We start from the raw sequence: 72,089 nt of genomic DNA on the forward strand, positions 1-72,089 counted from the left end.
AAGAAGTTGGGTTTGGAATATTGGGAATATGCCTGATATGGCCAGGATAACATGTCTAATTTTACACAATATATACTAACAGGAAATCAGTTTATGTGCTAGACAGAAAAATAAGATACGGTCTGAATAATGCCTATCAAAATACTTGTATTCTTTAAGAACATTAATACAATTTCTGATAATTATTCTCAAATACATTATTTTCTTGTGAAAACGTTTTTGTGGTGATTGTTATTCTGGCCAACTTGGTAAAATATTTTATTTCTAATAGTTTGCATATTGGTTTTTAACAGCTTTTCCAATATTTTTAGGTACATACATAAAGATTTACGTCTTCCCTTTTCAATCTTTGAACATTTTTTATCTTGTTTACCTTAGTTTGATTAGTACTTAGAATATTTAATCATGTTTAAGAAATACTTTCTCTATATTTTGAATAAAAACACATATATTTCCATATTTATACTATTATCTCTAGAGTATGCATAATAGATATTTCTTTGTGACTCATTTGGTCAGTTTTAAAACTTATTTGGTTGCTTTAAAATCTCTTATTTGCAAGATGTGATAGCCGAATTATATTACCAAAAAAACTGTATGAATATGGTTGACTTTAATTATGTGATAAAATTGGAATTTCAAATGCACAATTGTATCTCACTGAATGACAAATATAGGGGAATATTTTAAATATTCTAAAACATGTTCTTACTATTCTTATAATTGGGATTTTCTTCTTAATTGGAAGATACTAATTTACACCACTGTCTCATAAAGATTGTATTTGTTATATTTTTATGTAATTGTCTTTATTGACAAATAATTATAAATAAATAACATTTATGGGGTACATTTTGATGTTTTAATTTGTGTGTACATTGTAGAAAGACTCAATCAAGCTATCAACATGTCTACCACCTCAACTTATCACCTTCTCGTGGTAAGAATGAAAACAATCTATTCTTTTAGCAATTTTGAAATACACATTATTATTAAATGTGATGACTATACAGTCAATGGATCACTAAAAATTGTTCCTCCAGTCTAACTGAAACTATATTATTTGATCAACATTTCCCCTGGCTCCATTCCTCTCTCCCTTCTCCACCAGCCTCTGGTAACCACCATTCCATTCTCTGCTTCTATGAGGTTGACTATTTTATATTCCACATATAAGTGAAATAGTGTGGTATTTGTTTTTCTGTGCTTGGCATATTTCACTTGTCATAACATCCCCCAGTTCCATGCTGTCTTGAATGACAGAATTTCCTTCTTTTAAGGCTGTGTAGTATTCCATTGAGTATAGCTAATATTCTTTATCAATTTTTTCATTGAGAGACACTTAGGTTGGTTCCATATTTTGTTTACTGTGAATAATGCTGAAGTGAACATAAGACTTTAATGTACTGATTTCAATTTCCTTTGGCTACATATCCAGAAGTAAGATTGCTGAATCATATAATAATTACATACTTAGTTTTGAGGAAACTCCACACTCTTTTCAAAAATGGCTGTGCTAATCTAAATTCCCGTCAACAACGAATGAAGGTTCTCTTTTCTCCATAACCTTATCAACACTGGTTACCTTTCATCTTTTTGATAACAGCCATTCTAACAGGTAGGCGGTGGTATTTCATTGTGGTTTTAATTTGCATTTTCTCAATGATTAAGCACAACTTTAAAAATACTTTTTGAAAAAATAATTTTAAAGTGAAAGTGTAAATGATTTTAAGTAAACATTATTCTTTTTCAATAAGTATATTAACCATGAAAAATGTTTATTATTATATATAATTAGAATACTGTAGTGTTTCTAATACATTTGTGTAAGTTAGACCTTTTAAGAAATTTTCACTTCCCTAAAAGAAGTACATTGCTAACACAACAAAAACTTACGTAAAACCTCTGAATTAACTCACATGCTTGCCAGTGATTCAATATAAAAACTATACTAATGCCATATATAGTCAGATGGCCAAAAACAAAAGCTTTCATGTCCTTTAAATCTATTTTGGTTGTATATATTCAAGTGCAATCACGGTTGTTGTTTGATTCTCCTCCAGTTTCAAATAACTCACACTATCTACAGTTTTCCTTACATAAGAGAAATGAGGATTCCAGAAGTATGGCAATGAAAATCTCATTCACATGTTCCATATGAAAAGGCAAATAATTTCCAGAAGTTATGGCAACCATGTTTTCATTTTAATATCAAAATGATCTAAAAATGTTTCTTACAAATGTGAAAGTTTATATTAAATCCATGTATTACTACTAGATATAAAGTTCTAGATCATTTGATACCTCACTTAAAAGAATAACCATGTAGTAATTCTTTGACATAATACAAATGTGCAAATATATATTTTAACAAGTGGCATATAAGATGACATATGCCATGTCATATAACCCATGTCATCTTATATGCCATTCATGCAAATATATAAATGTGACACAGCAACAAATGCAATATTTTCTTTATGGTTCTTTTTGGGGGACAGTATCTCACTGTCACCCAGGATAGAGTACAGTGGTGCAATCATAGCTCACTGCAGCTTTGAACTCCTGGGCTCAAACTATCCTGCCTCAGCCTCCTGAGAAATTGGAACTGCAGGCAGGTACACACCACCACACCCAGCTAATTTTTAAAAACATTTTTTGTAGAGAGGAAGTCGTGCTATGCAGCTCAGGCTGGTCTCGAATCCCTCGCCTCAAGAAATCCTCCTGCCTTGGCCTCCCCACGTGGTAGGATTACAGACATGAGCTGCTGCACCCAGCCCTCTATGGTTCTTGAAAATAAACATCTGTGTGTTAATGTAGAAATTTTCTTTATTTTAATATATTTGGGTTTTTCTCCAATAGTTACGAATTGTCAGCATGAAACAACTGATTTTCAGTCATGTGAACAAAGATCTTACGAATGATCAAGTGGAATCTGTGTAAAATGCATGCACACACAAATATACTCTTCATGAACATAGGCACCAATACAGAGTTAATTGATAATATTTGGAATACACATATGTGTGATTCGCTTTAGCTTTTAGTTTTGCATATACACTTTCATGTAGGTATAAATATGTATGTGTGACAAGTAAATATACTCCTTGGGTTAATAATGGAGTTATATCTCAATAAAACTATCCTAAATTGAAAATATCTTAAATCAAAATATCATTAATATACCTAGTCTATTGTACATTATAGCTCAGCTCAACTCAGAACACCTGTGTTACTACAGTTGGGCAAAATCGCCTAAAACAAGGCCTATTTTATATCAAAGTATTGAGTATCTCATGTAGTTGAACACTACACTGAAAGTTAAAAATAGAATGGTTATATAGGTTCTCAAAGTATGGTTTCTACTGAATGTACATTGCTTTTACATCATTGTAAAGTTAAAAAAATCTTTAAGTCAAATCATGGCAAACTGGGGACCTTTTAAAATAAACAGATTGTCTTCAAATTGCATACGCTTTCTCACTTCTCCACAAACAGCAAGCATATCTTATCACAACTCCAGGCTGACTTTGCTTCTCATTTCTCTGAGAAAAGGAAGCAAGCTGTCACCACATTGTGACTTTTCTTCAGTTACTAGGAAAGCCCTGTCCTGGTTTCTTCGAAATGCCAAAATGTCCACGTGTGGACTGGATCAATATCATTTTTCCTTATTCATTTTTATCTTCCGTTTCCCACTTTCTTCTATTTTCTCAAATGGATTACACATATGCTAGTGTTCCCGTTAAACACAAAACCATCAGCCACGTGATAAAGGTTCGCGATCAGGTGATCAGCATTCACATCAACATTGATAGGTGAGATGGATAGTATGCATTCTTGATCTGATAGGATGACAATATTGCTTTGTATCTGTGGTCTTCCTCTCAAAACTCATAACTTAAAGCTGATCATGAGGAAAGACAGCAGACAAATACCAGTTGAGGTACATTCTACAAAACACTTAATCATGACTTGAAACTACCCATGTCACCAAAAACGAGGCACTTTGAAAAGCTCAGCCAAGAGGACCCCAAGGAGATGTAAAAACTAAACATAATATAATCTGCTGCAACAGAAAATGTCCTTAGGTCAAAAATCTAACAAAATCTGAATAAAGTATAGATTTTAGTTAATAATTTATTAATATCTGTTCATTAATGGTGACAAACATACCATAGTGATGTAAGATATTAACATGGGAAACTGGATGTGGAGTATATTGGAACTGTTCTACTGTCTACAATTTTTATGTAAATCAAATTGTTTTAAAATTTTTAAATATTAACGATAAATTAAATGTTACAAAATAAACAAAACAAATTACATCTCTTGCTATGGAGAAGACCATTATGAACTACACCAAATCTCTTAATCCACTCCATCTTCTTCCCAGGGACACAGACTGCATTTCCCAGTGTCTGTAGTTGTATAAGGGACCACATGCTTAGTTGTCACCAAAGTGAACAGAAATGTGTCCATTTTTTTCATAAAAGTTTAAAGGCCAGGTGCAGTGGCTTACACCTGTAATCCCAGTACTTCAGGAGGCTGAGGTAGGAAGATTGCTTGATCCCAGGAGTTTGAGACCAGCCCGAGCAAAATAGCTAATTTATATTTTATTTTTTGTAGAGATGGGGTCTTCCTCATAGTCACGTAGAGATCTACTTACTTTCACAGAGTGGCTGTGTCCTCATTTGGAAACTCTGATCCCAGATGACAGATGGGGAAAGATAGTATGCAGGAGGCATCCTGCTTAATTTTTTTTTTTTTTTCGAGAGACCGTGTCTCACTTTGTTGCACAGGCTGGAGTGCAATGGCACCCCATCTCTACAAAAAATAAAATATAAATTAGCTGGGCATGGTGGCACATGCCCATAATCCAAGCTACTTGGAAGGCTGAGGCAGGAGGATCAACTGAGCCTGGGAGGTCGAGGCCGAGGCTGCAGTAAGCCATGATTATGCCATTGCACTCCAGCCTGTGCAACAAAGTGAGACATGGTCTCGCGGAAAAAAAAATAATAATAATTAAGAAGCAGGATGCCTCCTGCATACTATCTTTCCCCATCTGTCATCTGGGATCAGAGTTTCCAAATGAGGACACAGCCACTCAGTGAAAGTAAGTAGATCTCTATGTGACTATGAGGAAGGCCACAACCAGGTACTATTCTTTGGGTTTTAGAAAAATGAGAAATAAACCTGTACTAAGAGGGATACCTATGTGCAATAAGGCTGGATCCCACGTTCCACTTCAGATGCTGATTCATTTATGTTCATTCAGTTCATATTCCTGTTTCTACTCTATTTTTTCTAATTCTCTCTTGACCTTGGGCCATGTTATCTTTTGGCCTCACCTCTAACACAATCCTCCTTTATAAGACACATCAATGGACTCAATTTTTAACCATACTAACTTCATATTAAACCAATAATTTCTCAGTCCTCACCTTACAGCCTGGGTGCCAGCATTTGGTATGGTTCACTACTCCTTTTTCCTTTAAATTCTTTCTTTACTTAATTCTTATTCTCCACTTACCTCACTTATTCCTCCTGCCTGCTATTTTTGTTTCTCCTCAGCTCTCCTAAATTCAGTTTCTCTTTCTACATTCACTCCCTTAATTTACTTTCTCCAGGTTCATGTCATTAAATACGATTGCTTTGTGAATTGATCTTAAATTCACAGTTTAAGACCATTTCACCCTTGAAATTCAGATTTTTATGTCCACCTTGTTAGTAAAACATTCCACCTGTGTGTTTAACAGAAAACTCAACGTTAAGACGTCCAAACACAAACTTCTGACTTCTGACCCACGTTGGCTTCCTTAAAGGTTTTGTTCAAAAGCTGTTATTCCAATTGTTTAGATTTAAAAAAAAATTGGAATAAGCCTTAACTATTTTCTTTCTCTGACACCCCACATGTAGTACTCCATCAGAAAATCCTGCTTTTTATTTAAAATATATTAAGGTTTTGACGTCTGCCAAGGTCATCACCAGGACCACGACCAGAATTCAAGGCAAAATGTTTCACCTGAGTCACCTGTGACTAGTATCCCTAATTTTGCCTTTTTTTTTTTTTTTTTTTTTTTTTAAAGATTTCACTCTTCACACAGAATTAACCTTCTAATATGTCATTAAGATCATGCCACATCTCTGCTCAAATCCGTCAGTGGTCAACTTCTTATCTCACTCAAAGTAAAAGATCTTACAGTGGGCTACCTGGCCCTCCAGAAGCTCCTTTCACCCCATTGTCAAACTCTTCTTGTCTCAGTTATTTCTTTAAATACTTCTCCAATTACTTTTCCTATTATTTACTGTGCACCTTTCTTGCACTTATCAGAGCAAATTTCATCTTCAGGCCTTCTCCTAGGTTTCTTCTGCTTATAAAGCTCCGCCCCCATATATTTATTTGGCTCACTCCCTTGCCTTCATGTCTTTATGCAACTGTTGCTTTTTTCAGTGAGTCCCTACCATATTGTTTAGAAATTTCGTTTCCCAACACTCTCTAGCCCCCAGCCCCCTTCCTTGCTTTTTTCTGAACCCATGTTAACTTCCATGATGCTATAATCATTAGATTTATTTTGTCTGTTACAGTTTGCTTACTGTTACATCCCCAGAACTAGAACATATGAGCATAAAACAAAGAGCATAAAATTTGTTATATGGATTATATTTGAATACAATATAGACTCTTTTCAAGTTAAAAGAAAAAACAACATGTCAGAAGCTCATTAGAATAATTTTTTACAAGCTGATTAGCTCCTGCTGTCACTTCTCCTTATGTGTCTTGAAGATTTTAGAGTAATTGTGCTTACTTTCTACAGGTGATCTTAAGTATCTGTTCAGGTGGAATGTTTAATGAACAACAGATTGTGTCTTTGACTATTAATATCCCAATCTATCAGGCCTAAAATGTTCCCTGATGGTAAATGGGCTCCAGCAGATATCAATTTAATTTTGTCAGAAAGTTACACTTATTTTTCTAAAGTTGTGACTGATTTCTATATCCATTTCTATTTTTTTTATAATCTTTTTAATCTATCTGAAATCACACGAAGACATCATTTTAAAGCATACCTTATTTTAGGCAACATGATATAATTGAAACGAAGTAAAACTATATATGTATAATATATATTTGTTATATGATATATGTGACAGTAAATATTTTCATAAATGTAGAATTACATATATATACACACATATAATGCATATATACATATATAAATATACACACATATATAGCATCCTGAACATAAAGAAAATGAGTTACACAGAAATATATGAGTTATATATAAAGCAGTGAGTTATATATAAAGCAGTGAAATATATATCTATATAAAGTGGTTCATATAAATTACAAAGTAACAACACTTTAATCAACTTTGATATCTAGCAACTCTCAACTTGAATAATTTGCGAAAGGTGTTCCCGATAGTAGGAACAGCATCTAAAAAGGTCGAAGACAAATTATGTGAGATGAAGGACTTTCTCTTCTGGAATATATTATTTGATTACAAAAGACCAACATATTTGTCTAAAAACAACAAGAAAAGCTGTTTGACTACAAAGGCGGTGAGGATTTGGGGGGCTCAGTGAATGGATATAGAAAGAAGACTTTGAGGTGAGCTTTATCTTGTATTTTGCTTTCTTCCTGAAGTCATCTGTCTACTAGTAAGCCACACTGTGCAATAACTTAATGTGATTAGAGAGGTGTGTAAAAAGTACTAGGTAAGGTGAGCTTTCAACAGTCTCACGGGCTCAGAGGATTCAAGTATTGGAATACATGGTCAGAAAGGCATTTAGAACTTCATATGCTAAAATTCTGAGGAAAAGGGACATACAAAGATCAACCCAAATTGTATATTCCTTCTTGCCTTGAGGCATAGAGTGATTTCAAATCAACACTAGGTTAGAGGTAAAAGGTTTTGTAGATAGTGTTGTCTAAGAGGCTGAGAAGAGAAATAGAAAGTTTGTTAGGATCAAAGTGAAAAGAGAAGAATAATTGCAATTCAAGGATGAGAAGCACTGGAAAATACCTAGGATCTGAGTTGGATCCACTGAATTGCTATACTCTAGGAATAAGGGTAAATTGGAAATAAACGTACTAGAACTTAATGCAGCAACTAATTTTAAAAACTGAAAAGATAAGCTTAACAGAAATTTAGATGCATAGAGTTGAAAGCTGTAATGGAAGATAAATTCGTAGAAATTATACAGATGGAAGCACAACAGGGAAAAAATATTTTCAATAAATGTAAAAAGTTCAGCATTTACACACAAGAACACATGGAAACAACAAAAATAACCCTGGGGCAGACCAGAGTGGTTACTTTTGGAAATAAAAGATGGAAAGGGAAATTGAGATTAAACAAAAAATACAATGAGGATTAAATTTCAACCCTCAAATGCATAAAATTTGCTGAAATTCAAAATCAAAATACTTCTAAGAGAATAATTAATAAATTCTACTGAACACAGTGGAGAAAACAGTGAATTGTATCTGGAAATGTAAGTAAAATCTTACCAGTTGAGTGTTCCTAAAGAAACGTCATACACTAGTTAAATTCCACCATCTTGCCTCTTAGCGTGCTGAGATCTTATCTGGAAGCTGCTGATCACCAGCTTCAGGTGTTTTCTAAAGCTGCTGATCACCAGCTTCAGGTGTTTTCTATCTGTTGGGAGTCTGCCGTTCACCGGTACCAGCTGGAATCAATTATTATGTTAGCGAGGCAGTTTAACAGCTGCCTGACCATCACCTGATGCTCTCTGGCATTCCTGCTGTGTGGGAGGGCTTCTCCTGCCCTGCTCATGTCTGCCTACCTACTCTAACAGAAAGAATGGTTTTACATTCAACTGTATATGAGGCTATACCGTCAATATTGAAATATGCTACATAAATAATATAAAAATGTCCAGCTTTGAGGGAACTCTTTCATCTTGCAAGTCTAGACTGATTCATTGTTTTTCAATCAGCAGGCATAGGACTTCATCGAAAAAGAAGTTCTGGAACTCTTGTTAGCCATAGCCCTTTCAGTTCATCAAAATTGAGTCATTCATTATTCTAGTTTTTTTTTATGGCTTTAATCTTGCTGCTTATTCTCACTTTTTCTTCAAAGGAGCCACACGATCTTCTTTGTTATAACTCTGACTCTCCTAACTCCTGATGCAATACCTAAGGCCTCTTCTGTCTCCTGGATTAACTGGAATGTCAATTTTAATATGACTCTCAGTTCAGACCTGTTAATTTGAAGTCAGATGGCAAAATGTTTTATATATAAATTTTTTAGTGTATATGTTATTGAAGCTAAGGTTGGTTAAAAATGTATTTTTTGGCATATAATTAAAATGTTTAAAAATAATAATGCATGAAAAGTTACCTGTTTTTTAAATGATTTCTGAAAAATATACATATATTTATAATACTTATGTTTTTATAACAATACATAGTATTTTAACAAAACAAATATAATAAAAGTTCGATAACATTATTAGCATTACTACTATAAAGATATAGTTATAAAAATAATTAAAATATTCTAACATTGTAACTGTGTTTTAATATTTTCACTGTATGTTAGCATATAGTTTAATGTGATACATACTTTACATTTTGATACATACAGAAGCATTCTATAGCATAGAGTAAAACCTTTACTTTTTTTTACACATCCACAACAGTTCTTGAGTCATGTAAGTAGAATAAAAAGCCACCTACCAACATTCTTTGTGTATAAACACATTTTAACTTTGTAACTCATCTGTCTGCCTACAGTCACATCTACATCTAAGCAGCCATGAGGTGGAGAACTTGAGAGTGAAAGGCCATTCGACTTCAAACCCCAGTGAAACATGACTCAACACAAAATGTAATGTAGGCCACAAAAAATAATTGAATTGACTGTGACATATGCTTTTCTTTTTGCAAGGAACCACATTAGACTGCCTGCTCATACTCTTTTTCTATTTTATTTTCACAGTTTTGGTTTTAGTACCAATCTGCATATAATCATCACGTAATTGTGATGCTTAATTTTTTTCTTCCAACATAACTCTCCACCCTATCCTGCATCTTTCCTCATTTTGCATATAATTATGTTTCTTCCTGACTAATTTACAGATATGTTGAATTCTAATTCTATTCAGGAATAACTATGCATGGCATGATATATTATTTTTCAAGTCTGCTCACTCTGTAAACTTATTATACAAAAAGAGTAAAATGATGACTACCTTTTAGAAATATTTCATATTGCCATGGATGAATTTACCAAGACTATGAACATTATCCACTCCTCTTATTCATTCTTAATAAAATTACATTCCTTTATTAGCTAAGCAAAATTCATTTCCTATAGCTAATATACATCAGTTGATCACTTGCTATTTCAAGCTTAGATGATCATTTCCTATAGCTGATATTCATTGGTTGACCACTCGCTGCATCATTTCTTTGAACTATTAACTATTAACTTATCAGAATTAATTTACAAATAATCGTATAGTTGAATAATACGTATTAGACTTTCCTTTTCTGTTTGTAAATAACAGAGATAAGATATTGTGTTGGGAAAGAGCTAGAATAAATGTGAAAATAACTGGTTAAACTACTTGCTTTTATAAAACTGCTTGACCATAAGTGACTGAGTAGGTTTAGCTGGTAAATTGAGAACTATATTCACATTATATATGGGTTATCCATGAGTTAGATTGTTCCAATGTAGTTAAATGGAAAGAGGCAGATACTCTGGCAGAGTTCTCAGATATTTACATTTTATTTTCTGTCAGATGGAATCAATGCTGACAAATTCAAAGGAATTCTGTTAGAGCAGGGTAAGATATCATCTATAAAATGCATAGCACATTGTGTGGCACATGGTAGAATATACACATATTAGCTTTCTCATCATAATTGTAGAATATTAAAGAGTTTTGTTATTGTTACTCTTGTGCTTTTTGTTTTCATTTTTATTATCTAATCAACCTCTTTGAAATAATAATTCATTTTTGTAATATTATTTTTCCATAAGTTCCAAGAAAGAAACGGGAGTCCACAGGGGTATTTTGACAAGGAGATTCACTGGGGGCAGTTACTACAGGGAGAATGGGTTGAAATGAATGGGATCAACGTCACAGATGTCTAAAGGAAGGAGGTTGCAAAGGTGTTCAATATGGAAAATTTTTTCAACATAAATGCTGGGTATTGTGTAATATGATATTTCCTTGTAACCTCATAAAACATTAGTGATAAGAAAGAAATTAGTAAATGCATATAGAAATGGGATTGCTTATGTATACCAATTAAAGACTAAATAGCAGGCATTTCAGTGTAAACAATACTGGTGAGGAAAATCTGACAGCTAAGAATTTTTTGTTGTCGTTAGTAGTTCATTATGCTAAAATAAATCTCTTTAATTGGATGACTTTTTATTCTGGATAACTTAAGTTTTATTTTATTGGAAAATGTATAACTGATACAGCATAAAGGTTAAGCACATGGGTACTAAAGAGAGATTGCAGTGACGGGGAATGAGAGAGTCTATTCCTGGCCCTGCCACTCATTAAGTGTCATCCCTTGGCCGTGCTACTTATTATCTTTGCCTCAGAACTCTTCTGAAAAAACAGGATAATGATACTACCTATCTCACAGGATTGTTTTCAAGATGAAATGTGTAAATATTCATAAAGCCCTCACAATGATGACTAGGGCATATTAGGCACTGAAAGCTCCTATTTATTGAGAAAACCAATATTAACAACATTCATATCTGCACTGAATCCTCATTGAAATATGGGCAAACTAAATGCCTACAAAAAAGACTGCTGAGTAGAAATGTGGTCATAAAGTTAATTATCATTGAGTAAACAATTTAGAATGATGAAGATAACAAATGTAGTGTCATCACACTGAGGAAAAACACAGTAGTCTTTACTTAGTAACTAGTACAATTATGAGTTTCTAACCTCACTGGATTTTTTTCAGACTTTTTATCAGCCTTCCGATGGTAACTTGAATGAGCATGTAAAAGTATGCCACAGAATAATAGAGAGGATGGAAATTAAATGGCAGTCTTACTCTTAGAGTTCAGAAACACACTTCGAGACATGAATGTGAGTGCAGATGGTTTATGTGGTAATCATGAAGAAAAGGATAAATGAGAGAGATAACGGGAGATAATCAATAGAGTGTGCCTCCATGAGAAATTTACTGCTGTGGTAAACCTGGGCCCAGTCCCACTGGGGACCTTTAGAAATGTATTTAGAAGCCAACTTAGTGCTTGCCCACCTAAGAGTTGAAAGATCTGAGCTATTTGTCTACCAAGTCCAACCCATCACTGTCCCCACATGGTAATTTTCTAGCTCCTGCGGCTTGTCCTGTGTGTGACCAGACCTGCCCCTGCAGCCAGAGGCTGTACTCAGCAGAATCTGCCACTTGTTTTGTAAGAAAGAGCTTCTACTCCAGGCAAGATTCTTGGATTCAGGCAAGATGGATGCCTGAATTGGCCTCATACTTTGGACAGCAGTGCATATCACAAACTCCTTAACAAAAAGAATTAATTTTTCCTTTGGGGGCTCATAGAAAAAATTTTTCGAACTTTGGTAACTTTTAAGCATGAGAGGTTTGGTATGGATTTCTGTGTGAGTAGAACTGAGCCCTCCCTGTCAGGGATGTGAGATTAGGGACAGCACAGAAGTTAATGAGCAGGAAAAAAAATCACAGCCACTCTGTGAAGCCAGAGGATGAATATGTGTGGCTTCTTTTGCTGAACAGTGCAAATAAAAATAATTCATGGGAATAACAGGAAAGATGTTACCCAGTTCCAGACAATGCCTATGAGAAGAGGAATGGAATTTGTAGGAAAGAGAAATATGTTACTGGACTTGGAAACTTGAAAATAAAAAGGAACAAGCTACTATTTGGACCAGATATGTGCTGGGAAGATTTCAGGTTTGTCTGTGACTGTGGTAAGGCATTACAGCTGAGAGGTTTTAAAGTATCATGTTGGAATTAATTTAACATCTCCAGGCCAAAAGAAATGGAGCTTTGTTTAATGAAAAATAATAATAATATAAGAGAGAAGGCAGAAAATATAGAATTTAGTTTTTGAGGTTATGGGGCATGTGGCCCAAAGAACTACATGTTTGGAAGTCAAAGTGATATTAAGAATAGTTCCAGTAATACACATAACTTGGAAAAATTTAATCTATGAAGAGTTGAAAGAATTCAAGATTAATTTCTGAGATTTTAATGGCATTGTATATTAGGCAGTTGGGATTGGGCAGGAAAGTGTGGATGTTTGCCAAAACAGAATGTAAATTTGTAGCTAGAGGTGGGGTGCAGTGAAAATTACTGAAGGAGCTGAAGTTGGAAGGGCTAAGATGGTGGGAACAGGGCTTGGAGCCAGGAGGAAAGCAAGACACAAGCCAGAGCTGAAAGAAGAGTGGGAATGGAGCCAAGGCTATTATTAAGATAGTAGAATGGAAGTTTCAGAGAGATGGGAAGGAAAGAGAGATGAGACTCAAATACAGCATTAGGGACTACACCATGGAAAGGGGTGGGAAAACAAGCCACAGTTATACAAACCATATGAGGTTCATTTTTCTAATAAGTAGACTTAAAGATACATGTAACAAAAATTAAAACAAAAAAGGCCGAGGACAGACTTTCCTTCAGCATATAAACTGAGCATTCAATGGCCAACTGTAGAGGAAAGGCATACAGTTCATTCATCTATCATAGCTTTGTTTGCCATGATTTCATGTCTGTTTTCTCATTGTTTTATCTTTTTTGGATAATAAACATCTTTTTTTTTGAGATGGAGTCTCGCTCTGTTGCCCAGGCTGGAATGCAGTGGTGCAATATCTACTCACTGCAAGCTCCGCCTCCTGGGTTCACACCATTCTCCTGCCTCAGCCTCCTGAGTAGCTGGGACTACTAGTAGGCACCCACCACAATGCCTGGCTAATTTTTTGTATTTTTAGTAAAGACAGGGTTTCACCGTGTTAGCCAGGATGGTCTCGATCTCCTGATCTCATGATCCACCTGCCTCAGCCTCCCAAAGTGCTGGGATTACAGATGTGAGCCACCGTGCCTGGCCAAATAGTAAACATTTTTAACAACTTCTATCACATGTCCAATTTTTATACTATTGCACTTGCATAAAAAAGAGGAAATAAAAAAATGCACTAGATAAGAATGTAATGGAAAATCAGTGTTAGGGAAAAGAGAGCAAGTTTTTTATGCTACCGTCCATTTTTCCTGTTAAATTAAATAAAAAGGAAGCCGCCAGCCTAAAGCTGTCTCTGTACTTTGAATCGCTAAATAACAAACTGAAAACTATTTTAGTATGTAAACAAACTAAACCCTAATTTAAGAGTATATTTTGTAATAAACTGCTGAATTTTAGCCAATCACAGGCAGTCAGTTGATCAGACCATGACCAAATAAGACAAATGCCTCATCACACCATGCCCAAGTAAGGGAGATGTATAGATGTAGCCAGTCAGGTTGTTTCTGTACTTTGCTTCCATGCTCACCCTATAAAAGCTTGCTGCTCATGTGGCTGGGCAGTGTTCTCTGAACCTCTTCTGGTTCTGGCTGTTGTCTGATTCATGAATTGTTCAATGCTCAAATAAAATCTGTTAAATGTAATTTGTCTAAAATTTATCTTTTAACATTTCTTACATTGGAATTCCGTGCCAAGGAAGTTAGACACACCTAGATGAAAGTGCAAAGGGGAGACCAAGTACCAATTTAAATATAGCTGAGCAAGCACTCAATACTCCTGTTTTGGCGAAAATTCAGTTTGAAAAGCTAGCCGAGTTGAAGACACTTGCATGAGTTTTTCTTTTTCTGAACCTAAGTTTCGAATTTTTTGAAAAAAATCCATAAAATGTTTCTTGGAAATCTGGAGTGAGATTTGGAGAATCTCTTGACCACATCCATTCCAGAAGCAAAGGAAGAGAGAGAGAGATCTAGGTAGCTGATTTTTAAAAAGAATAACCATGTAAATCAATTTTACCTGTCTAGATAGTGACTTGGTACTTAAACAATCAATTTTAAATGCATCTTGCCTTAGGGGAGGTGGCAAGCCTCTTAAGGCAGCAAGCAAAGTGGGGCCAGATGAAGGAAACAAAATAGTAGCTTAAAGTCCAGCAATACAATATTCATTCATGTATGTATTTATGCATTTAATAAATATTTATGAAGTGTCCATATGTGCCAAACATTTTCTTTTAGTTGCTGGGAACCAGATTCATTAGAAGCCAAGACAAGTCTCTATATAGGGAGAGTTTTCAATTCTAGTGGAAACCAACAAGCAAAAAAAGAAAATATAAGATATTGGAATATGCTATGTAGAAAGTGACTGACTTTCATGGAAGAGTGATAAGAAGACTTCCTCAGGTAGAACAGACACATAGCCTACTCTGAGGGGGTGGAAGTTTAGCTGATTGCTCAATGCTAAGCCAGCTAAAACATACATGAAGAAAGTATGGCAGGCAAAACAGTAAGCAAATTTAAATATATTATGATGAAGAAAAAGTTTTATTTGTTTTAGAAAAAGGAAGACAGCCAGAGCAAGAGGAATTCAGTAACTGAGGGGAAAGTAATGAGACATGGTTTCATAAGAGTTGGCAGGAGCCTCAGAGGGCCCAGAAGAAAGGAGTGCCAACTGTCTACTTCATTCGAAGTTCATTGGGAAGCCTTTTTGAGTTTTAACCAGGTAAACAACACGGACTTCTATTTATAATCATTTGAATATGTGGACACTACGTACAAATAGATTAATCAAGCTGAGAAATTGATTTTTTATTAAAAAATACACAATTCATTTCAGAGCATGTCTTAACTCATTTATAATAGTATTAACAAAAATGTAAATTAATGTTCATAACGATTTTAGGAAATGAGAAGAAAAGAGTAGCCATTTCAAAATGATGTTTTGCTAGTCACTGCTTGTTTGCTTGGAAACCTCACTTTCCCCCAGCTCTGCTCTGAGTTTCAAGGGATGACCCTTGTAAACTGTATTTCCTGGTTCCACTGGGAACTATCTTTCAGTTAAATTTCATCACTGGGATGCTCTGGAAGGAGATTGGAGGACAAAAGGTGAAGAAAGCCAAGGCACTATCTCCCTCTTCACTTCAGGTGACACTTCTGGCAGTGACCACATGCCCTCTCTGAGAAGCCACTGCTAGCTTTAGAATCCACCAGGCAGTTCAAGCTGCTGAGTTCTGGTAACATCCACTCCTCTTTTTGAACCTTGAGCCCAGTGGGTGAAGCACTTTAATCTGTTGCTAATTTATGTTTCACCTTCTTGGCCATTGCATCTTTTTGCAACTGTCATGATTAGATTCTTCTATTGAATTCTCTCTATTTAATTATCTGAGTTGGTTTATGTTTCTTTGGTTGGACCATGAGTGACATAAATTCCTACTCCTTATTTGGCTTATTTCAATATAATATACTTCTCAGCTGATAATTAGGATAATGCTTTACATTTATAGAGCATTTTCACTATTATCTTACACAAGGAATTTGTATTTTATTTAATCCATTTTTATTTATAATGTCCCCAGTACGAAGTACTTCCAGAAATAAAGATTCTAGACATTCAGTGTATTAGAGAACTGAACTTTCAGGTATAGGACTTATTTGGTCTGGCTGATTTGGGTCAATAATTTTGTGATGGAGATGAAAATGGATAGTAAGTCAACTTCTGTACTATAATTATCAAGGTGCAGAAATACCTACTTTTCAGATAAAGCTCCTGATGTTCTGGCATCATTGTGTTATAACAAATGACTTCTTTAATATACAACCAAATTTGGAAAATCTAATACTTTAAGACACACTTAGTTATTCATAACATATTCCTTATAGATTTTATCACATGCTCTTCTAATATTTAAACCAGGGCTGTTTCATGTTTTGAATGGGTTTATAATAATAAAGATTTTGAGTGGGCTGGTTGTGGAATGAAAGTAAAAGTTATGGAGAGGCTAGCAGAAAGCACTAAAATACAGAGAAACTAAATGACATGGGTAGGACAGTACATATCAGAAGAGAAAGGGAGATGGGAGGACACATTCAAGTAACATCTGTCATCAATAAATACTTACCTGCCTCTCCTCTCAGGCCTTGACTGCAAGTGTCATAAATCATTTAGCTTTTTATCACCAACTGCTAGAATAGGGACAGGCTTATGGTGATCATCAATTATCTTTGTTGACTGAATAAACTGAGAAAGCAGAAAATGTCTTTTCCTTCCTTCCTTCCTTCCTTCCTTCCTTCCTTCCTTCCTTCCTTCCTTCCTTCTTTTCTTCCCTCCCTCCCTCCCTCTTTCCCCCCTCCCTCCCTCCTTCCTTCCTTCTTTCACTTCTTCTTTCTCTCTCCATATATTTTTCATTTTTCTTCCTTCCATTTACATATACAAGCATGAGTTAAATTACATTCTATTGCATCACATGTATCTTTTCTGCATTTACATTTAAATAAATATATAAAATTTGATTTTATGCTTTTGTGAGATTATCATTTATACCTACAATTCTTAAAACAACAAATTTAATTTTTCTCTCTATATTGTTTATATTGTACCTGCTTTATTAATGTACCCTGGATGATATGAGAGTCAGTATAGAAGAATGGAAAGCACAGAACACTGAATTAGTAAAATTCTCAGTCACATTCTTGTTCTGCCCTTTACTAGCTGTGTGACTTTAGATAAGTTTCTCTATCTGTCAAATGGAGACACTCATAATTGTCTCATGATTTTTGTAAGAACAAAGGAAATAAATGGAAGTTGCCAGGTAAATAATAAATGGTATTTTGACTCCTTCTCCTTTAGTTCTTAGTTTAAACATCTAGTGCTTACAGAAGACTCACATGACTTTATTTCCTTAACTCCACTGTTCTACCCCTAGTAATATTTATACCTGTTAATTTCTTTTCCGACCCTCTGGAATTCTCCTTGACAGTATCCACCATTCTTGTGACATCTAGCCCAATTACTGCCTTCCTTAAAGTTGCTTATATCAGAAACGACATGCATTGTATTCAGAGTATCTGGCAAGCATGTATTAGATACTCTAGATTTTTGTTGAATGAATGAAACAGTATTTAAGGTGATGTGTTTCCTTACCTGTTGCCCATTAGGCACCACCACTCTTTTCTAAAGCTACAGATTATTTTTCCCAGAATCCTCCTCACTGTATGTGGTTCCTAGTTGGAGTGTGCCAATAACAGGCACTCACTTGTGATTTAGCACAAAGAAGTGAAACAGAAGCCATTATTTGAGAAGCAGTTGCATCCTGAAGCTTATGCAGAGGAGAGATTCACAGCCTGTCTCCCGGTTCTTGAGAAATATTTACTTCATCACTGCAACCTAAGTAGTTGGTAGGACCTCCTTAGAGAATCTTGGCAACTGCAGAAATTTACAAACTAGCTCTTGAGAAACAGACTTCACTGCTTCAATTTGACAACTTTGGTGTGAAATCCTCTATTGTGGAAGCTCTCTTCACTACCAGTGGTTTTAAACCCCTAATATTATTATAAGCACCTTTTACTTGATTAAACAGAGTGGCTTCTGACTTTTTATATGATTTTTTCACTGACACAGGTGCTTCATAGAGTAGTAATAAACTAGTTAATTTTAAACAGGAGCCAAAGGTGAAATTATTTTCAAAAAGAGTAAAGGGAGGTCATACTGTCTAATTCCATTTCTAGAAGCAGGTACATATAGAGCTCTAAAATTTTTGCAGTAAAATAAAAATGGAAGCAAAAGTGGCTACAAAAATCACAAGATTATGTCACATAAAACAGTTTTCAGGTGCCGCATAACCATTCATCAATTAAGACCACAGATATATTTTCTTCATATAGCCTTCAAAAAGAAAGACTATTAGAAATGATAATTCTTGATATTTAATGAATTCTTATTCAGATCTATGAAACGTGCCAAGTGACTTACATGTGATGTTTTGTTACATTTTTAGAAAGATGAAGAAACTTAAAATAAGACTAATTTGCCAAACATCACTCATGTGTTAAGTAAACACAAGCTGTAACTAAAACCCCGATATGATTGACTGCAAAATTTTAAAATTTAATCTCTTCACCATTATTTTATACTACATTTCTATAATAATGCCTTCAACTTATTGCCTGGTAATTTACATTTATTATTATATTGATTAATTAATATCCTTCCAATAACATTTTAAAATAAAATTGAGGGGATGAGTTTCTTATAAATTTTTCTCATACAACTGCTCCAAATATTCTGTGGATGAAATTAACACAAAGGTCAATTCCTAAAACCAATTTTATAGATACGTGGTTTTTTGATTGGTTATTTAATCCAAAAATAGATTTCAGAGTATTAGGCTAATACATGAATTAAGTAAATTCCAGACAATTATTCATAAATAACTTTTTCTCAACTGAGCTTTTGAGATTACAGTAGCTTATTTTTTTCTATAGCTCACATGTTAAGTACACATTTTTGGCAGCAAATGAATTCAGAGGAGCATTGTGAAAAAGTTTGAGTCTAAGAAAAACTCATTCTTCACTAGAATATTATTGTGACTCTTTGGATGTGAGCTTTAGAAAGTAAGAATAATGTCAAAATTATACTCTGAAAGTGATTATAGCTCTACCTAACACAAGGACACCTGTGTAGTAAAGGAAAATAGATCCTTGTGAAGAAATCATACTAAAACAACCTTTGATGGAAGAAATTTGAGGCAGATGTCACCATATCACCTTAGCTCACTGCATCTTCCTTCAAAAATTTTAACTTTGTGTCACTTTTACCTAAGTAAATTAGCTGTTTATATGTGTTTACATACTAAATGAGAAAACAGCATACAATAACATTCTCCTTCAAGTTTTGGTACATCAACTATTTGTGGTCTAAGCTGTTGTTTAAGTGATTCACGAATTATAACTAGATTCAGAGATAAAATAATTTGATTCAAAAACTTTTCATAATTGAAGGGTATATTTAATCATAAACTTCAGTAGAAGTTCCATTACTTCATTAGGTAATAATTTCAATGGAAGCTAATATTTTATGGGCACACCATCCTTTTCAACTTATAATTAATGTCAAATAATGACTTAGCAAGCTTTGCACTTCTATTAATTCATGGAGCCATTATTGACATTTGAAATTATCATTTTTCAATGTGATTTACATGTATTAAAGTTGTCTTTTTAAAAAATCATGTAGTTTATTTCACTGACAAACTTATCCTTTTTCATTGAAGTCATTTTTTAATAACAGTTGTAGTTTTTAACATGTTTTTTTAAATATGTATACTTTTCAAATTTATATGGAAGCTGCTCTATTTTCTTCAGGACAACACTCCTGTACCATACTAATGTAGTTTTAAATATATCCAAAGAAATTTAGGAAATCTATAAAAATGAGATATTTCTAACCTTTAAATTCTTATTCCACAAAAGTCTTCTGTTTTTAATAAAAACTATTTCCTTACAGTTAATATAGCAATCTGACAAAGCTATGTTCTTTTGCCAAGTTTTTGTTAAGATTGCTGTATACATCAATAAAGGAACATTTGAGTATCCATTTATAAATGCACCTACTTTTTGGCTTAGAATCTGAGTTTGTGCATTTTGAAAATAGAAGTACTTTATAAAGTCCTTTGATATCTTTTCATCAAAGAAACTAAGGAAGACCTATTTCATTTTTATTTTTACTTTGACTTGTATTTTTCAGCATCAGAACTGGGTTAAGCTCCTTGTCATGTTATATAACAGAAATGTCTTGTCATATCCTGATATCTTGTCACCAAAATAATGACTCATGGTCCTGGTGAGCTTTCAGAGAAAGGTTCTGGCAATTATCAAATGGCTCGTCTCTTCCTTTGGCATTTCACAGAGCTAAAAATCTTTTTGATATATCGTCTGCATTTTTGCAGAAAATATTGCCCTACTCACTCATTCTAAGCCTGTCTCAGGAGTTCCATATGCTTTCGTAGGATGAGAATAATATGCAGTACTCCATATGCTCCCCATTAAATTACATATAAAAATAAGAATACATTTACCCTGATTATTGCTTAAAGATTCAAAAAGTGTATCAAATACTATCTTCTATCAAAAAAAAAAAACATTAAAAACCGAGAAGCAAGGAAGGTACCTAGATCGCTAGAAAAAGCACATTCTAGGCAGAAGGACCAGCAACTGCAAAGGCTCAAGTGACCATTGTATGGTCTGTCCACAGAAAAGCAGCGAGGCCGATATGGCTGGAGCAAAATGAACAAGGTAGTAATGAGGTCACAGGGTTAGCCGAGAGCCAGACTCTGTGGGGCATGACAAGGGATGAAAAACTCTAAGTCCTTGATTTTTAGTGAGATAAGGAGTCATTCAGAGATAGAATGGAGGGCTGCCATTCATTTGTTCAACAAATATCTGTTGAGCAACTTATTGTGTGACAGCTGCTGTTCTAGATGCTGGAGATACAGCAATAAATAAACAGAAAAAAGTGTTACTTTCATATGGCTGATGGTTTTCTGGATGGGAGCACAAAAACTGGTTAAAGAGCCAATCAACCAATGCTGAATAAATAGTTCTTATACGAGAAAATAGTAAGTGCTATAGAGAAAAATAAAGCAAGAGAAAATGGTGAGGGGATTAACTCAGTCACAGCAATTTTATGTAGGTTTGTGAGACATAACCGAGTTTTGTTTTTTGTTTTTTGTTTTTTTGTTTTGACACAGAGTTTTGCTCTTGTTGCCCAGGATGGAGTTCAATGGCACGGTCTTGGCTCACTGCAACCTCTCCCTCCGGGTTCAAGCAATTCTCCTGTCTCAGTCTCCCAGCAGGGCTTACAGACACCCACCATCACGCCTGGCTAATTTCTGTATTTTTAGTAGAGATGGAGTTTCACCATATTGGCCAGGCTTGTCTTGAACTCCTGACCTCAGGCAATCCGCCCGTCTCGGACTCCCAAATAACTGATATTTATACATCACTCTAATTACTTTATGAAGGAAAGATTATAGAAAGGCATGATTAGAATCAGGGGAACAAGTTACAAGGGAATCACAATAATTAAGGAAATAGGTGAGCTTGTCTTTAACTTGGTGGTAGAGGAAGAGGTGACAAAAACTGATTGAATTCTGAATAAATTTCAGAGTAATATTAGCCAATAGGATTGGCTGTTGTTTTGTATATGAGGATGAGACAAAAGAAGGAGTCAAGGATGACTCTGATAATTACATTTAAGCAACTGAATAAAGGGAATTATCTGAGATTGGGGTGAAGTAGACATACAGGAAGTGAAAAGCGTAAGTTTGAGTTTATTGTAGCACCTAGAAATTACCATCAAACTCTAGGCAGAAAGGGACTTAATAAGAAAGTGAGTAAGTATATTGGAAGAACTTAAATGGCAAAATCTACATTGAACCTCCAGGAATGACTTCCAGAACCTCTGAGAAACACCTTAAATAGGGTGGCTGCCAGGAGTTATTATTTTCTAGGCATCACTGAAATGAAAAACCTGCCACTGATTCTATCAGTGCAACCATGTCTAGATACACAGAAAGCTGGAAAATGAACACCTACAGATGCAATAGACTGATTAGGAAGCCAGATTAAAAAGTCACTGCCAGTGATGCTGACATTTCCACTGTGACATTTCACACTCATGAAGCTAAAAAATAGCATATTGTGAGCAAGAAATTCATGTTTGCATAACCCAGTTTGGCAACAGGCACCAGCAAATAAGTTAAAAAACACCTTAATTGTCAAAACTGTTTTGTACTCAAAGCTAATGATATCAAGTTTTCCACTTTTCCAAGCAAAAAGAAAATGATTGCATGAAAGTTGTTAGAATCAATACAGACTATCTGCAGAATGGTTATGAAGCTCAATGGAATATGAGATATTTGGAACATGTTTAGTTTGAGGTGTCAATTTGCTATCTTTTGAAGATGTCAAAAAGTGCTTACATATAAATCTGGCAATTAAAGAAATGCAAGAGGCCCAGGAATATATGAAAGAAATAGGACTTATAGATTATGTTTAAAGTCACGATGCAGGATAAAGTGACTTTGACAATGCACAACTTAGATGAGAGTAAAGCTGATCCCTCTCTTCCCATTTGTGTGTTGCAAAAATGATAAGGCAGTTTCCATCTCATATTCAAATTAGTAATTAACCTTTAAAACACTTTACCTAGAGTCATAATACACTGAAAAGATGCCATACACATAAAGAGAACACATTTGGTAGAGATAATACAAATAGGAAGGATGCTAAGGTCAGAGAGAAAGTAATTTCACCTGATAATAACAATCTGAATATATGTTATTTAGGAAGACTTGAAAACCTTCTATATAATTAATTTAACTTTTGATGAACTCATTAGTGAAGCATAGGACTTGGTAAATTGTACTGAGTAGTTATTACTGCTGTGTTATAAATTACCTTAAAATTTAGTAGCTTAAAAGAGCAAACATACACGTCTCACAGTTTTTGTGAGTTAGGAGTAACTTACCTGAGTGGTTCTGGCTCAGACTGTTATGAGGTTGCCGTCAAGTTATTGGTCAGGGCTGCAGACCTATCTGAAGGCACACCTGGGAAGGATTTACTAAGGAGCTCACTCAAGTGGTTCCTGGCAGTTGTCAGTTTCTTAATGATTATTAGTCAGAAACTTCAGTTCCTGGGCACAAAAGATCTCCACAGAGTTGTTCATAACATGGCAGCTTGTTCTTCCAGAGTGAGTCATCAAATAGGGGAAGAGAACTTAAGCTCCCCTGAGACAAAAGTGCAGATTTTTAATAGCATAACCTTGGTACTTATATACCATTGCTTATGCTATATTTTATTGATTATAACGTGGAAGGATACTAACAAGGATCTGAATACCAGGGGCTGGGAGCATTGAGGCTCCTCTTGGAGGCAGACTGCCACAGTTGGTCTTTGTTGACCTTATGAAATTGTGGGAGCTAGTTAAGCAGTCCAGTAAGCCTGTTGTCTTCACATATGATGTTAGAGTTTGAAGTATGCAGGACACCCGGTTTGGAAGAGGAGATAGCTTTAACATGGGAGAGGTCAAGAACAAGCTGGAACCTATAGAAGCACAAGCTGGGAACCCATGAGCAGGACTAAAATATATGTCAGTTCTTATTGCTTATGTCCTTGGTGGTGTGGGCATCCTGAGAAGCCAAATGTCTTTGTCTCAGGGCTAAACACGTGGGCCCAGATTCTCTACTGCTGAAGGAGGATCTCAGGGAAGGCGGAGCAGTCACAGCACTAGTGGCTATCGCACAATCCTGAGAGGAGTGAGCACACAAATGACAGTAGGTGTATGCTAGCAAATGACTCCTGCTTTACTTCAACTTCCTCAGCCTTCCACAAGAATCTCTCTTGTGGTCAACTCTAACCAAAAATATATGGAGAAAGGAATTCTGGGAAATGTAGTTCATTCTAGAAAAGTTATCATGTTACAAAGCCACTGCAGATTGTACCTGAGAAGCAGAGTTCTCAGTGTCTGTATATAACAACGGAAATTTAAAAAGCATCCAAGAGATTCTAGACTGGATAAAAAGGATGAAAATATACTTTATAATCATGCTAATTAAGAGTGTTCCCTAGTTTCTTTGTAAGAAGCAATTAACAAAAATTACAATTATTTTGTATTCCTCATTATTTTTATTACTTATATAATTTATAAACATATATCATATATAATGTAGTGCATTATATTCTATAACAATAGCATATATATAATATATAGACTATTGGTGGCAGATATTTATCAACAGCTTATATTCCTGAATTAAAAGTGTTTATGTAGGGAACGTAGGTATATCTGAAAAGCTTGGATAACAATTCAGAGCACAGATTTCAATATCTCCTACGGAAAAAAATAGTAAACAGGTAAACAAACTGTCCTGTTCTTACCCCAAGTAACAAGGTTTATTTCTAGCTGAATGGGCAGCATGTGATGTAGACTCCCAACATTATTGATTATTTTTATTTTCTATCTTTTTCCAAAAATGAGGTGAATATACCTATTCATGTTTATTAATTTTAGCTTTACTAAGAAAATATAAAGCAGAGATTATGATAGACTTTCTTATGGTTATTTTCCTTCTGCTTCATTTTGTCTCCTTTAACATTTCTAGTTGTATTTGGAGAGTTGTGATTGTAGGATTTTTAAAAATTGGTAAGTAATATTTGTACATATTTGTGGTGTACATGTAGCATGTTTTACATGCATAGAATACAAAATAATCAAGTAAAGGTATTTTGTACATCCATCACCTTGAGTATTTATAATTTCTATGTGTTGGAAACATTTTGCATTTTCTATTTGAAATATACAATATTGTTATTATTATTGACATATACAGTATTGTTAACTATAGTCACTGCAGTCTGCTATGAAACATTCAAACTTATTCCTTCTGTCTAACTGTATGCTTGTACCCGTTAACCTACCTCTCTTCATCCCATTCCCACAACACACTCTTCCCAGCCTTTGGTATCTATCATTTCCACTCTCTACCACCATGAGAACAACTTTTTTGGTTTCTACATACAAGTGAGAACTTGTAATGCTTGTCTTTTTGTGCCTGTCTCATTTTGTTTAACATAATGACCTCCAGTTCCATCCATGTTGCTTCAAATGAAAGAATGTGATTCTTTTTTTATGGCCAAAAACTATTCCATTGTGTATACACACCTCATTTTCCTTATCTATTCATTTGTTGGTAGACACTTCAATTGATTTCATGTCTTTGGTATTGCAAATAGAGGTTCAACAAACATGGAAGTTCAGGTATCTTTTTTATATACGGATTTATTTTCCTTTGGATAAATACCCAGTAGTGAGATCACTGGATCTTATGGTAGTTCTGTTTTTAGCTTTCTGAGAAATTTCCATACTGTTTTCCATAGTGGTTGTACTAATTTACATTCCCATCAACAGTGTTCCCTTCCCCCAAATCCTTGCCAGCATCTGTTATTTTTTTCTCTTTTTGATAGTAGCCATCCTAACTAGGGTAAAGTGATATTTCACTGGCCTTTTGATTTGTATTTCCCTGATGATTAGATAATGTTGAATTTTTTTTCATGTATCTGTTGGCCATTTGTGTGTCTTCTTTCAAGAAATGTTTATTCATGTCGTTTGCTTACCTTTTAGTGAGATTATTTGTCTTTTTACTGGTGAGTTGTTTCTTGTGTACTCTGGATATTAGTTCCTTGTTGGATGAATAGTTTGCAAATATTTTCTCCATTTGACAGTCTGTTCCTTCACTCTGTTGATTATTTCCTGTGCTATGCACAATATTTTTAGTTTAACATCATCCCATTTTTATTGCCTGTGCTTTTGAGGTCTTAGCCATGAAATCTTTGCCTAGACCAATAACCTGAAGTGTCTTTTCTATGTTTTCTTTTAGTAGTTGTATACTTTCGGGTCTTATGTTTAAATGTATACCTCAATTTTTATACATAGTAAGAGACGGGTCCAGTTTCATTCTTCTGCCTATAGATAACCAATTTTCCCAGCAGAATTTATTGAAAAGGATGTCTTTTCCCTAAGGTATTTTTTTATGCCTTTGTTGAAAACTATTTGGCTGTAGATACATGGATTTATTTCTGGGTTTTTTCCCTATTGCCCTAAAACTGTAAAATTGAATAGGTAGGTAGAGCTGAGTGGGGAGAGTATGGGGAATCACAAATTAAATTAACCTTCTTTAAAAAAAATTCTCTTACAGTGGCTATGACTTCTAAACGTTTTCAATAAATGTAGAGGAGGAAAAAAATCACATTACCTAAGCTATATAATACTGTACGTGTTCAAATATAGATTAGTGAACTGTAAAATAAAATTCTCTTTCCTATCATTTCCCTCTATGAAAAGTCACCAACTATTTTACATATTATCTTCCACCTTTCTTGTAGAAATATTCCACATCAGTAGGCATAATTCACAGGGAAATGAGGAACTGAAAATTACTGTGAGATAACTTTCTTCTTAAGGTTTTCTTAGGGGTTCTATTTTCCATCTACACACAGTGAATTAAAACATTCATTATATGTGTCAGCTAACATTTTATTTTGTCTAGCAGAGACATTGGTAAAGAAAAAGATTTCCACTATGCCTGAAATAATTGGTTTAAAGCACCAGAGAAAAATATGGGCCTTTGAAATATGTCTAAATTAGGAATCATTTGAGATATTAATCCAAGTTGGTTTGTCCACTGCTGTTATTAACGAGTTTCAGAGTTTTCCAGACTTCAGCAACTTTAAAAAAGTATAACAGAGTTTTAAAATGTAAATATTCCTTTTTTATGTGGCAACTTATTTTCTGGGAGAAACTGACATATTTCAGATTTGGCATTGTATAAATCCTCTCTCATGCTGCTAATAAAGACACACCTAAGACTGAGTAATTTATAAAGGGAAGAGCTTTAATTGACTCACAGTTCAGCATGGCTGGGGAGGCCTCAGGAAACTTATAATCATGGCACAAAGTGAAGCAACCACATCCTTCTTCACATTGTGGCAGGAGAGAGAAGAATGAGTGTCCCTTATAAAACCATCAGATCTCGTGAGAACTAACTCACTGTCACTAGAACAGGAAGGGGGAACCACCACATGATTCAATTATCTCCTCCTGGTTCCTCCCATGACACATGGGGATTATGGGAAGGAACTACAATTTGAGATGAGATTTAGGTTGGGACACAGCCAAACCATATCAGGCATAATAAGAAAGAAGAACTGAAGCATCCCAGAAAGAATAATTATCAGATAATTCTGTGCAAAAGACATTATTCTGATACTATAGACAATGGAACAGGATGGACAATATTCCGATTTTCCTCTTAAAACTTCAGAAAGCATATTGCATTTTATTTCCAATTAAACAAAGAATTAAAACTATATAAAGATAGCCATCTTTACATTTTTTTCTTGACAATGTTTATCTATAATTTTGTGCTATAGACTATACTAACCGGTAAAAATTAGGCTTGGTATGTGAAGGCAGATGACAGGCAAAGGCAAAGGACAAAATGCTAAATTGTTGCAATTTCTTTGGTGTATTTTCCACTTGCAGAGAATATCTGCAATCCCTAGGAACAAACATAAGGAATATCATTGAATCCCTATGAACAAGCACCCTAAGAATGTCATAAGCTTATTTAAAATATTTGATTCTGCCTCAATGCAATCATGTTGAAATTAGACCAAATAAATTAAAAATAAGTATATTCATCACTATTTGAAAGACACTAATTTATTCATCTTTACTCAGGCAGATTCAATATTTATTTAACATCTACTTTGTGCAAGCACATGACAGCATTGAATGAACTGGCCTTTATGAAGATCGATCAGCCTTCAGGCCCAGATGAGAAAAGTCTCAGTATATAATGTTTAGATGTCCCTAAATCTAATCCTGTTTATAATTGGCATTTTCTGGTCACCTATTAAACACTGTAGTCAGTACTCTGTTCTATTATCTTTATTATTCCACTCTTACTATGTTTCTGTTAAAAGTGGGAAATGTAAAATACAAAATATAAATACAAAATGATTTTAATATCTAATCTATAGATTCTGACAATTTCTCACAGTAGTTTTCATTTTCATCCTCAAGGCTATAGGAAATCACTACATCCATGAACCTATTTTATTCTAAACATAATTCTTGTCACTTTGTATTTGAAGGTTTGTATTTATCTTTTTCTGCTATCAGTCTGTGAACTCAAGTCCTATAAGCCAAAGACGTGTCAAAGGCCTCCAGGAAGGAATTACTATAATTCTTTCCAAACTAATTTTTACTGTCCAGATTCTCTGTTAGTAGGCCAGGTGTTTTGTCTAGCTTGCTTCAGTTGATAACTCTTTCCAAAACGATTCTGTATCAGATACAACAATTATCAGCCTAAAACTGCTCTGTGTAGAAAATAGGTTGGGCCACTGCCAATATTTGTCAAGTTGACTCAAACATACTATTATGAAAACTGACCTTAGGTAGCAAAGTGCTAAGGTTTCCACGACTATTGTTCTAGTCTGACTATGGGCAGTTCTCTCATAAACCATGCAACCTCTAACATTCTCAGCTGTGTGATTCAGTGTGCCTTGCTCTGCAATGTGTAATGTATGTGCAAAGTTGGCTACAAATTAAAGAAGCAAAGGAAACAGAAGGACGGAAATGATCAAAGGAATAGGCTGAACATTCCCTTCTGATTATTTTAATCTTAGAAACTTAAAATATAAATAAATTTCACATTTCTGAAAATGAAATAAATGCACAAATATTTAATAATGAAATCTAACTTTAACAAGCTCTATAATTTCTATTCTCTCAAAAATGTTCACAAACTTTTCTTTGATCTAGAAATGAACAAGGAGATTACTAAAATAACCACTGAGATGATTAAAGAACATGAAGCTGGTGTTCCCATAGACTAGATATTAGTGATCATTTTTTGTCAATATCCTCTGAGCCTTTTCTTTGATAGCCTGTGAACTCTCTGCATTTGAATTCAGTCTTAATACTGTCTACCTGAATCTCTAGCATCACTCACCCCAAATTACCCTGAACACATACACACATATACACACACACACACACACACACGCACACACACTCACTCACTCATGCACACACAGATAATGAAATGGCAAATGATAGCAGCAGGAGGCAGCCAAATGCCTAGGCAGATAGGGGAGGGTCCCTGGTAAAAACCCCACTTTCAATCCGAAGACAGTTGAAAGCCTGAAAAGCAAGCTACAAATTAGATCTTCGGACCAGATTGAGAACTTGTTTTCCTGTTTGGTGTGCTTTTCCTCTGACTGATCCCCACCTTTCACCTATTTTACATATACCTACTTTTTCCTAACTGGTTTTCTACACTGTCGTGCCCACCTTTGAGTGGCATCTTCACTTAACCTTTTTTGCATACTTACCAACCAGTCAGCATGTACTTCCCATTCCGAGTCCGTAAAAGGCCGCAGACCCAGCCACATGGGGAAATTTCCTTTCTTTAAGTAGGGACACCAACTGTGCATCCATTCCTTCTCTTCTGAAAGCCGTTTTCATTGTTCTACAGAATTCTCTGCCCTCCTCACTCTTCAATATCCAGTGTATCCTCATTCTTCTTGGGCATGGTATAAGAGCTCAGGAACCACCAAATGTGGGTACAAGCTATAACACAGGTGAGCTGGGGCACATCAGTATGGCCGAGCAAGGCCTGGGTGGGGTGTTACTGGCTGGGGTACCTCAGCTTGCAAAATGGCCAAGAAGAAAAATTCTACATCACTAAGATCATTGAAGACATCTCAAACATAGGTATAGAAATTGAGACCCTTTTGTGATAGAGGTACAGAGTCAGTATCATCAGTAAAATGCCACAACCTTACCACAGGTAGAAAAGGCTGATGATCATATCAGTTGTTTTGCACAGAATAACTAACCATGACTTTAAGTATAAACTTCAAAGACTCTTCATTTAGATAATTATTCCCCATTATAAGCACACTCGCTTAGAAAAATAATATGACTGCTAAGAGTAGCATTTGGACAGTTGAAAATGATAACTCTGGAACTTGGGGGTCCAATTTACTGTAACCACTAGCCATGTGGTTTTTACTAAAAACCTCTTTTTAGTAAAAAAATAAGTTAAATGTTTAGCTCATTAGTCACACTAGTCACATTTCAACTTCTCAATATCCAAACGTCACTAGCAGTTACTATATAGGACAGAAGAAGTATACAACATGTCATCACCACACAAAGTTTGATTTGACAGTACTGCTCTAGATAATTGGTTTTATTAAATCAGAGTCAAATCTTCCAAATGCTTAGAATAAAATATGGAGTTGTAAGTCCAGTGCAAGAAAAGGTAGGATATCAGTTCTAACATTCCAATTACTGGATTTCTAGGCTGACTAGCTGTGACGCTCAAAGCTGGGATGACTGGAAGATCTTTTGAAGTATTAGATGATTAGTGTTTTGTGTTCTTACTATCCTCTTTGCAAAAGATTATGAAGTGGGAGACTAGATCATCCCACCATCAAGTAAGCAGGTTTTATCATCATTTGTGAACTCAGGAAGAGAAAGAGAAGTAGAAATGTGAATAAAAGTTTTGCAACACCCTATTAAAGAGCCTAATATAAAATTATTTGGTAGCATGATATAACAAAACTGTAAAAAATATTTTTTCTTCACAATAAGTAGTGATAAATGTACTGGAAATATTAAGTCTATTTAAGAAGACAATAGTTTATGAGAACAAGTAAAGACAATGTGTGGAACCATATAAAAGAAGATAATGTATTGCCACAGATCTAGGAAACTATGTATTAATAATGAAACTGTTACTTTGTATTGAGATCTTCCAATGTATCAGTCTTTGTATTGTATCAGGTTCTGTGTCATTTACTTTTCACAATGATTGGTGACGCATTTTACAAGTGAAAAACTACTAAAATTTAAGTAACTTGCTCAATGTAGAAAAGCTAAGACTGGAATTAAAAACTAAATCTTGTAACTCCAGATAAACAAGATTCATATAACAGTGTTGCCCAAAGCAAAATATTTACCTCCAATCTTTGCACCATGTTTAAAATAATTACCCAAATGGATGCTATACAGCTATAAGATTTAATTCATTATTATTTACTTATTTTCATACATTATCATTGATGTACTCTGGACTTCATTGGCTAAATTATTTGGTCTATTTATGCCTGCAAAGATCTAAATTTTCTAATTCATAAATGATTTTATTTTCATGGTTTATAGAAACTAGCTCACATTTTTATTTAACAGTAAGCTGGTTTGCCTTAGTACTTGCTTACTCCCCGTCCTTATCATATAAATATGTTCTACCATTTCAAAAATAATAACAGAAATTCAAAGCATCTTCCTCATCCCTGTATATTCTTTTTTTCATTTTCTTTAGAACCAATCTTCCTGAAAGTTAGTTGATTATTGTCCTTCGCTGCTTTTCACTTCTCAATCCACAGCAGAGTAGCTTCCAACTCACACACTATGTATGAAATCAATACTTGCCCAAGCCATTAATAATACTGCACATGTCAAAACAAATGTGACCAAAATTTATTATGTATTCTAATATTAGACATTATATTATGTTCATCTTTTATGAAACTCTCTTCTCCATTGGTTTCAATGGCATCAACCACCAATTAAATACCTGACAACACTTGATTTCCAAGTCCAAAATTAATCTCACAATTTTAATAGTAAATCTGATCTTTTAACGATTGTTTTTGCATCACTATACATTTTCCAGAAAGCAATATAGGATTTTGAACCAAGCTTTATTTTTCCGTCTCCTGTAATCCTTCATAGATATTCATTTGCCAAGTTCCAATAATGGTATGTATCCAATAATTGAAGAATTCATGCCTCTTTTTTCATCTCTCTGTTATAGTTTAGTTATGTTTATCAATAAATTTGCACTAAATTATTAAAATTCCTCACCTCTAACTTCTTTTGCACAACCACCATAATTTTCTTTTCTCCCACTCCCTCACCTTTTTGTTTTAAATTTAGACAAGGCCTTGCTGTGTCACCTAGACTGAAGTGCAGTGGCATGATCTTGGCTCACTGAAACCTCTGCCTCCCAGGCTCAAGTGATCCTTCCAACTCAGCCTCCCAAGTAGCTGGGGCTACCTACAGATGTGTGCCACCACTCCTGGCTAATTTTTGTATTTTTGTAGAGACAAGGTTTTGCTATGTTGCCTAGGCTGGTCTCAAACTCCTAGAGTAAAGTAATCTGCCCACCTTGGCCTCCCAAAGTGCTTGGATTCCAAGTGTGAGCCACCATGCCCAGCCCTACCATACTTTTCTTGAACAACAATGACCAATGTGCCACTCACTTGCTTAAAACATTTGGTAACATAGCTAGTAGTTTCAGGACAAATGTAAGGGATCAATTTGATACTTAAGAGCCTTTATGATGTGTCACAACTCCATTCAATCCATTCGGATTTCTGTTTTACCTGGAGGACATCATGTTAAGTGAAATAAGCCAGGCACAGAAAGACAAATACTGTGTGATCTCACTCATATATGAAATCTGAAAAAGTCAAAACTATAGAGGCAGAGAGTAGAATAAAAGTTATCAAAAGTTGGGTGGCCATGGAGAGGTTGAGGAGATGTTGGTTAAAGGATACAAAATTTCAGTTAGATATGAGGAATAAGATCAAGAAATCTATTATAAAACAGGGTGACTATAGTTAATACAAGGAACATTGGAACCTTGAAAAAGTGACCTCACTTCCTTGGTGAAAGACCCCAACAGAACTTAGAATGCTATTAACCAGGCACCCACATTCTAGAGAAAGCCCTATAGGCAGCTCACTTGACAGCAAATGCCCAAGAGAGCAAAATGTCCTCCTGCTGGATCCTGACTTTCCAACGCTCTCACTTCAGGTCTTCCTGAAGGATGCCAAGGATGCCAATATGGGCTTATTTCTCACCCCAGATGCCTCTGGCCAATTGGCAAGGGGCACCCACAGGTAACACAAGGAAGCCCAGGCCCCTCTGAGCCACAAAAGCCCCTCACAGGCCATACCTGTGATCTCATCAAAGATGCCCTACACCCTTCCCTGTCACCATGTGTTGGGCAAAGCAACTGAGAACCAACAATGATATGTCTCTAATATTTGAAGAATTTGTGCTTCTTTCTGCATCCCTCTATGATATGTGAGGTAATGTATGTGCTAATTAGCTTGATTTGGCCATTCCACAGTATATATTTCATTATATGATGTTTTCAAAACATCATATTGTACCTAATAAATATATACAGATTTGTCAACTAAAAATATACATTTCTGTCTTGATCTTGTACAACAAACTCAGTATCCATGATCTACACACCATGAATTGTTTTCTCCTCCTGATATTAGGAGTGCTTTACTCCTTGATTCTGCACATGATATAAGTTGTCCCTGTCTGCCTGAGAGTTTCTTTCTTATCTTGCTTATCAAATAAATATATTTTATTGGCACAAAACTCTATTTAGTTGTGACTTATCTGGGAACCCTACACGCTTTACTGCCAAAACACCAGGGGTTTGGTCTAGGTCCTGCTCCTTGCCACACAGAAAGCCAATCACCAAGACAACAAGTGATGCTGAAGAAGTCTTTAACCAGATGCTGCAGCTGAGGAGATGGGAGCTCAGTCTCAAATCCATCTCTCTGACCAACTAAAATGAGGGGCTTACATAGCAGGGAAGGAATGTGATAATGTGCGTAAGAAAACAAGAACTAGGGAGGGGCAAGGAAGCAATCATGATGAAGGAGCCGTTCAGCATCTCATTGTCTGAATATGGTGATCTGGTGAGTTTCAGTTCTCTGATACTGTGAGAGGCCATAAGGTTGTTTCTTAACAAAGGAACTCAAGTGAAAAAATATAAGTTGCAAGTTTTAAGACCAGAAGAGTCCATTTATATGTTTATCAAAAATAACTATCTATGGGACTATTGGGTCGATTTATTTAAACCAGGAAATATGTATGTGTATTTTTAGCTTCAATGCATCATTTGATTATTTATGATCTAATACTAATTTAATATATTGGGTGCATTTCTTAAATATCTATGTTGCTAAATAGACCATGATCAGGACAGGGAAAATATATTAATCATTCTTGTTATTGAGCAAATCTAATATGTGAGGATTTTTTACTTTAGTATTATTTGGGCCATTGTGTAAACAAGTTTTTTAAGCATGTGTATATAAACTGGGATAAAAGGATAGCAACAGATATTTAGAGCTTTTAAAACAGTAACTTGAGAAAGGTGATAACTTAAAATTTAAAACTAACTTTTAAACTTGAAACATATTTTAACAAAACAAAATGTATAAATAAAGATAATAAAAATTGAGAATAAAGTTTTCTTACAGCAAGGTGCTAAAACTGATAAAAAATTGCTGGGTCAATTTGTCTCCCAAATAAGCTTTCCTCTTTTCCCCCAGTTTGTCAACTCCAAACTGAAGTAAAACTTTCTACTTATTTATGGAGAGAGTAGAACAATCACAGGGACCCCAACCCTGTAAGAGGGACAGATTGTACACCTTTGTACAAATATCAACATGTGTAAACATGCATCACATATTAAAATGTATCAAGTTATGGGTGAAAGATGAAAAGAAATCCTATAAAACCCAGGGACCAAGGGGATGATGGTACCTCTCAACATGTTATATTAAAGTTAGTTGTTGAGTTTGCCTTATTTGCCCTTTCACAGATTAAGACCCTGTATGATACAGACATTGCTTAGTCTTAGTATCTCCAACAGCATTAATTACAGGAACTATTGATGGCAGCAGTGGGCCATCTGGAGCAGTCTTTGCCATCACGCTGGCTGCAGTGGGGAGGCCCAGGTGGTGGCAGCAGGAGCAGCTGCAGGAGCAGCAGTGGCTTCAGTGGGTCCCCTCTGCCCCACATCTCCTGTGCCCCACACCCCCAAGACAATCAACTGTACCATCCCCACCCTCGCACAGCAAGGCAGAACCTGGTCCCAGGCCCAGAACCTCCACTGTGGCCTCAACCTCGCTACCCACCACATCACAGCAGCCCACAAGCACCTGGCTGAAGGCACAGCCAGGAATTGTGGGGCCGGCCCCAAGAGCATCAGGTTCATTTGTGCAGAGTTTTTTGGGGCCACCATGCCACCTGCATCTCACCTGCCACCCCTGTGAAGAAAATGCAGAGAGGAGGCAAACTAGAAGAACAGCAAAGAAAAGCTGCCCACCTGGGTTTGTTTGCCCAAGACGGGCACCACACACGTGAATCACCAAGGTGTGTGCCACTGATGTCCCACAAATCTACCTGCCCACCCTGGAGGCTGAGGCTCAGAATTTGGGGCACAGACCCCACACATAGTCCATGGCGACAAGCATCAGGTGCAGGTTCTTGCAGCAGCTGGGCCTGAGGCACCCTACTATGTGGCCCTGAGCACGGGAAACTGCACTGACAGAGCAGGAATTACCCAGCTGCCGCTGCAGCCACACTGCCATGGCTGCGGACCCAGGCATTTCTATATATTGGGGGCCAGAAGCAGGCAGGAGCCCTACCCACCCAGGAGCAGCTGCAGCCAACCGGCCGTGGACCCAGGCATCTCTGCACTCTTGGGGTCCTGGGAAGGACCTCCCTGAGCCTGCAGGCTCAAAAATTCCTGCTCCCGCTACCTGGCTTCTCCCTGCTGTCAGTGTCCACTCCAATCTCAGAGCAAAGTTGAGGCCGAGCCTTGGGACTATCTCAATCTGGCCAGGTGTGCCAATGCTTGTGACAGTGCTGACACGCCATCTCCCTGCTGCCTCAGCCCCCTCTGGACTTTGGGTGACAACAAGCATGGGAGGGAGGCTGAAGGGGGTGCTGAAGGCAGCTTAGTGCCTTCTGTCTACCTCATTCTTCCTGGATGCAGGACAAGAACTCAGGACCTAATGAATGGTGGGGCTAAAAGAGCCATAACACAAACAGGGCTGAAACACGCCCCTTCCTCACTACGTTGTGAGTGACAAGAAGAAAAGAAGGGAGGAGAGAAGAACTGTGGCCCTTCAGGGAGCCCAGACCCAGGAGCTTCCCAAGCCAGGGCTTTGACATCATTTTTAGGGTTCTGTGATTCCTGCTGTTTCCAAGCCTCTGGACACCACTTCGTACCCACTTGCAGAGAGCCAGCGCCTGTGCCAGCACCTGGAGCTGCCAGCCCCACTGCAGCCAGTATTCCTGGCTGTGCACAGTGGCCAGACCCCACACTCGCTCATTCACAAACCCCTCACCACCCGCTCACCCTTGGCAGGCGCAGGATCCAGGCCAGTAGTGTGAGCTGAGTACAGCCTGCCAGGCTGAGTGGGCCCAATGGGCCCGAGAAAAACTTGGGCAAAGGCACCAGGGGCCACAGAAGTTTCTGACTGGAAAAGCAACAACTCAAGGATCCCATAACACTACTACACTTGGTTTGTTGTGTACAACATGAACTGAATAAAAAGTGGGTGGTTTAATCAATTAATGAATTAATTTGGAATACAGTTATAAATTCTAACATTTTAACTCAGAAGCCTATTCCTTTGTCTTAGTTTAGATCACTTTAATTTTTAGCTATACTTTTGGGCTTATTGAGTCAGATGGTTAAAACATTATTAAATTCATATGGAGTTGATTTCAGTTTGGATCTTTTGTCACAACATATTTTCTCAATTTTAATCTGGCATACGCTTATTGGTGGAAATTTCAACCCTTACACTGATTTAATTTACTTGTCATACTTAGTAATTTAATTGAGTTCCCATTTTTACTTATTAGCCTTCATGTTTACACGTTAAAACTATCTGGTAACATACAAAGTTTCTGTAAAATTCCCCATATTTTCTTGATACTTAGAATGACATATATCTTCTGGTTTAAAGAAATTTTTCAGTATATTTTCATTCAAACGATAAAATTCTATTTGAGTTTAACCATATTATTTTATGAAAACAAAAAACTTTTTAAAAATAAATTTACTTAGAAAGTGTATCAGTGAATTTCCTCGGTCTTCAAAAACACAGAGGTGTGTAATTTCTAAAGAGACGCATAAATATATTAATATATCATTCAATATTAAACAATTTGATGGTAGTTAGAAATTCAGTTGTTATAACTGACAGAGACAATGTCTGGACAGGATTTTCTGAAAAATGACATATTACATATATATTTATTACATATTATCACAAATGAAGCTCACTGGCCAGATAATGTTTTGAAATCTCAAGGATGACAGATTTAAGAAATTCTAGATGGAAACAATAAGATTATCTTTAATATATTTATAAATATCCCATCATCCTAGAAGTAGATGGGTCAAAATAAATACTAGACTTTAACCTCAATGTTGCATTTTATAGTGATGATAAATGTTTACTATAAGTCTGAATTTTAGAGTACTATACCTAATTAGCTCCTTCATTTTTTACCTTCATGAAATTAATATTCAGACACTGTTCTTAAAAGGGCCAGGTGCACACAATTCAGGTATGAGATTCAAAACTCATACATTCACCTGAGGGTTATTTAATGTGAAGAGTACAAATGAGTGAAACACATTTCAGTAATCATGACAGATATTAATGCTAAGCATATGTGATTAAGAGACCATTCAATTGTGCAGTTACAGTCATTGTTCAATGAAAGAATGCATGGTCAGTATGGACAGAATATTTGTGTTTCACTGTTATAATCCCAACAAAGAATACAACACTGGAGTAAAGTAGATACTAAATAAATATCTGGATAAATAAGTAAAAAATTGATAATTATCATGAATCTACTTAAAAAGTTGCAAAGTATTTCATTGGAAAAGGAAAAAATCACCATTGATAGTTGTATTTTTAAAAAATAAAATATATCTATGTCTGTGTAGCATGGATACACTTAATGGCTTGAGAGCATGATTGTGAATTCAAAGACATCAAACCTTTATGTATTAATGCATGTATAAATGCCACATGACATGTGCATTCTGAGATTGTCAAATTAGGAGTCAAATTTATGAACATATTTCATAAAATGGGAAAAAATGAATTATATAGATTTTTTATTAGACTTTCCTTCTTATTCAACATAAAAATAATTTCATCTCCACTATATAAGGAAGTAGTTATTTAACAAACTTTACACTTATTTCACATGTTGACACACAGATTTATATATGGATTTTAATAAATATTGATTTCAGATGAAAAATTAATATTTCCATATGGTGATGGTATACGTTCAGCACTCCGTTTTCTTTTATATAGACAGTACATCCCATTATTTCCTTTCCTTCTTTACATATTTGCGATTAAACATCATCATATAGACATGTAATCTGGACTTAGCTAATTTCATATGAATTCAGTTGCACAAACACATTGAACAGCCACTATTTGTTGGCATGAAAATAGTAGCCTCTGCCCACAGAGAAATGATAGCCATTTGAACTTAACTTAGAGACAGGTATGTTACCTTTCTACTACTCTTCCATAAATTCTTAGAAATTATGTGAGTAATTTTACCAAAAATAATAAAGAAATTACATTAATATTAATATAAATAAATAGAACATTCAGTAAAGTGGTTTGTGGTAAGGCTGACAATATATAAAGCGAGGGAAATAACTGTATTTTAATTACTGGATTGACCAAAATATCTTATTTAATTTTACAGATCATTATTTAAGCTAAAAATACCAATAATGAATAAAAATAGACTTTTCATAAACCTCAGCCTCAAGTCTAACATTTATGTATCCTTTTTTAAGTCAGTTACACATTTAAGATCAGTGTTCTCACTTGACTTTATCCTTCAGTCAAATTTTTCTTAGCATTAAATCATAAATAATACTTCAATTCACTTTTACCACTGAAGAAAGTTGTATTCAGTTTTCCCCCTTTGTAGAAAAGAATGATATTTTTGAAAGGACAAAATTTTGTGAGTTTTTTTCCCCTTCTTTACATGGCAAACTATATTATTTTAGCATTTATATGACATTTAACATGGTATTTTCTATTTACATTTTTAAAAAATCTGATAATTCTTTCCACAATATAATTTCCATTCGTAAATTAGAATACAAAAAGATTTAGATGTGTATGTGAAACTAGCATAAGCTAATTTCTAGAAAAATTTAATGAAACTTACAATTATGAGTGCCTACTATGTGCCTAATCTCTGTGAGTTAAAAATTGTGAGGGGCCCAGTATTGTCAGGATTTAGAGGAAGCACTCTTTCATGAGATTTACTCCAGGAGTCACTAGGTTCTTAGGGTAGATCTTGGAGAAAAATATCTTTTTACTGCAATGTTGAACTTATTTACTTCATTCTAAATTAAATAAGACAATAGCAATAAGACCATAAAATAAGTGACAATATTTTTAAGAGAAAAGCTTTATTTTGGGAAATGGCAGTGAAAAGGAAGATAAAAGAAAAGTTAAACCGTCTTTTAATTGTTTCCTTAGTAAAGGGTTGTTATGGACGGAAGGCTGTTTCCCCACAAAAGTCATATGTTGAACCCCTACTCCTCAACGTGATGGAATTACAGGCAGGCCCTTTGGGAGATCATTAGGCTTGGATAAACTCATGAGCATGGAGTCCCAATGGTGGAACTAGTGTCCTTATAACGGGAGGAGGAAAGACTAGATCCCTCTCTCTCAGCCATACCAGGACACAGTCAAAGGGTGGCTGACTGCAAACCAAGAGGAAAGCTCTCACTGGGAACTGAACTTGGATTTCCCAACCCGCTAGATCTGTGAGAAATACATGCTTATTGTATAAGCCACACAGTCTATGGCATTTTGTAATAGCAACCTGAGCTAAGGTAGTGACATAATACATCAAACACTGAAAATGTGGATGTTAGTTAAAGGACTAAATATAGATAAATTGAGATCAAGAAAATTGTCTTAATAAATTTATAACTTCCTTTGGAAAGCATACACAAAGGATTTTGTTAGATATATTTGCAAATGTTTATATAGAATTCAATCTTTATTGTGGTTTTATGTTAAAATACAACATTACAGTCACAAAAGTACTATTTTGTGCATTTGAAAAAAGACAATATGGATTGTGAGATAGATTTTAGAATAACACTGAAATTCTGTAAGTTTTATTTAGTATCCTACCTCAACAAGAGTACTTCAAGACTTCATTGATCCTGAATAAGGTTTCCTTTCTGCTGCTTTTATGGACAATTCATTCATCCAGTTTCACCAGGCATATCATTTACTATGTTTCTACTACTGTTTTAAGACCATACATGATTTATTTTTAAAATTAAAGTCTTCTTTATGTGCCTTTCTGCATATTCTCCCATGCTAAGTTTGAAGGAATAATAAAATATTTCATAAAAATTGACATAGGTTAATCCAGATTATGTTGCCAAATTTCTTTCTACCTAGCCAGTGCTGGCAAGTCATCATTAATCTGTATTTTTGTGATGTCTATAAGAGCTCTACAAATTGTTCTACATAGATATCGTGAGCTATATTTTGTGCAACATGAAGCAAAAGTGGCCAAATGTATTAGAAATTTTCTCATTACAAGATACAAACAACATGCATTTCCTTTACTCAGCATCAAAAAATAATGGGATCTCATTCTTCACTCCCACTGAGAGTGTAGGAGAATGTCCATATTTAGAAAAATAGCAACTATCATAAGAAATAAGTTGAACTTCTGTGTTTCATTATCAAAGGAAGATAATAGCAAAAGAAATTAAAATGACAACAAAGAAGCAAATATGGCAGGACATACCAAGTAGGATGAGCTTGGCAGAGTTAGGCACTTACTCTGATTTGCTTCAGAAAAAGGTGGTAACTGATATGTGAAACATAATCTACCTTAGCCATGGCATTCAAAAAGTCAATTAATCATAGTCTACCCTAAAATCAGGCTACTTATTGACCTGTATTTAACACCTCCTCATAACATTTGTAGGTGATGTGCAACATCTTGGTTTCACTAAGAGACCACAGGGTACAGTATGTTATGACATTCAAAATCCTTATTGAGGAATACAATTTCTAGGAAGAATAATCTTTCCTCTTCCAAACAAGACAGACAAAATACAAAAAAAGACATGCAAAACAAAACAATAGAATCCTGTTTTATTAGCCAAAATTGAAGCTGAAAGCATCGTTTTACTTATTTAGTTTTTCCAATGCTTTATATTTTGTACTAAAGCATTAAGTATAGGTGAGGTAGATATTGTTTTCTTTATGACTAAATGTCTGACGAAATAATGAACTTCTTCCTTCCATAGATAATTTGTATCTGTTGCAAAATAGGAAACATCTATTACATTTCAGGATATCAAAACAAGTGCTAACAATAATTTATTTTCTTTACCTGAGAGAGAAAATGTCATTTTGCTATAATGGTACAATGGTATTACAGTGATAGGAAGGTATTTTTGTAATAATTTATAATGAAAATCCAAGTCTATTATTGGAGTATAAGATGAGAGAATTTGTCTGGATGTATGGCATTTGATCCTGTAACATAAGAAAGATTTTAAAAATGTGAGATGATAAATAGACTGTATTGTTGAAGTGATGAAAACTGAAAAAATCAGTGGAGTGTCCAAAAGTGCCAGCTGGAAAGGAGACAGAAGGATATCAACAGTCTGCATTCAGAAGGAATCCTGATGTGTTGATGTAATAGCTTGATAATGAAATGACTTGCCTGCCTCTATTTACAAAGAACTCTTTGACTCTTTGAAGTGGGATGTTTCGGAGATCACATAAACATGGCCTAACATAAAAACTGTGTCTTTAAGTGCGTTATATTTTCTCTATAAACATTCATTCAAATAAATCAGTCTCCAAGGTTTATGTGTTTATTAAGCATATTAGAATTGAAGATTGTTTAATATCTGCTACTTGCTCTGCATTCAAATCAAATTTTACTTTGAGATAGTTTTTGGGGGGAAAACAATAAGTCAAAACTGATTAACAACTCTGTCTAGACTCAAGTAAATACATTGTCACCCAATTTCATGAATAGATAATAGAGTACTTGTTAAAAGCATGTGACACTCAGATCAGTCAAACCTTGCCAGAACTGAAAAATGTAGAAATACTTGCCTTGAATTCTTTGAGGAGCTCAGTGGAATATGAAGAAAATGGGCAAGAAAAAGAGAGGGAGAGGGAGAGAAGAAAAAAAGAGAATAACAATATAAATTTCAAGATGAAAGGAGTGAGAAAACGATTAAGCCTAAATTCTAAGATGTAAAGTATGATGCAAAATCACTGTCCTGAATCAATTATCCAATAAGCCTATTTGACAGTCAGCCATTACGGTCTTGGCTTAGCCCGTTAACTAGCTGTATAACAGGTTCATAAACATCTTACTATAAAATGCCTAGTACATGTCAGGCCATGGTCCTGGGGATACAGTGTTGAACAAGGATAGGATGGTACTTTACATTCCTGTGGGGAGACATAAACAACCAAAAGCTTACAAATAAATAATTTCAGATAATTAAAAATTCCATAAAAAAATAAAACAAAACTGGATAGAGAATAGCAGGTAGGATGGAGGAGGGTGGCTTAATATCTGATTAAAACTACTTGTAGTAGGAATTATATGAAGTGGTGTACTAATTGTAATAAAGTGGGCATGTGCACAAAACTATCTCTGGAGCAATCAATACTTTCCTAAGGGCCACTCCAGATGTGCCAAAAATGTCTGAGCAGTAAAATAAGATGACTCACTCCCGACTTCATACTCTTTCCATTTTAACTCACAACTAACACTTGAATTAGTTTGAAATTTCAGAAATTACTTGCTATTAATACAGGCAGTAAAAGCGTTCTCATAAACCGTGTCAAGCATGCAAAAATACTCTTTGGGATTTTTGCTTTGCAGAGAGCTCCAATCCTGTTTCAGCTGCCAACTCAAATGCTGCTTTCTACATGATATTCCTCCTGCAAAAAAGCTCTAAGATGGGAGAAAGACTATGAAATAAAGAGGTGAGTTGCCTTGATTTTTAGAAAAAATCTCCAGGGAAATCAATTTTATATTTTACCATGTGTACCCATAAAATTAGAAAATATTTAATAAATGATATTTTTATATTATTCTACTAGGCAAGGATGGAATAATGTCATAGTTCTACTTGTGAGAGCGGGAAATGGTATAGACTTTTGAAAATGGCCTTAACAAAACGGGAATGAAATAAATCTACCTCATAATATCTTTGTTAAGTTTAATTGAGATAATCCATCTAAAATATCTGTTTCTGGCACATGGTAAGTGTGCAATAATATTGTTAGTCATTATTTTCATCAAAATGTGTTGTTTTCCTTAGAATATATTCTAGATGATGGTTATTATTTTTATGTGAAACAGTATGTCTTTTGGAGGCATGTACCATATATAAATAAGTGGTAATTAGTACAAAAATGCACACTGCTATAATCACTTGTACCTTGGCATAAAACAAACTTTCTTTAAAAAAATGACTTTTGTCTATCAATTCTAAGTCTCCTTCTTCCCTTTCTGGCATAGAACACAAAATATTTGGGATTATTCATTTTAATTCTATTATTCAAATTTAGTAGAAAAAGATTTCACTATTTTATATTAGCTCTAAGTGTCTAAGTCTCTTATTCTCTAGTTAACCTATGACTCAAACAGTAAAAATCCTGGAAAAAGTATTCTTAGAAAAATAAGAATATTTCTCATATATAACTTATTGAATATCACTTGTTTTGCTATCACATGAAAACAAAATGCAGTAATGGATGGTAACAGGGTGACAGAGTAGAGGCCTTTAAAATGGCATACATTTGTCGAGTATTTGAACTGTACCATAGGGATAGCTAAATTCTAGAATATGAGAAGGTAATTCCTAATCTCTCCATTTAGGCATAGCTCAAAGAATAACTGCAGTAGAGCTTGCCCAAGATTAAGTACTTGCTTCTGACCATACAGTGACATTATAATTAACCACTGTTTTGGGACAGAATCCCCCAAATGACAAGGGGCACTTTCAGTTTGGGTGGTTACTGACCATTTTGTGTGGTTAAAAATAAAAGTTTTTCATCTACAATGAGATACTGTTCTTACAATGACGCTTGTGGAAAATACCATCTGAATGGCGAGTCTTGGAACCTGCCGTTGATATTATTTACAAGAGACATCATTTTGAGGATACATGGAAGTTTCCACTTACTGATATGTTCAAATATTTAGTTTCTTCTATACAAGGACAAAATTATGCTAAGCCTTGGGATTTCAGAAAAAAATATGATTTCTGCATGTGAAGAATTCTCATATTCCTAGGAGAAACAGGTCAAACACAAATACAGTGTGCAAATTATGAGACTGAAGAATACAAATAACTCAGTGACTGGATAAAATAAATATCGGTTGGCTAATCAGATAAGGCTGACAATTTTTAGTGATCAGGTATGTGAAACAGGTTTCACAGGACAAATAGGAGTTTACATAGGAAAGGAAGAATAAAGCTTTGTTTGGAGATCAAAATAGAAGACGGGACAATTTCCAGTGAAAATTTCAGAGAAAAGAGAAATCAGATGTGTAGCGTCACAGGGCCATACAGAGAACCTCAGAAAGTGCCCCCTTGCTGATTAAAACCTTCTACATACAAATACGATTTGGCTAATATGTCATGAATCAATGACACTGAAATTATTGGCCTACTAATTATTTACTATCAAACTTAATAAACTTTAGACATTTGTTTACAGATACTGAAATTAATAATTATAGACTATTAATAGATCTTTCACTGTTTTTAAACACTAAAAAACACCCAAATTAACCTCATATGTTTGAAATTCTTCTCCAAAAATAAACACAAAAGCCAGCAGTGAAATTCTTAGTAATAAAAGTAAAGACTATAAAAACTCAAAACAACAAAATGAAAACAATCTTGACAGGACCACCTTATATGTCGGCATTATAAATAAAAGAAGACATTCCAATTACTATGGTTATTTTGTTTTGGATAGACAATGAAATAGAAACTGCATGATTTTAGCAGAATAATTTAATGTCTGATGAGGATTTTGAATGTGTTTTAATCGTTTTCTTTTAATCTTATACATTTTCTATTTTGTTGCCAGCATTTTTAGTATTCTAGAAAATATTGAGGTCTGAACAGCATCCTGGAGTTCATCAGTTGATGTGGCCTGTGAGCTCTACATTTGGCCTCCCAGCAGTACTTTTTGTTATTTAAACAAAGTGCTAATAAAATGTGCAAGATGAAAATGCTGGTCCTTTTGTTTTTGCAGTCTGCAATGTCCAGCTAAATAAAAACCAAGCTTGAACTATGACACAGTGAATGCCTAATAATATAGTGCCCATATATAACAGAGTGCCTATATTTTATATAAATATATTTTTTTTCTTCCTACTTGGAGTTTTTTTTTTTTTTTTTGCCAAATTCAGAACTATTAGTTTCATAACATCAACATACAAAAGTCTACATGATTTGCATTCTAGACCACATGTATTGCTAATGACAATACCTTCCCCTCCCTCCTCTCCTCTTCAAAAATTTAAAACACGGCATATTTAAGTGCAAAAGGATGGCATGCATCTTTTTGGATGGTCACCCCTTAAAGAATTCTAGTATTTTTTTTCTATGTAACATCTTTATCTTGTATTAAGTACCATAGGAACAATTTCTTTTGAAAGATAACATCATTTAAATTGATGGTTGTGTGTGTGTTCGTGTGTGTGTATATAATTAAAGGTTTTAAATTATATATATAAAACCTTAAAAAATCAACTCAAAATTGATTAAAGTCTTATAAAACCCAAAACTATAAAACTACTAAAAGAAAACATGGAGAAAACAATTTATGACATTGGTCTGGGCAAGGATATTTTGGATAAGACTTAAAAAACATAGGTAACGGCCGGGCGCGGTGGCTCAGGCCTGTAATCCCAACACTTTGGGAGGCCGAGGTGGGTGGATCACAAGGTCAGGAGATCGAGACCATCCTGGCTAACACAGTGAAACCCCATCTCTACTAAAAATACAAAAAATTAGCCGGGCATGGTGGCGGGTGCCTGTAGTGGTGGCAGGCGCCTGTAGTGCCAGCTACTCGGGAGGCTGAGCCAGGGGAATGGCGTGAACCTGGGAGGCAGAGCTTGCAGTGAGCTGAGATCGCGCCACTGCACTCCAGCCTGGGCGACAGAGGGAGACTCTATCTCAAAAAAAAAAAAAAATTGGTAACAAGAACAAAGATAGAAAAATAGGATTAAGTCAAACTAAAAGGTTTCTACAACCAACGTAAACAATCAACAGAATAAACAATCTAAAGAATGGGAGAAAATATTTGCAAACTATATGCCGTTTGACAAGGGATTAATATCCAGAATATATAAAAAACTCAAATTACAAGATAGCAAATAATAATAATAATAATGTGATTAAAAATAGGCAAAATATCTGAATAGACATTTCTCAAAAGAAGAGATATAAATGACCAACAGGTATTTCAAAAACATACTCAAAATCACAAATTATTAGGAAAATGCAAATCAAAACTACCATGAGATATTACCTCACCCAGATTAGAATTAATATATGGTGTCTAGGATGTGGAAAAAGAGGAATTCTTACACTCTGTTGATGGGAAGGTAAACTAGTATAGCCATATATATATGTATATAGTTTGGAATTATATATATATTTTATATATATATTATATATATATAGTTTGGAATAATAGAAATAGGTTTTATTCCACTACATCTGAAAGCCTGCCATTTTACCTTAATAAGATTCTTGAACTAAATCTTACAGTTAAAAAAAAATAGTTGTGTTTCCGCAGATGGTTATAAATACAATGTGCATGATACATGTCTTTCTACATCACCAAAGCCAGTGAATGTACTGGGTGAAGATCAGCCTGGGAAACATTCAAATACTTTGAATTTCACATCTTGAATCTGATATTGGGTTAGCACAATCACTAATGCTCCATTGGCAGGAGGTAACTGGGGCATAGAATTTCTAGACTCTTTAGCAACCACAGCTTTTGAAAATATTAGAAAACTTATATTTGAAATATAATGAGTTGTTTACAGTTATGTTTCAAAATTACATTACTCAGTATTCTCCAGTGCATCTTGATAATATAGGATTTTACCAATCCAGTAGATAAGTAATGAAATTTTAGTATACTTTTAATTTGTTATATGCCCTTGATGATATAGGTTAAAAATATTTTATGTTTAAACATATTTTGAGTTCACAATAAATAATTACAAAATTATAATCAAATTATAGTCAATATTTAGAGGTTTAACATAAGTAAAACTTTGTTGGTTCAATTAATTAGAAAATGCAATTACTGTGGTAAGTGATTAAAGCAATTATTCAATTGTATAAAATAATAAATGATTTTATGTATCAAAATGCCAAAAATCAGACTGTCTTCAAGATTGATCTTTTATTTTTGGATAACTCAATACATTTAGTAAAATTTATGGCATGAAACTATTTTTCGGGATATAACTTTGTGGCTCTTTAGTGATAGATGAGGCTTAAAAGGTATCCCCACACTTTGTTCAGCATTTATTAAATCTTTAGAATTGGAAAGTCTCAAGAGAGTACTAGGAAATTCAGAAGTGTTTTCCATTCATCAATTCTTTTATCACACAATATCATTTTGAGTACATGTCGAGGCTTTTCAAAATGTGATTTCTGCTTAACTTGACATGGGCATTTTATATTACTGCGCGTTAGAATTCACACAATTACTGCTGTCCTTGACTTGAAGCATTTTTACTTTGCATATTGACATTCACTAAAAAAAAACCTCGGTCTGTTTATCACTGCTCTTTTCTTATCTGTGATATTCACTATTATAATAAAAATATACATTTCTGAAATTAAAATATTAATATATTGTAGACATTTTTATTATGAATTCACTTTATAAAATTAAAAGTAGCCTCAATGTCTGATGCTTTACCTGAAGAGATTGGTGTACAACTTGAACTCATTTAAACTAAGCTTTTATTTGAAACAGTATGTATATTAAATAATATGTGTATATAACTTTTGCTAAATTTTCAACATTTTAACATTTTGATTTTAACATTTGCCTCACAAAGTTAACCTTAGCAAAGGTATGTTTTCTGTAAGTACCTACATTATTTTAATACCTCTTTACATCAGAGATACACATTTTAAGCCAAACTCATTTAGCTAATGTAAAGGATGTATATTCATTTTATCTAATTGAAATAATACTTTATTGAGTAAAATGCAAGTATTTTTGAAAACAAATGTTGTTTTCTGAAGAGAAAAGTAAATTATTATACTCTAAGTTCTGGGACATGTATCCCAGAACTTAACATATAATAAAAAGTAAATTATTAAACATTAAATAATTTTAACAACAGGTAACTATCTCTATTTTTAGTGGACTACAAATCAACAAGCGTTCATCCTTGTTTTAAAAAACAGTTGCCTTATATGGCAATTTTTCATTTACATTTTTAACCCATTAAATTAGTGTACTCTAATAATTTAATTTGTCATTTTGATAACCTAAAATATCTCTGAAAGATAAATTGAACATATTAAATATAATTTAAAGATAACTTCAAAATTGTCTTTTTTTCCTACCACTATCCACAAATTTTAATACCATTTTCTTCTTTATGAATACAATTTTTTTTGGCTTAAACATTTTTGGATTATCTGATTATATGAGGAGTCTGTTTTGCAATTTCTTTCTTTCTTCTTTAAAATGATTTTGGTATATTATAAAACCTGTTTCTACACTTTTTTGTTTGTGTTTGTTTTCGTTTTTGTTTTGAGATGGAGTCTCACGCTGTTGCCCAGGCTGGAGTGCAGTGGTGCGATCTCGGCTCACTGTAACCACCGCCTCCCAGGTTGAAGGGATTCTCCTGCCTCAGCCTCCTGAGTAGCTGGGACTACAGGCGGGTACTACCACACCCGGCTAATTTTTTTTTTTTTTTTGTATTTTTAGTAGAGACGGGGTTTCACTGTGTCAGCCAGAAGGATGGTCTCGATCATCTGACCCCGTGATCCTCCCACTTCAGCCTCCCAAAGTGCTGGGATTACAGGCATGAGCCACCACACCCAGCTCGCTACACTTTTAAAATAATTTTTAAACTCGGGAAATAAAAAATACAGGTTTTGACAGTGACAGTGAAGACAGGAGTATTAATTAGTGTCCTGTGTATATGTAAACATTGCAGATGACTTTTCTTTTAGGTGCATAATTTAAGGATAACAATCACTAATTTCTAGCCTACTCATGAATAGATGTATGTGTGTATATACATATATATGTATATATAATATAACAAACTATTATATTAAATTATAAGCTTTTATGAGTGTAATATGGGAAACAAAACATGTAGTCAGCGATTGCAACAAACATAAAAAATCTAATTTATTATTAATTAGAATAATATTTATTATTAATTCATCTTTAATCACAATTTATTTTAAAAAGATGCAAATTGAATCTTTGAAGACTCATGGTAGCTTAGGAAAAAAATAAATATTAAAAATCAAAGTTTAGAAAAACATGATTCTTGATTTATACTATTTTATAAAAACAAATCTGGTTTATTTTATCTCATCTATTAATCATTTGATTAATTCACTGATTTAAAAGCATTGAGAAATTTCTGTTGAACATTCGTGGAGAGAAACACAACATCAGAAACAATGACTCCTGTTCTCAAGAGTGATTACAATTAATTTTGTGATATAAAAATTCCTATAGTTTAAGAAAGTATATAATAAATAAAAATATGTATCATGACCTTTAAGTTGAATAGAAATTACAAGAAAGGAAATAATTCACTAATTTGAAATCATCAGAAAATATGTTCTGAAGGCTACAGAACTTGATTTTACAACCTCAACCATTAATCTCTATTAGCATAAATTTTGTTATCAGCCTCATGTCTGTTCTCGTTGTACTCTGTTCCAGCTTGAAATTCCCCATTGCACCTTGTACAATTCTCATTTATTTATTTACAGGCAAACTCATATGTAAAAAGTGATCTTCTGGGCCCAGAGACTGTCTTTTAGCCCCAGTTCAAATTGGTGAATACCATATTTAACTAAACTAGAAATTAGTAAAATTCTGGAAATACAGCTGTATTTCAATAAATAATTTTGTTTGTGATTTCGGATCATTCTTTGGCATCAAGATGACCCTTTGAAATAATTAATGCTGTTTTGGAGGAAAATGTCAGCGCTTATCACCTCATTATACTTTTCTCCTAACACCCAAGAAAACCTGGAGATCTTGATGATGAAGAAGAAAGCAAATTGACGTATACAGAGATTCATCAGGAATACAAAGAACTAGTTGAAAAGCTGTTAGAAGGTTACCTCAAAGAAATTGGAATTAATGAAGATCAATTTCAAGAAGCATGCACTTCTCTTGCAAAGACCCATATATCACAGGCCACTTTGCAACCTGTGTTGGCAGCAGAAGATTTTACTATCTTTAAAGCAATGATGGTCCAGAAAAACATTGAAATGCAGCTGCAAGCCATTCGAATAATTCAAGAGAGAAATGGTGTATTACCTTACTGCTTAACCGATGGCTCTGATGTGGTCAGTGACCTTGAACACGAAGAGATGAAAATCCTGAGGGAAGTTCTTAGAAAATCAAAAGAGGAATATGACCAGGAAGAAGAAAGGAACAGGAAAAAACAGTTATCAGAGGCTAAAACAGAAGAGCCCACAGTACATTCCAGTGAAGCTGCAATAATGAATAATTCCCAAGGGGATGCTGAACATTTTGCACACCCACCCTCAGAAGTTAAAGTGCATTTTGCTAATCAGTCAATAGAACCTTTGGGAAGAAAAGTAGAAAGGTCTGAAACTTCCTCCCTCCCACAAAAAGGCCTGAAAATTCCTGGCTTAGAGCATGCGAGCATTGAAGGACCAATAGCAAATTTATCAGTACTTGGAACAGAAGAACTTCGGCAACTAGAAGACTATCTCAAGCAGAAGAGAGATAAGTTGATGTCCATGAGAAAGGATATGAGGACTAAACTGATACAAAATATGGAGCAGAAAGGAAAACCCACTGGGGAGGTAGAGGAAATGACAGAGAAACCAGAAATGACAGCAGAGGAGAAGCAAACATTACTAAAGAGGAGATTGCTTGCAGAGAAACTCACAAAAGAAGTTATTAATAAGTAATAATTCAGAACAATTTAACAAAATGGAAGTTCAAATTGTCTTAAAAATAAATTTAGTCCTTACACTGAAAAAAAAAAAAAAAGAAAGAAAAACTGGAGATCTAAATAGCTCTGTCCTCTCTTGCATATTCACTCTTTTTCACATATCTGGCTCAGAAGAGTTCACAGCTAAAGGGTCAGCATTGTTTTGAACACTTGGGTTAACAATGAGGAAAGTTTCAGGACAGTTATCTTTCATATCTACGTATTCAGATAGTCTGTATAGTAGGCATGGGCTTGCTCATATATATATGTACACACATACATATATTCATGAGTAGGTGAGAAATCAGTGACTGTTATCCTTAAATTATGTAACAAGAAGAAACATTGTATACTTTTAACATTATTCTTTGGCTACATAAAAATATCACTATTCAGTTTTTGAAAATCTATAACACAGTTCTGTAGAAAATAAAAATTTGTTCAAAATGTAGCAACCATATGTATATTATCATCACATTGTTATATAAAATAATCATGTTATGCTGCTATATTAATGTCCTTGAAACTATCTTGTCAACAATAATAGTTATTATAAGTGTTTCCAGGAATTTGGTAATAGTAAATCTATGAACTTAGTTCAGAATCACAAGTCATTAATTTTGGCTCATTTGAAGGTTATGTGTATCACTAGATGCCATATTTTATTTAAAGTAAGCGTTTAACTAGGAAATTGAATTCCTCATGATATCCTCAAGGCTTAAGGATATTTAATAAGTATAATACATTTTGGCCAGATGCAGTGGCTCATGCCTGTAATCCCAGCACTTTGGGAGGCCGAGAAGGGCAGATCACCAGGTCAGGAGTTCAAGACCAGCCTAGCCAATATGGTGAAACCCCATCTTTATTGAAAATATAAAAATTAGCCAGACGTGGTGGCACATGCCTGTAGTCCCAGCTACTTGGGAGGCTGAGGCAGAAGAATTGCTTGAACCCAGGAGGCGGAGGTTGCAGTGAGCTAAGATCACGCCACTGAATTCCAGCCTGCGCAACAAAGCAAGACTGTCTCACACACACACACACAAAAGTATAATACATTTTAAATGAAGTATAAATGACCAGATGGTTTTCCCGTGTTCTGTTGCAATGGAAACAAAGGGAATTACTTGGGAAAATTTCCAAATGCACCACAAGGATAACTACAATAATAAAGACAATTTTATCCATAAGGCTGTATCCCTCAAATTAACGATGTTTTACCATTCTATTATCGGCTTCCTAGATGTACATTTTCACAGCAGTGTGGTTAAACTATGAGCAAATCTTCAAGAAGAATTCTGTGCAATTGAATGTTTGAAGTGACTCGTGCAATTGAATGTTTGATGTGACTCAAGGACAAGTCTAATAGTGATCATTAGTGAACTACCATGTTCAAAATATTTCAGGTTTTCTTACACGCCAGTCTCTTTTTTTATTTTTTAAAAGTTCTGACTTTGTATGTCACCACTTCTTTCCTATCCAAGCTATTTCAAGCTCATTTTCTCATCTGTATGGGTCTTTGTACAGTATATGCCTTTTATGTGAAAGAAATGCAAAAATATCCAAGTTGATTTGTAATTATTTTCCTAAAGAAAAAATGTTTTAACAGCAAATATGTTTAGGTTAGAGAGTTATGAATGATTTGATATTTTTCTTCTGTATATTTTTCAAAATTTCCTTAAACTTCTATAACAAACATGGTGATTTAGTAATCTAAAAAAACTATTAATATTTTTAAAAACACGCCTGAAACACTCATTTTCCTGGCATTTATTTGCTTTTGTCACTCTTTTTCCAAGTTTACTGCCTTCCTCATCTTGCAAACTCCCACATATATCACTTTTCAAAAAATCTACTAACACCACATTTTTATCTAGCTGTTATTACTATGTTGCCCTAAAAGTGTAATTGCCTCTGTCCTTGGAACATCAACTCCCCCATCCATGAGGATGCCAGATGTTCTATGACAGCAAAAATTTAATACAATACATTGCCTTCAATGGCTAGGATTCCACATCTTCTCCAAAGATCATTTGCTGCTTGTCCATTTCTCTCTAGATGGAAAGGAGCTCATATTTAGAGTGACCTTGGGTTAGGTCTAGTCTTTCATTTACTCGTACTTCACTATTGCACATCACTGAACCAATACTTACTTTTGGTGCAACATTTACAGCCCAGGGCTTCAACTTCAGTTAATTACTTTTTAATTATAAAATATAAATTTAGCAATTAAAAATTGTATTCATTCAAGGTGCCCAGTGTGATGATTTGCTATACATATATGTTGTGTACTGACTACCACAGTCAAATTAATTAACATCCATTGCCATGCATGGTTACCTTACCCTTTGTGTGTTGGGGGTGGGGGGGATGGGGGTGAGGACACTGAAAATTTGCTTTCTTGGCAAATTTCAAGGGAACTATACAGTATTAACTATAGTCACAACGTTGTACATTAGATCCCTAGAACTTTCTCATTTTAAAACTGAAAATTTGAAACCTTTGGCCAACATCTTTCCATTTTCTCCAGTGTTAGTCCCTGGCAACCACTATTCTACTTTTACTCGTATACTTTTGACATTTTTAGATTCCATATGTAAGTGAGATCAGACAATATTTGCCTTACTGTGTTCAGTTTATTCTACTTAGCATAAGTTCTCCACATTTGTCCATGTTGTTGTCACAAATGTCAGAATTTTCTTCTCTTCTATGGCTGAATAATATTCCACAGAGTATGTTATATATATATTATATATATAGTGTATATATAATATATATTATATATATTATATGTGGTGTATACGTAATATACATTATATAATATATAGTGTATATATATCATATAATATATAGTGTATATATAATATATATTATATGATATATAGTGAATATATAATGTATATTATATACGTTATAGTGCATATATAATATATACGTTATATATAGTGTATATATTATATATTATATACGTTATATATAGTGTATATATAATAAATATTATATACGTTATATATCGTGTATATATGATACATATAGTATATATGATATATATTATATATTATATATAGTGCATGTATTATATATAATATATAGTGTATATATAATATATATAATATACATGGTGTATATATAATATGTGTTATATATATTATATACGGTGTATACATAATATATATTATACATGGTGTATATATATTATATATAGTGTATATATGATATATATTATATATCGTGTATATATTATATATAGATATATATTATATATAGTGTATATATGATATATATTATATCTAGTGTATATATAATATATATTATATATTATATCTGGTGTATATATAATATATTGTATATATTAAATCTGGTGTGTATATATATGTTATATATATTATATCTGGTGTATATATATGTTATATCTGGTGTATATATAATATACATTATATATATTATATCTGGTGTATATATAATATACATTATATATATAATATATGGTATATATAATATACATTATATATATAATATATGGTATATATAATATACATTATATATATGGTGCATATATAATACATTATATATATTATATATGGTGTATATAAAACTATATTATATATATTATATATGGTGTATATAAAATATATATTATATATTATATATGGTATGTATATTATATATTGTGTATATATATAATATATACACTATATAGTGTATATATTACATATAGTGTATATATACACTATATGTAATATATATACACACAGTGCATATAATATATATATACACACAGTGTATGTGTATATATATATATTTAAAACATTTTAAAATCCATTTATCCATTGATGGACAGTTGGATTGATTCCATATTGCGGCTATTGTGAATAATTCAGCTAAATTTTTAGGTGATCCTTCTGGAACAATCACAACCTTGTGTTCCTCAGCCAATATATTGGCTACACAATGAATCCTCCTGTCTAGAGCCTTCACTAGCTACACATCTGGTGAAATGTCACCAACTGGTGGCATAGGCAGCCTAAAGGGCATTGAATTTTAGATCTTTTGGTTTTCTAGAATATTCTGAATAATCAAGTAAATTAGTAGTACTTGCAATTTTTAATAAATATCTATATAAAATTGAATTGTTTTATAAGGCCCATAAAAATGAAATATATAAACATGTTGGATGTTGCGCTCTACTTTATGTTGTACTGCAAGAAACAGGTTACCATATTTAAAAACTTGGGTCAAGACACCTACTATATCAATGATTGACCACAAAATAAAATTTTATGCCATTTTTTCTTATACTATCATAAAATTTTATGTCTTTTTCTTTATTAAAAACTACAAACACCTCACTTATAAGAAAAATGTTGGCTGCATAAAGTTTCTAACTATCCTATATGATGAATATCAGTTATTTATTCTAAATATGTAACCTGTATGCATTTTGGTGATAAAATAAATGTTCATTACTTGCAAATACATTATTATGATAATAAACAGTGAATGTTGGCAGAGCACGGTGGCTTACACCTGTAATCCCAGCACTTTGGAAGGTCAAGATGGGCAGATCACTTGAGGTCAGGAGTTCGAGACCAGCCTGGTCAACATGGCAAACACTTATTCTACAAAAAATACAAAAAAAAAAAAAAATTAGGCAGCCTGGTGGTATGCACCTGTAGTCCCAGCTACTCGGGAGGCAGAGGTTGCAGTGATCCAAGGTAGTGCCACTACACTCCAGCCTAGGCAACAGAGCAAGATTCCATCTCAAAAAAAAAAAAAAAAAAAAAAAAAGAGTGAATGTTTATCTTAAAAATTTTGTTTCATTTTTACTTTTCAAAATAACTAGCTGGCAAATCTTCAATATTGGTAACTTCTAATCTTTCTCTTTCAATTTTACTGATTCACGTAGTGTAAACCTGTCAAGTACTGATTTAACCTACATATGTGTCCATGAAACATACCCGTATAATCCATCCCATATACTTTTCACAAAGGAGAGAAGAGGTATACCTAATTAAAATCATGAATAAAACACAAATAATTCATGTTTTATTTGATTATATATTCAAAGGTATGGGAATACATTGTCTTTAATAAACCATAGACACTGATAACTGTCTATTGGTTGGCTACCAAACAGAAGGCTTAAAAATCATAAAGACGGAATTTTTTCTTCCAAGAAGAGGCAGTAGTTGCATTTTTCCTATTTCTCTTACAAAGTGCAACTGAAACAAATATCAACAAATCCACCTTTCCATTTTTTTTTTTTACTTTATCAACATTAATATTCAAGTTTTGATAACGTACTTCAGTTTTGTAAAATATTACTATGGGGGAAGTTGGGTAAAGGGTACATAGGATCTCATCATTATTATTTCTTATGTAATTACAAATGTAAATTAAAATAAGAGGCATAATTCTCTCTGTGGATAATAAGGGAAGATAAGAAGTACTCTTTTTTTCTCAAGGCACTTACTTTAGAAAATGTGTAAGTACTTTCTCCTCTCTTTGAAATGTATGTAAATCCTTTTGACTTCTAGGTGGCCTTTTTGTCACCCTTATGATCTAGGATTGGCTTTCTCAGGAACTTGGGAGACTTCTCTCTGAAATACAAACCTCAAGAGAGACATCATCCCTATCTCCTAGTTTCTATGGGAAGGCAGGAGCCTAACCTCCAAATTAGCAAGGGGAGATCCTTGCTTCAATTTGCATAACTACCTCCTATCATCAAGAGATAAAGAAGTTTGTTTTCCCTCTAGATAAAGCCAATTCGCTAACATAGATGGTGGTCACCACAACTACCAAGTGAAATTAGGATGAATTACATGTGACAAATAGTGCCAAGTTCATCCTCTTTCTTGAGGACTAGTTATTGCTTATTTGAAAATACATACATAGTAAGTTGTATCTGCTTGGCTATAAGAAAAGATCAGATTTCTCTCTGTCGTTGCATCTCTTAGCTGACTGCTTATAATGCATATTACATTCTAATTTAATGCTTATTAAATATTAAAATAATTTTATTTCTTTTACTTTGTGGAGAGGTTTTATGGACTTGGGAGAAGACTCTTTTTAATTATATTCCCCTAACACTAATGACTTCATATGATTCTAGAATTACCTCCAAATAAAATGTTAATTAAAAATCATGAAGTTTTTAAAAAAGAGAAATCATATTAAGTAATTTTAAAAATTAACTATATAAACCATAAAAGAAAAAGGAAAGAATATTGATGTTGATCAACCTCAAGAAGCGATGAGATTAGGTGAATATAATATTTGGATTTAAGAAACTGGCTTGTTTATTAGGTCTTTATCTCAATGCCCTTAGCTCTTTATTATTGCTCTACACCTGCCACCGATATTAGTTAAGCAATTAGAATCTATGCCTGAAATATAGGAAATATGCCACCACCATATCTCCCCTTTCACAGACCGAATGACTTCCCACATCTGCTCACTGTGTGCTGAAACATGCACAGACCATTCTTTGGAGCAATGTGTCCCTGAGAAACCACATCATAAGAGCTTTATGGCCATCTCTTTAAACATACTAGGCATGGAAACTATGCAAGGAGTAAAGAATGCAACTAGTGACAAAAATAACATGCTTACTGCTTTCCATAAAGAAAAGTGGAGGTTTTAAAAAAAGTAAAGTGACTAAAAGTGATCCTGGCAAAAAGAGTCTCCCTCTTCTTTTCTCTCTTTTTCCTGAAAGACATCTTTCTTCCTTTCTCCTATACGTTACCCATACTTTAATAACCATCTTTCAAAGACTACTAATTCAAACACTGAAGGGAGTTCAATCTCTTCTGTATATGTATTTTAAATAATCAATACAAGTCAATTAATCAGTAGGAAATATTGTGTGATTTACATTTAATGACTATGTTTTAAAAGCATGAAAAATAAAGTGCATGCATATAAACCCACCTGAGAGGAACACTGATATTACACAACCTTCATGTAAATAGCTATATCTTGTTTGGAAAGAGTTAAAGTTGATGCTGTATTAAAATTAAGTATTTTTATAATTTATTAGGACATTATCTACTACATTGATTATGCTTAACCAAACAAACTAAAAATTACATGAAGATAATTTAACCAAGCTTATACTAAAGGCAAATTATGTCAGACCCAAAAAACAGAAGTGGTACAATTTAAAAACAATTATTAATTATTGAAGAGTCCTTGTGATATTTTCTATGCAAAAGAAAAAATAAATAAAAACCTAAGTGTGTACATATTTAGACACAACACTTAAGATCGTTCATGCATTGTTTAAAGAAATAACTCTGTGGGCTAAAGAAAAGTAAAAAAAATAGTTTCAGTGGAAACACTGGTGGGTTTTGTTTGATTAAATTAGAGATTTGCATAAACATGAGTGATCACCAAAAGGGGCAAAAACAAAAAAAAAAAAGGTCATGCACAGCTGTAAGTACAATTTCAAGAAATGGACTTTTTTTCATTTTTGCTGAGAAGTATATTTTGAAATATATTGAAACAAATGTAAACATTGTGTAAATTTTCCATTTCTTTTTACTCTTCCCATCGAAATAAATTACATACACAATCAGAATTTGAGATTATAACAAAAACAATTTAAAATTGTTTATAACATTTGGTAGAGATGAGTGTGAGAAATCACATAGTGAACCTAAGGACAATAAACACATGATCTGAATGCAATGTGTACAAAAGTGAACATTTGAATCTCACAGGCTTATGAGACAACACGGCCCTTATTTTTTCTTTAAAATTAGAATCCTTGTTACTAGTACAGTGACTTCAAATTGATTCCTTGATGAAATTCTGGAAGTAATTTAAAAAATACCTTGTTAGCTGCTCTCAAACTGTATTGCATTAGTGACTATGATATGAATAATAAAGTGTTTCCTTTTCATTGATATTATTTATATTCTATAACTTCAGCTACTTTGTCATGAATGAGCAATATGTTCTAAAATATAATCAAATATTTATACCAATAACAATATCAAATATAGCATGTAAGCTATAAAAGTTAAATGCTAATTAAAAAGTATAAATTTGCCAAATTTTCAAATATTTAATAACAAATGTGGTGATTCTAAAATAAAATTGATAAGATAATATATATACAGATACACTCATATGTATATATACAGATACACTCATATGTATATATACCCTAGTTTATACCTATAAATTTTTGCAAATACACACATACTTGCTATATTTATGCAAGTATGTGTGTATTTAATGCTATAATATAAAAATGAAAATAAAATGTAAAGCTGATGTGGTAGATTGAGATTCTAATTCTTTGACCTCCAAAATTTGCAGATGATCTTTTTGTTAGACAGGGGCACTAGTTACTTCTAGAATTGCCACTCAATGTTTAAGACCTCCCTCTCTAGTTAAATCAACTTTAAGACAAACTTATAAGAACAGCTATATTTTACTAATAGCAAAAATAACACTCAAGATGAGCAATGAAAGTATACAATTATCTAAAATGTAATGGTTCCTGAGTCAGCAGTATATGTACTTAGTGAGTCATAGAATATACAAACAAGGAAAGAAACCTAGTGATCATAATGCAATGTTTTATAAATCTCTTTGGTAACCATATATGTTAGGCAGAATAATGACTCCTCTAATGATGTCTGTGTTCTAATACTGAAAATCCATGTTTGTGTTACCTTACATGGGAACAAAATTCCGCAGATATGATTAAGTTGAGGAGCTTGAATTGAGATTATCTGGGATGATTTAGGTGGCCCCAATGAAATTACAAAGCTCATTAAAAGTGGAAGAGGAGGCAGAACTGTAGATCAGTGCAATGCCATGTGAGAGGACTCAAATCAAAACCACAATGAGATACCATCTCACACCAGTTAGAATGGCCATCATTAAAAAGTCAGGAAACAACAGATGATGGAGAGGATGTGGAGAAATAGGCACGCTTTTACACTATTGGTGGGAGTATACATTAGTTCAGCCATTGTGGAAGACAGTGTGGTGATTCCCCAAGGATCTAGAACTTGCAATACCATTTGACCCAGCAATCTCATTACTGGGTATATACCCAAAGGATTATAAATCATTCTGCTATAAAGACACATGCACATATATGTTTATTGCAGCACTGTTCACAATAGCAAAGACTTGGAACCAACCCAAATGTCCATCAATGATAGACTGGATAAAGAAAATTTGGCACAAATACACCATGGAATACTATGCAGCCATAAAAAAGGATGAGTTCATGACTTTTGCATCATTCTCAACAAAGTAACACAAGAAGAGAAAAGCAAACACCACATGTTCTCACTCATGAGTGGGAGTTGAACAATGAGAACGCATGGACACAGGGAGGGGAACATCACACACTGGGGCCTGTCAGGGGATAGGGGACTGGGGAGGGATGGCATTAGGAGAAATAGCTAATGTAAATGACGAGTTGATGGGTGCAGCAAACCAACATGGCACATGTATACGTATGTAACAAACCTGCACGTTCTGCACATGTACCCCAGAACTTAAAGTATAATAATAAAATAAAATAAAATATAGAGTTGAAAAAAAAAAGACAGAGGAAGGGAGCCATGAGCCACAGAATAGAAGCGTCTTGTTGAAGCCAGAAAAGACTCTGAAAAATTTTCTCCTAGGCCATCTAGAAAGGAATGCAGCTCTGCCAACACCTTGACATCTTGACTTTAGTCCAGTGAGACCTGCCAGACTTACATGCAGAACTGGAAGGCAATAAACTGTGTTGTCTACACTACTAAATGTGGGATAATTTGTCACAGCAACAATAAAACTTAATGTACCATCAGCCCTATATCACTGGACAAAGAATTCATTATGAAATGCTTCACTTTAGCCTGTCAACTTTATTTTCAGTGTATACAACAACAGCTGTAAAATGTTAGTTGTCAACAGGTTACACATGCAAAACGGAAAACTAGATATTGAAGCTGTTGACTTGTGTCTTTCTAGAAACTTCAAAAGTGTTTATTAAGGACCTCAAAATATAAATATTTTCACAAGTCCCCTAGTTTTCTTTAATTATGTTTGAATATCAATGAGACATCTTCAGAAAACAGCATTCCTTAAGGCTGAGTTCTATTGGTGTCCCTGCCTAACAGCAACTTCAGTAACCTCCAATCCAGTCATTCTTGATTGTACCTTTTCCAGTTTTCAAACATGACAGAAATAATTCTTAGTAAATGACATATGCACTGCCATAAAATGAGACAATACACCAAATCCTAAATTCAAAATTTGTTTAATATCATTCTGGTTCATTCAGGTCACCACTCAACTCTACATTATGTGAAAGGAGAAAAAGTGTTAGTTCTCATTTAAGATTCTTTGGCTTACTTTATAGTTCTTTTACAGAAAATACTTATGTGTCAATTTAATCTCTGGAATATTAGTGTGTTTATAAGTAAACCACAAAAAATCAATATAACAGAGTCTGATGTGACAAAGAAATTTTTCTCTACTTTGTTAAAATTCAGAAGTAGAAAATCCAAAGATTGTATGACTATGTCCTATAATTCTTCATAAATACAGACTTTTTCTGGATTATCCTACTAATCCTGAAGCATGATTTTAATTACTGTTTCTAAATATTAGAATGAGATCTACTATCACATTTACATATCAGGCAACAAGATGAAATAAGCACCAAATAATAAAACAAAATTTGAGCATCGACTACATTTTATAGTTTTCCAAAAGTTCACGAATAACATTTTTACTTACATTTCATTATCCAGAAACAAGTCATATGCTCATAACTAGCTACAAGAGTTTTTGCAAATGCCATCTCTATCCTGAATAAAAATGGAGAGCAGATAGCTTTTTTTACAATGGGAAAGGGTATGAACAGATACTGAAAAAGGCCAGTACTGTTTGCCAAACCATGCTTAGAGATAGGTAGACAACTACAACCCAGAACAAAGAAAGAGAGAGAGAGAGAGAGAGAGAAAGTGGGAGGGAAGAAAGGAAGGAAGGGAGAGAGGGAGGGGGGGAGAGACAGGAAGAAGATATACAGATAATCACATTTAATATTCATAGATCTTTTATATGATAGAAAATACTACATTCCCCATTTTGTCAACAAGAAAACCCAAGCACGGGGAGGTTGAAATGTATGTGAAAGATTACACAGCTAGGAGGTGATGGAGCAGAGTAGGAACCTAGTTTTTTTTTAAATCAATACTTTTCTACCCTTAAACAATAAGTGATACTATAATATTCTGTAATAACACAAACAAACTTACTTTAACTACTTCAGAATTTTTTTTTCTTTTTTTCTCTTTTTTTTTAGGCAGGCCTCACTGTGTCATCCAGGCTGGAGTACAGCGATGTGATCTTGGCTCACAGCAGCCTAAACTTTACAGCATCCTCCACCTTCCAGCAGCCTCAACCTTCTCGGCTCCACTGCTCCTCCCACCTCAGCTTCCTGAGTAGCTGGGATTACAGGCATGTACTCCCACATCCAGCTAATTTTTGTATGTTTGGTAAAGATAGGGTTTCTCCATGTTTTCCAGGCTGGTCTTGAACTCCTGGGCTCAAGCAATCCCCCTGCCTCAGCCTCCCAAAGTGCTGAGATTACAAGCACGAGCCACCACGCCCCGCTAGATTATTATTTTTTAATAGGTATCTATTCATTTTAACTTCTATTTAGATTCTGTTTTATAATTCTTCATGATTTTCAGATATCTAAGTCTTATTAAGGGGTTAGAATGCTCTTTCTGATATGGATAGGAGGCAGGGAAATACTGGGTAGAAGAGGATGGGTCCCCAGCTAAGGCCCCACCCACCTCAATACTGGAAACCTGCCATCTTAAACGGGAACAGCCATTACTATTTTCATGCCCTAATGTTACCTTTTCCAAGACCTCTCTGGCCCACCATGCCCCTATCCTGTGCCCATATAAACCCCAAGAGGTAGAGAGGAGCAGAAGAGTGGCAGAGTTGCAGACTGAAGTGGCAGAGAAGAAAAGAAGAGAAAGAGCATCTGAATGTTGAGAGGAGTTTGGCTGGAGACAGTCAGAGAGGAGATCAGCTGCAGGACCGCCGAACTCCTGAGGAAGATCATCTTTGCACTCTACCCCCTTTCCAGCTCCCCATCCATCTTGCTGAGAACCACCTCCATCACTCGGTAAAATCTCCTCAGTCAACATCATTCAAGTCCAAGTGACCTGATTCTTCCTGGATGCCAGACAAGGACTCGGGTACAAAGAGGGCAAGCTGTCACTCTGATTCTCCACCAAGCTGATTTAACACTAAACTGTCTGCGGATGGCAGAGCTAAAAAAGCATTAATTTTAACACACCTCTAAATGCTACCATGGGGCTGGAGTCCAAGAGTGCTCACCCTGGCTACTGCACCTGCTCATCTGTGTGCTCCCTATCCCATAAGGGGTTTGAGCACACAGAAGCCAAGCAAAGGAGCCGCACTCCTGTCCTAAGTCCCACGAAGGGGTGAGGGAACTCCCCCATTTCACTTTGATACAGAATCATGTTTAAAATAACATAAATTACAGGTTAATTGATCGAAAAATTAAAAATTATATTATTTGCTTTGAAATAAATGTACCCTTAAACTGTATGTATACCACTGGTAATTTTTGAATAAGCATTATACACAAATATAACTGACAAACTCAGCATATTAAATATCATACATAGTTTTCTAAATTGCTATCATTTTTAAGTATTTTTATTTTCATACATGCATACTAATAACAGATGCATACAGCCTATGTTATGTTTCCATTCATAATCATTATAAATTCTGAAAAAGTAAAACATTAAGCACACAAAACAATATTATCTGATAAAAAAGTAACTAAGGACTCAACATTGAGCAAAGTTACAGTACTGTTTTATTATTTCTTCTAAGATGTTTACAAAAGCAAATGTTTTCAAAGCAAATACTATTTTAAATAAATGCCATAAATATGTCTTACTACCTCATTACTTTATATGGTCTATTACCATGAAGATAATATCAGTGATCTGATGTATCAGTAGGTAAAGCAAATGCTTTAGAGTATGATCTTGATGAAATTAAGACTATAAACGTGTAAATTACGTAATGTGTTTTTGAGTTAATGGATGATTGTTTCAAGTATTCTAATGTGGTATCTACAAACATATAGCAAATTATGTGTTTTGTAAATAATCAAATATGTAATCCCAAGAACTAGTAAAGTATAAAAATATATAAATATAACTAAAAGTAATTAACAAAACAAATAATTCAAGTTATATGAAAAATGCAAAAACTGTCAGTGAAAGGCTTATTACAATTTCTAACTCAAATGCTCTGTGAGTTGTGTCCGAGAATGATTATTATTACTAAAAATGATAATATATTTACCTGATCAGGAACCAGAATATTAATAATTTTTAGTATTGATAATATGAATTCAGTACATACCCTATTTAATCTATTTTGTGGTAAAAACAAGCAGAAATATTGTCTTTTCTCCAGCAAACATGTAATTTATATATACATATACATATAAAAATATTTTAACACGTGTATGAATAATGAAAATATCAAGAAGCTATGTAACGTTTAGTAGTATTATCTTTCTGTTTAAATACACAGAATCTTGTTTAAACTATGTTAAGTGACAAGAATATTCCATGATTAATATGTGATTTTTAACGTTACAGTGATCTGCATTTTCTGTATTCGTATGTAGAATTACTCCCCTTAATAACAATTCTAATTTTTCAAAGATCCTTAAATAAGATTTTGGATAGAAGGAAGGAGTAGGGGCCGGGCGCGGTGGCTCACACTTGTAATCCCAGCACTTTGGGAGGCCGAGGCGGGCGGATCACGAGGTCAGGCGATCGAGACCACGGTGAAACCCCGTCTCTACTAAAAATACAAAAAAATTAGCCGGGCGTGGTGGCGGGCGCCTGTAGTCCCAGCTACTCAGAGAGGCTGAGGCAGGAGAATGGCGTGAACCCGGGAGGCGGAGCTTGCAGTGAGCCGAGATTGCGCCACTGCACTCCAGCCTGGGCGACAGAGCGAGACTCCGTCTCAAAAAAAAAAAAGAAAAAAAAAAAGAAATAAGGAAGGAGTAGGGTGGGGTAAAGATAGGGGGGTTGTAGTTCAAAAGTCATCTCCAAATTTCTGGCATGATCCTACCTGCCCATCTGCTTTGAAGGTGATCTGCTGATTAAAAGAAAGATGTACATATGTTACTTGGTCATTTACCTTAAACTTATTTCTCTTAATTGTATTCTTATATTTTCACTTTACAGGATACCAATGTATATGTCAACTTCATTTACCAAGTAAAACTTATAATCCACATGGAACTAATTGCTAACTAATTTGTAGTTATACCCAACAGAAAGACAAATTACTTGGGCTGAACATGTTTTCAAATATTTATTGAACCACTAATTTATTGAACAATCTCATAATTTTCTCTATCTCCTATGGCCTACAGAAGATCATCTAAATGGTTTGTACATTTAAATTGTAGTCAGTAGGGACTCCAACTCAAAACTAAGCTAATATATAACACCATTCTATAACCAAGTAATATTAATGTTTCCACTAGCTATGTTCTATGTGTCAGCTACTCTGTTAGGTACATCTTATATATACCAGTTAATGCTCATGACAACACTGCTCAAGATTACATAGCTGGTAAACAAAAGAAATTCTTTAAAATCTCATAATATGTGTACTTTCTAATATTTAAAGCATAGTTTGTGATAATTCCAACAGACAAAAAGTTGTCTTTGCAAAGTATACGTAATCCAACTAAATGCTTAATTCAAATAATAAAGCTGCATTTTAGTAAGTAAAACCTAAAAAAAAAAGTCATCTTGACTATGATTATGATGAATAGGCAAAATAATTTATAACATTTTTCCTTTTAAATAAGATTCAATGCAGATGTGCAAGCTATAGATTCACAAAATAACAAAGACAGACTGTGTCACCCTGAAGTGAAAGAAGAATCTATGCTACTAGAGGCTTTTAGAAAATGATAGTCTGCATCTGTGGGCAGTTTAACTTTCTGCCAAGATTTTCATCTTCTTTTGTTTACTAAGGGTACATTTTAAAGTTAAACATCTTGAGAATTGGCGCCAGAGTTTGTGACATACAGCAGCATTTTGACATTCCTTTGGTTTCACGAAGAAACTGGTTATCTGCAATTTGATAAACACAATAGCATGAAATCATATTTTACTGGTTTATTTAATAATCTTGCAGACAATTTTAAAAAGGCAGATTCTAAGTAAGAAACTTGCATTTCAAGGTTTTCAGAAGTAGATAACAGTAAGCTGACATTGCGATATTGAAGAACACTGTCTATCCTGTCTTCCACTTATATATTTCCCTTTTCCCATTTGATAATCATTTCAAATTAAGTTGTCGATGATAATGTCACAAGGCCAGATTACTATCATCCTCAAAAATTTTAAAAAAAATCTGATCTATTTTTTATTTTTGCAGGGGGATCATTTGTTCCTTTTTTTATGGGCCAAATGTTCATTGAGTACTTACTATGTTTTAAATATTTTTAAAAATCTTCCCTGTTAAGAAGATTATATAGAGGCTATTGAATTGAGTCAGATATGTAAATTCTGACTTTTATTATTATGAGTTATTTAAAGTGTGACTTTCCAAACAGATTACAAGCTGGGATTGGGTGAGACAGCCCATGGAGAATGTGTAGACAGTGGTTCTCATCTTGAGTTATATGCCAGAATCATTTTCTGTGCTTTAGGGCCTATACTTTTTTGAAGCCCCATCTACAAGGTATTGAATAAAAAGCTTTCTGAACAGAGACCAATCTAGACACTAGAAAAATTCTATAGAAGTTAGAACACAAAAGGTTGAGGAGCACTGTGGAGAGAAAGACAAAAAGAGAGTGGATACTAGGAATCCAAAACATCAGTATGTGAGTGGGTGATGGGAGGAACAGCTAGTGAATAAGACGGGGAAGGAAGTGGAAGAAATGGAACAGAATCCTGCAAAAACAAGGAGGCCAACAGTTTCAAGAATAAAAAGGTGTCAGACGTACATCTTATAGATAATTCAAGCACTGTAAGAATTAAATATAGGCTAAGAGATGTGTAATTTCTGAAATAACTGATAAAATTTTTCAGTGATTTCATTGGGAGAAATTCTGGACTGAGGAATAAAAAAAGAATGGGGAACCTGTAGGAAATTCACGAAGATAGATTTTATCTTGATATGGATAGTTTTACAGATATGAAAAGGGGAATCTCATGTAAGTACACAACTGATAGTCTCGATTTTTCTATGAGGTTTCAGACAAGGGCAGCATGCCGAACTGGACTAAACATAATCTGATAACTTGATTTACCTAATTATTATTATTATTTTGTTTTTAAGGAGGGGAGAGTTTAATAGGCAAGAAGGGAGGAAGGAAGAAGAAAACAGCTCCCCCATACAGAGACGGGGGAGTGGGGATTCAAACAAAGGGAAGGCTGGAGAGGTGGTGTCTGATTTGCACAGGGCTAAGGGAATTGGTTTGACCAGTCATGTCACTCTCGTAGCCCACGGAAAAACCCTGGCCCTCCCACCCTAGCCTTTTACTATGTAAATGCAGGGTGCCGTGATGTTCCACACACCTGAGGATATGTGGGGGCAGTCACGTTGCCAGGCACATGTGGGGGCAAGGGTAAGAAGAAGAAGGCGGGAATCGCCATGTTGGGGTGGACCCAGTTTCTAATGGCCAGCATTTACATACCAAAGCTTGCTGCCTGGCTCTAAGAGCTGGGGCTTTCCTGGTAGACAAACGTTTCTGGAGCTGCTTTAAAAGAAAGAAAACCTTCCCAAGGACCCCTTTTCCTCTCTATCTGCCTAAAGTAATTGGTTAATAACTCCTATAACATACTCCCTGTGGAGATGTCACCCTAACTGCTGTTGGGGGTTTTGGGTGATGACTCCTTCTGGCTACCTCTTACTGAATGGGGGCGTTGAATGGAGAACAGCAGCTAGGGCTCCTCCTAGGGTCCATCTAACGGTCCTCAGAAGAATGCTGTGTCCATAGGTGGTAGCAACAATGACAGTGACACTAGCAAATTGTCGATATTTATGAAGATCTATTATATGCCAGATGTTGATTTAGGATATTATATGAATGATATGATTCCATTATTATGTAGTCTAGTAGATCATAAAAGATATAAATTTGTCCAAGAGAACATAAACAATAGCCGATACCACAATTAAAACCCATGTCTGTTTGGCTCCATTACTCTGGGCCTTAAACAGTACTCCAGATTCACTTTTAACTGCTTGAAGCAAAGGATAGCTTTAAATCAGGTTTTATATATTTATGAGACACAGAAATCATTGGATTTAAAGGCAAAATTAATAAAATGTCAAAACATGGCAATAACATTAAGTTTTTCCCTTTGGTCTTAAGAAGTAAATCTTAAAATTACATGATCTAGTGTTGTTTCTCTATTGTTTTTCTAATAATTATAACTTCAGTTGATAAAACATTTGCCAAATTTTGTAAATATCTTCACTTAAATCTTACTCCCTTGGTATCAACCGAAAAATCATAACCTAATTTAACATGTATTTCCATTTAATGCATATCATTACTAGCAATTGAATGTGTCCATGCTTCTTGGCCTCAATTTAACCTCACTCCAAATTTCAAAGGGACATTCAACAATGCCTAGAAATTTTAGTGCAGTCCTCCTGTATACTCACATTTTGCTGTTTATTTTCCGTATTCTATCTCCATTTCTCCCTGCTTCCTAGCCCTAAAACTCATGACTTTATATCAAATTTGCATGCAGAGGGGATTTCCTCCATTTTTCCACTAACAAGTCAGTTGTTTATCTTCAGCTTTACATATGCTCACTGCCTTCCCTTGTCTTGCTATGAATGATGTGACCTTGTGCTGGTCAATGACCGAAGTCTCTCAGTATGCTCTGGATCTCCTCCTGTTTCAGCCAACGACTTCGGTGCTCATTCCTCTTCTCAGTGTTATTGCATCAATTACTGCCACACTATGTGGATGACATTGCCAAAGGCATAATCATAATCCTGTATTGCCTTTTTAATATTCATAATTAATTATTTTATTTTTTAAGTTGACAAATACAAATAGCATATATTTATCATTGACAACATAATGTTTCAAAATATGTATACATTGTGGAATAGCTAAATTGAGCTAATTAACATATGCATTACCTTACACACTTTTTTGTGGTGAGAACACAATCTACTTTCAGTGATTTTCAATCATACAGTGCATTGTTATTAATTGCTTTCTTGAACTTATTCCTCCTATTTAACTGAAATTTTGTATCCGTTGACCAACATTTCCCCAGTGCCCCGCCATACCCACCCCATCCCAGTCAGTATTTCCCCTTTTAAAAAAGGAAACTTCTCAGACTGAGTGTGGTGGCTCATGCCCGTAATCCTAATGCTCTGAGGAACCTAAATGGAAGACTCGTTGGAGCCCAGGAGTTCGAGACCAGCCTGGGCAACATAGTGAGACCCCATCTCTACAAAACATTAAAAACTTAGCCAAGTGTGATTCTAGTTACTCAGGAAGCAGAAGTGAGAGGATCACCTGAGCCAAGGAGTTTGAGGTTACAGAGAGTAATAGATTTGGCTGCTGCACTCCAGCCTGGACAACAGAACAAGACCCTGTCTCAAAAAAGGAAACTTCCCTGCACCTTGCAAACCTCTCTAGTTAACCACTCTATTCTCCTGTTCCCATATCATAACAAAACTTCTGAAAATAGAAGTATGTAAGTTATTGTTTCTAAACTATCATCTCACATTTTTTCCTCAATTTATTTCAATAAGGCTTCCATTCCCACGGCTTCATGAAAGTGTCCTTGTAAAGATCAACATAGATGATGCAGTCAAATTTACCTATGACTTCTAGGTTCTTCTCTTATTTGACATCTCAGTAACATCTGAGATAATGGACCATTTTCTCTTTCTTGTGACAGAAATCTGAGACTCCAAATTCTTGTGTTTTCTCCTGCTTCAAAGCCATCCCTTCTTAATCACGTACACTGACTCTTACTGTTCTGTTCAAGTTGAAATGTTGGAGTATCTTATGATTCTGATATGGATGTCCTTTTCTTTGCCGTGGAAATATTCTTTGCAGATAACCTCATCCTATTCTATGGCTTCTAATGTAATCAATACACACATTTGAGATTCATATCTCAAATCCGTTTTACAGCCCACACATTTTTTCTGGAACTGCAGGCATGTATATTCCATTGCATACTTGACCTCTCCATGTGAATATCTAACTGATGTTTCACTTACAGCTTGATCAAAACAGAACCCTTGTTAACCAGCGCCCCCCCACCCCCCAAAAAAACTATTTCTTTTCAGGTCTCATCTCAATACAGGCATGAGCAAACACTCAGTGGGTCAAACCAAATCTTGTTGTTATCTGTGATTCTTATATTTCCATCCCATTTTCTTTCATTCATCAGAAAATCCTTTTGAGTCTATCTCTAAAATGTATCCAAATTTATCCCCTTTTGCCACTGTCACTACCAACACCCTATCTCAAGCTCCATTATTACCCTTGTAGACAATTACACTAGTTTTCTCACTGTTTTCCGTATTGCTGTCTCTTCAAGGCAGCTGACACAATCTATTAAAGCCTAAATCAGACCATATTAACTCCTCTACTTCAAATATATTATGAGTTTCAATTATCAGGGGTGTCCAATCTTTTGGCTTCCCTGGGCTACATTTTATGGGGCCACCCATAAAATTCACTAACACTAACTGATGAGCTAAAAAAGAAAAAAATTGCAAAAAGTCTCATAATGTTTTACAAAAGTTTACAAATTTGTGTTGGGCCGCATTCAAAGCCGTCCAGGGTCGCATGTAGTCCACAGGCCACAGGTTGGACGAGCTTGAATTACATAAAGAATTAAACAAAATTCTCACCCACAAAGCTGTATGTGATCCATCTCCTATCTTGCCATTTTTATTATCTGGCCCTTCCAAAAACGTTTGTCAACTTCTATATTATTACTAATTATTATTATTATTATCATTTTTGAGACAGAGTCTCACTCTGTCACCTGGCTAGAGTACAGTGGCATGATCTCCACTCACTGCCACTTCCGCCTCCTAGGTTCAAGCAATTCTCCTGCCTCAGCCTCCTGAGAAGCTGGGATTACAGGCATGCACCACCATGTCCGACTTTTATATTTTTAGTAGAGATGGGGTTTCACTATATTGGCCAGGCTGGTCTCGAACTCCTGGCCTCAAGTGATCTGCCCACCTCAGCCTCCCCAACTGCTGAGATTACAG

At 34.5% G+C, this 72,089-nt stretch overlaps 1 protein-coding gene across 1 annotated transcript; it reads left to right on the forward strand.

Moving 5' to 3' along the window:
• Positions 1 to 36,035: 36,035 nt before the first annotated feature.
• LOC129463728 (cilia- and flagella-associated protein 36-like) lies at positions 36,036 to 51,818 on the forward strand. The gene is made up of 3 exons (XM_063618502.1): positions 36,036 to 36,224; positions 42,549 to 42,772; positions 50,817 to 51,818. Exons 1-3 carry the CDS (start codon positions 36,036 to 36,038, stop codon positions 51,736 to 51,738), a joined length of 1,335 nt encoding a protein of 444 aa, XP_063474572.1. The 3' UTR covers positions 51,739 to 51,818.
• The last annotated feature ends 20,271 nt before the right edge of the window (positions 51,819 to 72,089 follow it).

Source organism: Symphalangus syndactylus, chromosome 15 (assembly GCF_028878055.3).
Source record: "Symphalangus syndactylus isolate Jambi chromosome 15, NHGRI_mSymSyn1-v2.1_pri, whole genome shotgun sequence".
NCBI lineage: Eukaryota > Metazoa > Chordata > Mammalia > Primates > Hylobatidae > Symphalangus > Symphalangus syndactylus.

Excerpts from the sequence above, each read along its gene's own strand:
- LOC129463728 (XM_063618502.1), top strand. The coding sequence starts at position 36,036 with ATGGCTGCGGACCCAGGCATTTCTATATATTGGGGGCCAGAAGCAGGC. Across the intron at positions 36,225-42,548 it reads CTACCTGGCTTCTCCCTGCT|ATAATAGAGTACTTGTTAAA; the intron begins GTCAGTGTCCAC and ends TTTCATGAATAG. Across the intron at positions 42,773-50,816 it reads TTAAGCCTAAATTCTAAGAT|AAAACCTGGAGATCTTGATG; the intron begins GTAAAGTATGAT and ends CTAACACCCAAG.